Source organism: Ylistrum balloti, unplaced genomic scaffold, assembly GCF_031769215.1.
Source record: "Ylistrum balloti isolate Yb309-2 unplaced genomic scaffold, AGI_CSIRO_Ybal_v1 Utg370208, whole genome shotgun sequence".
Taxonomy (NCBI): Eukaryota; Metazoa; Mollusca; class Bivalvia; order Pectinida; family Pectinidae; genus Ylistrum; species Ylistrum balloti.
Genome location: NW_026782179.1, coordinates 1,910,874 through 1,982,962, shown reverse-complemented (window position 1 = coordinate 1,982,962; position 72,089 = coordinate 1,910,874). Strand labels below are relative to the sequence as shown.

The window sequence follows — 72,089 nt, the reverse complement described above, 5'->3', positions numbered from 1 at the left end:
TCCGTTTTCGTACCTGTACGATTTGTTTTGCTCTGTACCAAATCGATCTACCATTGTCCTCGTGCAAATGTTTACCAGTGGCACTGAAACTCTCAACCAGCAAAGGAGCAACACTAAGGATTAACGAGCGTAAACAGAGCTCTGCCATTTTCATCACGAGATGTATATTGTGACACGGGTTTCCATCTATACATATTGTCCAATGATACCAATATATATATATTATCATTGAAACTCTCCAACTCTTATCATTTTGTGATAAGAAACAGATGCCTTAAAGAAACGATGATAAATCTTTATAAACTGATTCGAACTACTTGTTTTGTGACTCATCATACAACCACAGACGATATCTAAATCCGTGATACATTTATCATAAAAATCATAAAATAGGAAACAAAATATTTTTCTATGAAAATTTTCAGAAAATCTGGGTAGATATTAAGTTATCTAAAAAAAACATTTAGTCTGAACCATTACAAATAGATGACGTATACATATTTGCCTCGGGTAAATATTGAGATAAAAACATCGACAAGGGTAGACTTTGAGTGTCACTTTTAAAACATATGCTTGAGGACAATCATAAAGATTTTTTTCTTTTTTTCTTCTTGAAAAATTATTTACCTTAATCCGTTTCCGTACCTGTTGCTTTGCTCTGAAACAATCGATTTACAATTGTCCCCAAGCATATATTTTAACAGTAACACTAGAACTCGCCTGTTGTCAATGTTTTGTTATCTAAATATATCTACCCGAGGCAATTAGTAACGAGTTGCTAATGGTTAAGTCTACATGTCTCTTTATATCAGAAGTGGTTCACTTATGTTTTCAGCTCTATGTACCTATGGTAACGCCTCTGTCGTGTCGCTAATCTCATTTATATTCCTGTCTACGTGTCAACATTGACAATGGTCAGCTCCATTTTATATTTTTTTTTACGAGAGGTACTCGGCCGTTGGACTACCAACCAGGAAAAGGACAACACTATGAATTAATGAGAGAGATCAGAACTGTGCCATTTCCATAGCTGGAATTACATCTAAACTTTATATTCATAGACTATCAATATAAATAGACTTTAACAGTATAACTCACCAACTGTTATCATATTAGGATTAGAAACACGTGCTTTGAAGAAACAATAACAAGTTTTACAAAATTGTACAAAAGACACCCAAGTGAATGACACCTTTAAATACAAATTTAGAATTAGATACAGTCGAGCCAAACAGTGAATTACACAAATTATTCGGTACGATTTGTAAAGAAAAATCAAAACGTGTAAGTGTTCTGAAGAGTTTGGATTTATGTCGACAATTTAAGCACACATCTTGTTTCACGTCTAATTAATAAAGTCCAGGTTGTTTTGATATCTAAATCTATTAACATATACATGTATATTTCTTCGAATGCTGTCTAATGATGCTTCATGAAAAGCTGACGTGTCATCAATATGTCACCAATTAACTGTCTTGTCCAATTAGAGAGGACATCTATTTGTCAAGGAAGTATTTCCATTTTAAAATGACACGTGTCTCAACAAATGAAAGATATGAAGATTTCAGAATTCAACAGAATACTGTTCAAAGCGGAACACTCGTTATAGTGTGTTTATGTGTAAGGACAAAAGCGGGTGCGGATATCATATACTGAGAGGAAAAAGAAACGCAATTAGCAGAAAGTTGATATTGTGACTTAAATCCTTGACGTACACCCTTGAAACTTGACAAACGTGTGCATTTGAGTTATGTCCCTATTGTACCGTATTAAAATCACTGATGCATAACTAAACTGCGCACGCCGCTTGTACAAAAGAATAGGAGTCAAAAGCACGATATCTCGAACCCAGTGTAAAGGATTGGTTCGAAATCTGTGTGTGCGAATCTTCAGAAGTTGACAGTGGTCGTGCCATTGCACTTCTTATGCAAGGTACCTCGCAAAATCAGGTCGCTAATCAATTTGGAGTCCATGCATCGAACATTTGCTGTCCACACCCAAAGACTACATTCCGGAAGGGTTGCAGACCGTCCTCGAAGCGGTCGCCCTCGTGTGACGACGCGTCGGCAGGATAGAGCAAAGCGACTTTCGCACCTACGCAATTGCTTTCTGACGGCCACGGAAACAGCAAGGAACTCAGTTGGGCGTCATCATGTTCAAATTGATCCAAAGACAGTGCGTACTCGACTTCGTGCCTTCGGCCTAAGATCGCGGCGGCCATATGTTGGACCACAGCTTAAAGCGCGGCGACGTGCCAGATGAGTGCAATTGCTGAACGCACATTCCGTAAGACGCTTCCCAGTGCAACGTTGGAGAAAGGTCCTGTTCTCAGATGAGTCCAGGTTTTCGCTTTACCGGGCAGACGGCCGACGTCGTGTCAACAGACGTACCCACGAGCGCTATGCAGATGCTTACGTGATAGAGAATGACAGCTTTGGAGGAGGATCGGTCATGGTATGGGGAGGGATTGCGCATGGTATCAAGACTCCTCTGGTCGTTATTCAGGGAAATCTCACGGCCGTCCGCTATAGAGATCAAGTCATAGCGCCGCATGTTGTTCCTCTAGTACAGCAGCGTCAACTGACGTTTCAGCAGGACAACGCGCGGCCGCGTGTAGCGAGGGATTGCCGTGGTTATCTCGCAGCAAACAATGTCCCCACCCTAGATTGGCCCCCATACAGCCCAACATTTATGTTACGAGTTGCACAGAAGGATAACACGTAGGCCGAATCCTCCAATCAACGTCGCTCAGTTGGCGCTGGATGAGGAATGGAATCGTATACCAATGAGGAGGGTTGATACCCCGATTCAATGCACAAAAGAGTTCGTGCAGTTACTGCAGCTCGTGGGGGGCACACACGATATTGATGGGTCCAGAACGCACTTCATTTTGAGTGGGGTACTCTTGAATCAACGCCAAATTTGAAAGGTTTACTTAACGTACACGAATGAAATTCTCGTAGATGACAGAGTGGTCAACTATCTTCCAGTTACACCATAATCACATTCTAAAACCCTTTTCTATTTCCCGAAGTTGACCTGGAAATTCCTAATTGCGTTTCTTTTTCCTCTCAGTATAAAATCATAGGTTTTCCTTCTTGTGGATTTTTCGTTTCCTTTCTGATTCAGGAAGACGTGCAGGTCACCAACTTTCTCTGATACAAGGAACATGTCTGTGGTTAAGAGAAATGCTGATAATCCACATTTGGCTTTTAAAGTAACGTTTTATCAGCTCCCGTCGTATGTTGCATTTTTTATTCCACTCTGTTGTCTCTAAGTGCTAATTGAATGAGTCTATTAAAACTGATATATTGTAGCTATAGGTGAACTTTGATTCTTAATCTTTCTTGGTATGTAAGTAAGTGTATGTTCAATGCAATATAATTTGAAATGTTTCTTATTTAAAAAATGAATTAAAACGCGGTATGCAGGTTTGGTTAACTGCAATAAAATCTTAACGTTTCTTATCATTAAATGTGTATGTAAACTCTCGGTTAATTATCTTCGCTTCCCCAATATAAGCGGAGGTCGTATATCAAGATATCACACAGACATGTCTGAGAAATAACATGTTACTTAGTTATGGAATGATGGTAATTAATGACGAATTAACGTCGAACGATTAATAACCACAAACTGTACGTAAGTAAAAAATTATCAAGTTGGTAGGGGGAGGGGGGGGGTGGATCGCGACCACTATGGCTAAATCCCTCTATTCCTTAGATATGTGTTGTTTATTCCGTAGTGTAGATGTCGTTCTAAGAGCATCTGTTCGGAAGCTTTGCAGTCTGACTTGTCATAATTACGGTCATCAAATGCCCTGCGGCATTCTTCCTGAAGAATGAACTTTTCTTCATCCTGTACAGTATTGCTTTTCTATACTTTTCTATCGCATTCAATGTTAACAGACTCGTTATAATATATATGAATATTTTCATTTTAAAAAATCGGAAGAAACATCAATTAATTATTAAAACACATTGACGACCTCTGACGAGTATGTGTGTCGCGGGTCTCCGTAGGCCGGTAGTTCTGATTGATGATATCGAGAATAACTGTGTTACGACAGCGTTACTAATGATGTTAAAAAACCCTTAGTCTAGTTTACTGTTACTTAATGTTTCTTTCTCTTACAAAAATGGCTTAGAGAACTTTGAAAGCTTTCAACTTAATTAGATTATATTTTTAAATATTTTCAAAATAAAAATATTTGAACATGTGTATCCATGAGTCACACACTGTCGTCATTGTGTATTTAAATCTGTATATATTACGTCCACTGTAGGACAATACATATAGTCACCATACTACTAGTACCTATTTCTATATTTCTATGCGGTTCAAGAATAATGGTCACCTAAGAAAAGACATTCCTTGCATTCCACGTCTTTATTCATGCGGATAGTGGCACAGTTCACAATGAACAATGTCATATGAAAATTACTAAATGTATTTAATAACGGGGCTAGTGCACTTTTCTTTTGATCACGTTGAATCTTTTTAAGTCGCCTTAAGTATCTCCGACGAGTCCCAGAAGGTCGAAACAGCTGTAGGATGTAGCATCTCTGACGAGTCCTACAAGGACGAAAAAAGTGTATGATGTAGCATCTCTGACGAGTCCTAGAAGGACGAAAAAACTGTATAATGTAGCATCTCTGACGAGTCCTAGAAGGACGAAACAGTTGTATGATGTAGCATCTCCGACGAGTCCCAGAAGGTCGAAACAGCTGTAGGATGTAGCATCTCTGACGAGTCCTACAAGGACGAAAAAAGTGTATGATGTAGCATCTCTGACGAGTCCTAGAAGGACGAAACAGCTGTATGATGTAGCATCTCTGACGAGTCCTAGAAGGACGAAACAGTTGTATGATGTAGCATCTCTGACGAGCTCTGCTGTTTCTAACTCATAATTGTGGTTTTCGTACAATGAAATGCAACGTTTATTTGAAAGTAAGAAAATAACATTCGCATCACATATGTCATGTCTTGACCTTATAGTAGCCGTCATCACTTTGTTGATAATTGATATGGTTTAGTAAGCCATTAAATTTTGCTCTTTGTTCAAACGCCGAAGATTATAATTGATCCCAAAACCTATCCTAGTTTTCTATTTTTGTGCCAATGTTTCCAAAAGCGTCATATCCATCATGTAATACGTAGTCAGGGGTTCCTATCGGTTTGGCTTCAATATACATTTCTACCTAACTAATAGACGCCAGTATTTTCACCTGTAAGAACTTTTGTATGATTATTAGATAATAAAATAACGTGTTTTATCAAAGGACTTTCATTTACTTATCATCGTTGTTCTTTTTGTTACATCATCGAACGTTTCATAAAACGAATGACAAAAAGGTAATGATTATATATATACAAATGTAGACGTGTAACACTGGGACTGAACATGGATGTATGAGGGTGATGGAAACAGAAACGTAGAATTATTTATAACATTCTCATGCTACACTCTATGTACTCCTTATACAGACTAAGATAAACATCAGTTTGTAATAGGAAAAAAGCTACGTTGTACAATATCACAAAAACCGAATGAAGAAATGATTATAAAGTTAAAATATTAGATTTCCTTACAAGTTCCTCAGTAAATTGTCTCGGTATCTTATCAATATTGCACATTAACTCAGAAGTGTAGACCACCAGAGTTCGATTTTCCAGTAGATCTATGGCGTTTTGTCACAGAGGTCCCTATACGGAGGGTAGTTATTGTCTCCGGCTATCTCATACCAAATTGACGGATGTGACAGAAAGGAATCTTACTGTAGCTTTCCATCGGAATTGATACGTCCGAACTTTGCCGGGTCGTCTCCGCATTATTTCTCAAAAATCAATTATCTGACTGATTCGTTTCTGGTTTTATAGAATGATTGAATATCACAGGACGTTTTCGCAATTTTATCCAGGAAGCATTTCGGTATAATGATTCTATGGATGGCGTTGTCGCAAAATGTCAGATAGTCTTTGAAACACGATGTACTCAAAGAAAAAGATGAACGAGACAAAGAGAACAGGAATCCAAAGGACAACGACTGAAACAAAAGAATGAAGACGAAATACAGCATTAGATAACTACATGAGTTAAGGAGATATCAAAAGTCAATCACAGGAAACCAAGAGGGCATAACAATAATGAAAAAAAGCAGAAATGAGATAGCAATAATATCCATAGGACAAGATGAGATAAGGTGGCTAGCAAACAACAAACACACACGAAGTGACGAGATAACAAATGACGACGTGAGATAAGGTGGCTAGCAAACAACAAACACACACGAAGTGACGAGATAACAAATGACGACGTGAGATTAGACAGCTAGCAAACAACAAACACAAACGAAGTGACGAGATAACAAATGACGACGTGAGATTAGACAGCTAGCAAACAACAAACACAAACGAAGTGACGAGATAACAAATGACGACGTGAGATTAGACAGCTAGCAAACAATAAACACACACGAAGTGACGGGATAACAAATGAGGACGTGAGATAAGGTGGCTAGCAAACAACAAACACACACGAAGTGACGGGATAACAAATGAGGACGTGAGATAAGGTGGCTAGCAAACAACAAACACAAACGAAGTGACGGGATAACAAATGACGACGTGATATTAGATAGCTAGCAAACAACAAACACACACAGAGTGACGGGATAACAAATGACGACGTGAGATAAGGTGGCTAGCAAACAACAAACACACACGGAGTGACGAGATAACAAATGAGGACGTAGGATAAGGTGGCTAGCAAACAACAGACACACACACACACGAAGTGACGGGATAACAAATGACGACGTGAGATTAGACAGCTAGCAAACAACAAACACAAACGATGTGACGGGATAACAAATGAGGACGTGAGATAAGACAGCTAGCAAACAACAAACACACACGAAGTGACGGGATAACAAATGACGACGTGAGATTAGACAGCTAGCAAACAACAAACACACACGAAGCGACGGGATAACAAATGAGGACGTGTGATAAGGTGGCTAGCAAACAACAAACACACACGAAGCGACGGGATAACAAATGACGACGTGAGATTAGACAGCTAGCAAACAACAAACACAAACGATGTGACGGGATAACAAATGAGGACGTGAGATTAGACAGCTAGCATACAACAAATACACACGAAGCGACGAGATAACAAATGACGACGTGAGATTAGACAGCTAGCAAACAACAAACACACACGAAGTGACGGGATAACAAATGACGACGTGAGATTAGACAGCTAGCAAACAACAAACACAAACGAAGTGACGAGATAACAAATGACGACGTGAGATTAGACAGCTAGCAAACAACAAACACACACGAAGTGACGGGATAACAAATGACGACGTGAGATTAGACAGCTAGCAAACAACAAACACAAACGAAGTGACGAGATAACAAATGACGACGTGAGATTAGACAGCTAGCAAACAACAAACACACACGAAGTGACGGGATAACAAATGACGACGTGAGATTAGACAGCTAGCAAACAACAAACACAAACGAAGTGACGAGATAACAAATGACGACGTGATATTAGACAGCTAGCAAACAACAAACACAAACGAAGTGACGAGATAACAAATGACGACGTGAGATTAGACAGCTAGCAAACAACAAACACACACAGAGTGACGGGATAACAAATGACGACGTGAAATAAGGTGGCTAGCAAACAATAAACACACACGAAGTGACGGGATAACAAATGAGGACGTGAGATAAGGTGGCTAGCAAACAACAAACACACACGAAGTGACGGGATAACAAATGAGGACGTGAGATAAGGTGGCTAGCAAACAACAAACACACACGAAGTGACGGGATAACAAATGACGACGTGATATTAGATAGCTAGCAAACAACAAACACACACAGAGTGACGGGATAACAAATGACGACGTGAGATAAGGTGGCTAGCAAACAACAAACACACACGGAGTGACGAGATAACAAATGAGGACGTAGGATAAGGTGGCTAGCAAACAACAGACACACACACACGAAGTGACGGGATAACAAATGAGGACGTGAGATTAGACAGCTAGCAAACAACAAACACAAACGATGTGACGGGATAACAAATGAGGACGTGAGATTAGACAGCTAGCAAACAACAAATACACACGAAGCGACGGGATAACAAATGACGACGTGAGATTAGACAGCTAGCAAACAACAAACACACACGAAGTGACGGGATAACAAATGACGACGTGAGATTAGACAGCTAGCAAACAACAAACACAAACGATGTGACGGGATAACAAATGAGGACGTGAGATAAGACAGCTAGCAAACAACAAACACACACGAAGCGACGGGATAACAAATGAGGACGTGAAATAAGGTGGCTAGCAAACAATAAACACACACGAAGTGACGGGATAACAAATGAGGACGTGAGATAAGGTGGCTAGCAAACAACAAACACACACGAAGTGACGAGATAACAAATGACGACGTGAGATAAGGTGGCTAGCAAACAACAAACACACACGAAGTGACGGGATAACAAATGACGACGTGAGATTAGACAGCTAGCAAACAACAAACACAAACGATGTGACGGGATAACAAATGAGGACGTGAGATTAGACAGCTAGCAAACAACAAACACACACGAAGTGACGGGATAACAAATGAGGACGTGAGATAAGGTGGCTAGCAAACAACAAACACAAACGAAGTGACGGGATAACAAATGACGACGTGAGATAAGGTGGCTAGCAAACAACAAACACACACGGAGTGACGAGATAACAAATGAGGACGTGAGATTAGACAGCTAGCAAACAACAAATACACACGAAGCGACGGGATAACAAATGAGGACGTGTGATAAGGTGGCTAGCAAACAACAACACACACACACGAAGTGACGGGATAACAAATGACGACGTGAGATTAGACAGCTAGCAAACAACAAACACAAACGATGTGACGGGATAACAAATGACGACGTGAGATTAGACTGCTAGCAAACAACAGAAACACAGGAAATACAACTGACACATGAAAATTAATAATTAATGATTAAGATTTGAAGATAGAGAAGGAAATGCAAAAAATGATTTACTAAAAAACAACAACTTTTATTCAAAGTCCATTGAAAAGGGGCAAAACAATTCAATAATATTGTTTATTTAGTAACTCTACAATGGTAAAAAATGATATCGTTTTCTGTTCCACCTTCAACGCTATAATGTAAATCTAGGTTAGTAAAAATATGTCTTATTTAAAAAATGAGACCTAACTTTTGACAGGGAAACCAACCTACCAAACATGCCAGCGTCGAAGGATTCAAAGTTATATATTACATTCCAAACCAATCACAGGATGAAAGTGTTGTAGTTTAGACACAGGCAGGTATTTTTTCAAGTTTATGACTTATTCATAATTGATGTAGAATTAGAAACATGAAAATGTCATGAATTACATAAGAATTCATTGATGGATACTTATAGCTATTTGAATTCGAAAGTTTAATACTTGTATTTCACAGTTGTCGCAGACAGAGCTGCGCGAGGATTAGATTTCGCGCAATGTCTCTTCTGTGGTAAACAGCACAGCATGTCTTCAAATGTAAAAAGATTTTCAAGAATTATTTCCAGCTAGAAATATTTGCTGGGTACTTCAGTTCTTAAATGACATCCCCCCACACCTCCCCACTCACCCAATCTCCTTTTCCCACGAATGTTTCAAACTATGAAGAAGCAGAGAAAATGAAGAGAGCATCATTTGAAACAATTGTCTTTGTGTAAATTCTACCTGAGTACTGTGCTGTATTCATTGGTTCAAATCGACCCAATGCAGTTTGTGGAAGGATGATTCAACTCGCGTGTTCTTAACGATATCAAAAGGCGCCAATCTTGTATAATAGAAAGGACAATTATCGATCTCTGAGTACTTTTTTAGATGATTAAGTTTGTCATGAATGACTAATATGTTGTGTTAATGTCAATTAGTGGCATATGTTAAAATCGATTGTCGCTGGTGATGCAAGAAACAAATCTGCGTTATTGGTGTAATAAAAAAATGAAACGATGGCTGACCAGATGATCCAAACACGAACAGATATCAAGGATGATGGAAATGAGAGACGGTAACATTAGATCAATTCATATAGACGCAAATATGTGTATTTGAAGTAGAAACCACAGACGGTTTGACAAGGTTTTGACTATGATAATTACCAGTATGTTTTCTGTTACATTAAATTCTATCCGGTTTTCCTATCCACTATGGCGTAAAAAGCCCTTGACTTTGTATTGCCTTAAATAGTCCTAACTGTAAACGAGACAGCACAGCAGAAAAAAGGTTTCCCCTTTTTTGATATCCTTTGTTAGATTGGTATTTGAGAATCTTTTGGAACCAAACTTGAAATAAGGCACTCAGATACGATGAATCGTGTCATTGAAAGTTTTTCACGGCCTTCTTTTAAATGTTGTTCTTTCACGCGGGTTTGACATCATTATTTGTTTCCCAATATTCTGTAAGCTTCATTGATGAAAGTATTGACATATGACCAACATAACCATTTTCCTACATACAAATTTAATCACTTAGAAATATATCATTAATTGATTGGAAAATGGGCATAGATAGTCATCTTCATTTAATATACTCTCGATCTTTCTCTCTTTTTTCCATTTTAAAGAAGATTTCTGGTCCTCGGGTTTTAAAATGACAGCGTTGTATTTTCATGCTAAAGATAATAGGCAATGTCTGAGCTTAGAATGGTATTTTTCCTGTTTATTCACCCTCTCTTTATTTTGCGTTTCATTGTCGTACCTATCTGTAAACATAGACGTACTCGGTGCCGCGATTTTCCTTGGGATTTTTTTCCCAATTGCGTTTTTTTTTTTTTTTGTTACTTTATGTTAATCCCCTTGTCTGTTTTCTTTTATTTATCAGAGATGCTCTGCTGCGGTTGCCGCACGCACGGTAATTGCCAATCGATCGCAGGGTGATAGAGTCGTTAGCAGAGGTAATGGCGGACTGTCTAAACTAGAGTTTCCTCTAGTGAAATTAACACGGCGCTGATCACTGGAACTGCTGCGTCTGGTAAAATCAATTTACACCAACGCGCGTGATAACTGAATTTGACATTTTCCAGCTTTCCAATTTCAATAAAAACAAATGAAAGGAGAATTTCTGAAAATAATAAAAGAAAATTGCTGGAATTTGAAGAAGGTCGAATTTGACTTGATTACATTGGAATGTCGAAACCCGGTTCTCATGAAAGAGTTATTTGGCCGTTGACTGTTGAATTCGTGTATACTGACCGACATGTCTGTTATATACTACAAACAAGGGTATTTAGCTTTATTTGCTACAAGCAATTAACTTTATAGTCCTTAAGCTCTAATTTTGTTTCTCCGTGTTGAATTGTAAATGAAGTGTTATCAGGTGAAGTGAAGAATGAAAAACATATTGACCAAAGGCAAAAAAATAGAAAAAAAAAGTATTCCGAAAGGCCTAGATGCCTTGATACTTAATGCCAGGAAGAATGTTTCGTTTCCCCTTTCTCTTATTCCATAACTCGCGAATCAAATCATGTCGACTTTTTCTTGAACACGTGAAAGAAAATAATAACACTGTATAGTAAAGCTAATCATTCAAAACTTCTCGACTTGAGAGTCAATTACTCTTCAAGTTGAAACTTATTTCATGGCCTGTTTTGATTACTATACAATATCCAAAGCTATGTAACCATGGTTTCCTATACAACATGTTTCAAGTTACGTCAAGTAATGCTATCATCATCATTTGACGAAAGGAAAAAGCTGAGTGTAACTCGTCTAGATCGTTTCAGGTCGTCACCGTGTTTATGGGCATTCGTTGTGTAGCCAAAGGATATCATTCGGCTTGTATGGGCACTATTTCCTCTTTAATGCGTTTACTCTCACAAAATCGCATATTATGTCAACAGTTTCATGTGTAGTATGGTTAGATGTCTAGTGTAAACGCCAATGTCACGTTGTGTTTTTTTTTCATATCGTTGAAGGGTGGCTAGATGTCTAGTGTTAATGCCGATGTCACGTTGTGTCACTGTTGTATCGCTGAAGGGTGGCTAGATGTCTAGTGTAAACGCCAATGTCACGTTGTGTCACTGTTGTATCGCTGAAGGGTGGCTAGATGTCTAGTGAAAACGCCAATGTCACGTTGTGATTTTTTTTCATATCGTTGAAGGGTGGCTAGATGTCTAGTGTTAACGCCAATGTCACGTTGTGTCACTGTTGTATCGCTGAAGGGTGGCTAGATGTCTAGTGTAAACGCCAATGTCACGTTGTGTCACTGTTATATCGCTGAAGGGTGGCTAGATGTCTAGTGTTAACGCCAATGTCACGTTGTGTCACTGTTGTATCGATGAAAGATGTCTAGTGTAAACGCCAATGTCACGTTGTGTCACTGTTATATCGCTGAAGGGTGGCTAGATGTCTAGTGTTAACGCCAATGTCACGTTGTGTCACTGTTGTATCGCTGAAGGGTGGCTAAATGTCTAGTGTTAACGCCAATGTCACGTTGTGTCACTGTTATATCGATGAAGGATGGCTAAATGTCTAGTGTTAACGCCAATGTCACGTTGTGTCACTGTTATATCGATGAAAAATGACTAGATCTTCAGTGTTAACGCCAATGTCACGTTGTGTTACTGTTATATCGATAAAGGGTGGCTAGATGTCTAGTGTAAACGTCAATGTCACGTTGTGTCACTGTTATATCGATAAAGGGTGGCTAGATGTCTAGTGTAAACGCCAATGTCACGTTGTGTCACTGTTATATCGATAAAGGGTGGCTAGATGTCTAGTGTTAACGCCAATGTCACGTTGTGTCACTGTTATATCGATGAAGGATGGCTAAATGTCTAGTGTTAACGCCAATGTCACGTTGTGTTACTGTTATATCGATAAAGGGTGGCTAGATGTCTAGTGTAAACGCCAATGTCACGTTGTGTCACTGTTATATCGATAAAGGGTGGCTAGATGTCTAGTGTTAACGCCAATGTCACGTTGTGTCACTGTTATATCGATGAAGGATGGCTAAATGTCTAGTGTTAACGCCAATGTCACGTTGTGTCACTGTTATATCGATGAAAAATGACTAGATCTTCAGTGTTAACGCCAATGTCACGTTGTGTTACTGTTATATCGATAAAGGGTGGCTAGATGTCTACTATAAACGTCAATGTCACGTTGTGTCACTGTTATATCGATGAAAAATGACTAGATCTTCAGTGTTAACGCCAATGTCACGTTGTGTTACTGTTATATCGATGAAAGATTAATAGATGTCTAGTGTAAACGCCAATGTCACGTTGTGATTACTTTTATATCGATAAAGGGTGGCTAGATGTCTAGTGTAAACGCCAATGTCACGTTGTGTCACTGTTATATCGATGAAAGATTAATATATGTCTAGTGTAAACGCCAATGTCACGTTGTGTCACTGTTGTATCGATGAAAGATTAATAGATGTCTAGTGTAAACGCCAATGTCACGTTGTGATTTTTTTTCATATCGTTGAAGGGTGGCTAGATGTCTAGTGTTAACGCCAATGTCACGTTGTGTTACTGTTATATCGATAAATGGTTTCTAGATGTCTAGTGTAAACGCCAATGTCACGTTGTGTCACTGTTATATCGATAAAGGGTGGCTAGATGTCTAGTGTTAACGCCAATGTCACGTTGTGTCACTGTTATATCGATGAAGGATGGCTAAATGTCTAGTGTTAACGCCAATGTCATGTTGTGTCACTGTTATATCGATGAAGAATGACTAGATCTTCAGTGTTAACGCCAATGTCACGTTGTGTTACTGTTATATCGATGAAAGATTAATAGATGTCTAGTGTAAACGCCAATGTCACGTTGTGTCACTGTTATATCGATAAAGGGTGGCTAGATGTCTAGTGTTAACGCCAATGTCACGTTGTGTTACTGTTATATCGATAAAGGGTGGCTAGATGTCTAGTGTAAACGCCAATGTCACGTTGTGTCACTGTTATATCGATGAAAGATTAATAGATGTCTAGTGTAAACGCCAATGTCACGTTGTGTCACTGTTGTATCGATGAAAGATTAATAGATGTCTAGTGTAAACGCCAATGTCACGTTGTGATTTTTTTTCATATCGTTGAAGGGTGGCTAGATGTCTAGTGTTAACGCCAATGTCACGTTGTGTTACTGTTATATCGATAAATGGTTTCTAGATGTCTAGTGTAAACGCCAATGTCACGTTGTGTCACTGTTATATCGATAAAGGGTGGCTAGATGTCTAGTGTTAACGCCAATGTCACGTTGTGTCACTGTTATATCGATGAAGGATGGCTAAATGTCTAGTGTTAACGCCAATGTCACGTTGTGTCACTGTTGTATCGATAAAGGATGGCTAGATGTCTAGTGTTAACGCCAATGTCACGTTGTGTCACTGTTATATCGATGAAGGATGGCTAGATGTCTAGTGTTAACGCCAATGTCACGTTGTGTCACTGTTATATCGCTGAAGGATGGCTAGATGTCTAGTGTTAACGCCAATGTCACGTTGTGTCACTGTTATATCGCTGAAGGGTGGCTAAAAAACGCCAATGTCACGTTGTGTCACTGTTATATCGCTGAAGGATGGCTAGTGTTAACGCCAATGTCACGTTGTGTCACTGTTATATCGCTGAAGGGTGGCTAGATGTCTAGTGTTAACGCCAATGTCACGTTGTGTCACTGTTATATCGCTGAAGGGTGGCTAGATGTCTAGTGTTAACGCCAATGTCACGTTGTGTCACTGTTATATCGTTGAAGGGTGGCTAGATGTCTAGTGTTAACGCCAATGTCACGTTGTGTCACTGTTATATCGTTGAAGGGTGGCTAGATGTCTAGTGTTAACGCCAATGTCACGTTGTGTCACTGTTATATCGATGAAGGATGGCTAGATGTCTAGTGTTAACGCCAATGTCACGTTGTGTCACTGTTATATCGATGAAGGGTGGCTAGTGTTAACGCCAATGTCACGTTGTGTCACTGTTATATCGATGAAGGGTGGCTAGATGTCTAGTGTTAACGCCAATGTCACGTTGTGTCACTGTTGTATCGATAAAGGGTGGCTAGATGTCTAGTGTTAACGCCAATGTCACGTTGTGTCACTGTTATATCGATAAAGGATGGCTAGATGTCTAGTGTTAACGCCAATGTCACGTTGTGTCACTGTTATATCGATTAAAGATAACTAGATGTCTAGTGTTAACGCCAATGTCACGTTACAGATACTTTAACAATTTGACATTAAAGAATTCATGTAACAGAATTACAGTGAAGAATATATTTCCATTGTTTTTGTAATTTGAAATGATAATAAAAATCAGTTTTAGATTTTTCTATATTTACCTTGTTAACGTTTCTATGACAATAATCACTTGTATGGGGATAGAAATTTGAAGACTGAAATCAGAGTGATAAAATCAAAAGACTGGCGTGAAAATGTGTTGAGATATAATCAGTGTAAGGACTTAACCTCCCATCCCTTCTCTACTACGCCATTACAGGGTGTGATCCTCGAATATTGGTAACAGGTGGACATACGATGGTGAAATCCCATCATTCAGTACTTGTTTGATCCGGTCAAGATTACTTTCATCTTCATTGTTACTTATAACCAAGCCTTATTAATGGAATGTTTTCCTTGAATCTCTGTACCTAGGTATATATGATTATCGGTTATATGTGAATGACAAATAACGTTAATATATGTAAAGCTGTGATTGAACAATGTTCTTACAATTCGTCTGTAGATCAGGTCTAGTATTTATGATTCTATTTAAATATGATTTTGTGTGGTGAACTGTGAATTGTAAAACAAGGTTTAAGCGACTGTCGACGTGAATGAGATGTTGTACTTTCCATCTGTTGCTACGTTTCGTTTATTCACATTTTTAGATGATATTGGATAAACAAGTGCAGTTTCACACACAGGTTGTGGTTTGTACACCTGAAATACTGAGCTCCGTGACTAAGGACAATTTTGCTATGTCTATTTATGTATTTTATTTTTATTTATTTACATTTGTATGTATTATAATTTCAGATGCTGTGGTTTTATTTTTTTTCAATAAAGATGATAAAGCATATTCTATAACTTATTATGTATTTCTATATATTGCCTTGATGACTAGTGAAACAGCCTATCCGTCAACTTCTTCAGCCAATTAACAGTTCATTGTATATACAGTAACGACGAATTTGGCGTGTGAGGAGAATACCAATGACACTTTATCCTCTCCACTATTAACACACAAAGCACACAGATATCTGCACTTCAAGTCTTACCACCCTTTGAACTAGCAGTTGAGCGTACGTTTACACGTATGTCACACAAAAAAGAAGAGATTTAGGGGCAGATGGGAATTGGTTATATGGGAAAATGGAAACATGAAGACATCTGGAAAGTTTGAAATTAAAGAATGAACAATCACTTGTCCATCAGGAAGGAAAATAGACTGGAGTATCTGGTGATGATCCCTTGAAAAGAATACCGGTATCTGAAGTAAAAACGTTCAGCAGACATATTGCAACCAGTCAGCAACGTGATATTTGTCAACTTAAACATTCAAACTCAAAGGATTGTTTGTCGGACTTGAAGAATACTTTAAATAACAACACCAAAACTGAAGATAGATAGCTATGATAAAATCAATCATGTGGAAAGTTAATCAGTTTTTAATTGATACTATATAATATTATATAAAATGAAAAAGTAATCAGGGATTACCCAAATTGTCTTGTCGACTAAATATTTAGATCGTTTATTCCTAACATCTAGATATTCTGACGCTGTTCTAAAATCATCTGATATATGAAAATTATATTTTTTATTTAATTATGGAACTGCTGAATTTCTCTGTCTAGATTTTGAATTTTTCTATTAGATTTTCCTTAGTCGCCTCCTAAGCTTCAAAATAAAAACGTCCTAGAAGCAGATGTAGGAAACAGTTTAATTCGTTGTTTGGCTCTAAAATATCTCAATGTAAATTATGAAAAGGCGTTATTCACTTTTGTGTTTTTTGTGCAATCTAGACATGTATATGCTTTGCTGATCAATTATCGTCAATGGTGACCGAGTACAGATCATTACAGTCATTAAAACGTTGCATAAATCAGTCTCATAGGTGCAATATATCACTGAGAAGTTAATTTAAGAGAACATATGCCATTTTTGTATTTTCCTTTCTGATGTCTTCGCTTTTCTTAGATCAGAATGACAAACACAAACTGAGGTACACTATTAGTTGTTACTTTTGCAATCGTATATCTGTCTCTACATCCACATTTCAAGTTAATGTTCACATGATATGTCACATTTGTAATAATACAATGATAAATGCAAAACATATGAGAATTAATGTCAAAGGAATACATGGTTTCAGAGTATCTTGATACTTTCGACATAAATCATGAACTTATATTTTGTTGTTTCTGCAGGAGCTTTTTGAGAGAAAAAAAATCATAATGCTTTATGGGTAGAATAATGTCATTTTGATTCTTCAATTTTCACCTCAGAAAACACTGTTCTGGACCAAACTGGATATGTTTTTTTTTTTTTACACAAGCCTCTTATTTTCCTGAATGTTTTTATTCCAAATAGAAGACAGTCACTGATCTAACAGATACCTTATAGTACAGAAGATAATTAAAAACGTTTCAGTTTTTGGAGTTGTAATTCAGGAAAAATCCCAATTACACCAATGCATCAATATCATAGCTGACCAATAAAAACGAAATCACAAGAGAAAACCCTCGACCAACAATATTGTTATCAGAGTAATTTAAAAAAGAAAACTTTTTATATTAGTGTCCAAAGGACTTTCACTTTTTATATTTTTATATTGGCGAACACATTTGCTGATTTCTTAATCTTACCTGAATAACTAGATAGATTAAGATGGCCTTGGAGTTTTTTTACATGTTATGTATGTGGTCCATACGCCATTTGGTCAATTAACATACAAAGTCTACAAGTTTGGTGTCTTACGCCTATATCATCTTTGTTGTTCTTTTGTAACAATTACATAAACCACTACCTTAGTTTCATTTCTTTATCCGTACTCATTATGTCCTTGTGAGCTTATGTATCGTTTGTAAAATCTTGATTGAGATGCTATACTCTGCTAATGGACTGAAGTCTCCGAGTCCGTAATACAGACTTAAACTAGACGTTCTTGTAAAATCATCTAGTACTGAAATTTATTAGATTCTTTCAATTTGAGGCTAGTAGAACTTCCCAGTGTTGTGATTACGTTTATTGCAACCATATTTTCTGCTAGAAGACACCTGTATGATGCATTTTGATACATTATTTCGGTATACTGAATCTTAATCTTATTTTGTTTTGAAATGTTCTATCTTAATTGTCTTTTGTAATTCTTTCTAATACTGACATTGTTTATTTTATCTATTGTTTGTTTGCTAGGTTTAATGCACCATCAACTGCCAGGGTCATCTGTTACCTTAAAGTCACGAAGCAGTATTGAATGACACACAATTTTGGTATCTTATCTAATCTTGCCGCTTTTCCATTAATTGTGTGTTTTCACAGCCAACAATGTTGTATTGTACTTCTTTAAAAATAACAACATCAATATGTCTATTCACCTTGTGATAATCAGTTACGACATGAATATTACTTTCAAGTTAAATTGAAACTATGATTGATATTTTCAAGTAGAAGATAGATAGTCACTTAAGATGGAAGTTGCGGCCTCGTACCACTCTATACAATGGCACTGCTGTTAATAATAGCCATGAAGCTGTAACATCATATACTTGGTGTTTTACGGCAATTTAAGTATGAAGTATGGGCATATTTTACGTGGCAGAAACAGATAAATGAAACAAGTTTATAACGCTATGTAACTCAAGGAATGTTTTATTGAAATTCTTGACGAATTTGTCAGCTTTGATCATCAGCGATTACACTTTGTATTTGATCAGTGGTAACTAAAATCTTTGGAAGTGAACTGTACTCCATATTGTACAGTTTAAGGTTAATGAAGCGCTGTTTGCGAACACTTCACTTGTCTCTTCTTGTTTTCAACTTCACAAAGGTATCTCCTCATGTACTATTTATCCTATGTTTTTTTGATAACTTGCTTACTAAACAAAGCATGATCTCGTGGCAATTTAACAGAGGATTTTCAGGAATCCCCTTTTACAATAACACAAAGGCAAAGAGGGAAAACTTATTTAATAGTAGCTGAAATAAAATGAGTTCAGTAAAATCCACGATTATTTTTATATTTTCCCCAGAATATTTTCGCCAATTAGAAAATATTTGTAAAACATCAACGTTTGTTTCAGTACTACTTTTCGATTACTTCAATACCATTTATCACTTCATTTACCATGAGAATGTATCGACAAATTAATTTGACTACGAAAATACGAGGGGATATCAAAATGTTTTGAGCCTTAAACAACTTTCCTGCTATTATTGCAAGATAGTTTGTTGGCTGCAATCAATTATTAACAACACCTTGGTGAAAAGGCATAGCCTCAGTAAGTAGGTAAAATTCAACTATCAAACGCAAAATAAGTAATCTAGCATGACAGAGATTGTGTAGAAGAAGATCTCCAGTCAACACTAGTCAGAAAAACATTTACACTGTACACAGACTATTGATAGAAACCATTATATTACTCTTTATGACTTATTAGAAGCATAAGGCCATTAATGCGAGGCTTACCTCCTGACAAATTACATGTGTCTAAATAGTGCGACATTGGTGTCATGAATGCTTTAAGATGACATGAAGCAATCGAAGCCCTCTATCGGTGAAGCCTTTCGACAACCATGATGTTTATCATTTTAGGGTTGTTACCTTTAATTAAACCTGGTTGCATTATTTTAATCCAGAGGGTAAACAGAAATCGATGGAATGGAGTCATGTCTTATTTCCAAAGACAAAATCATTTAAAGCCGCTAGATCAAACAAGACATTTTTTGGACAGTGAAGAGTGAAGAATGAGGGGTGTTATGCAATTTTTTTAAGCAATCATCTAATGAACAACACTGCGGGAAAAAGTGGTCGAGGGATGCTTCTCACCAAGAGAATGCTCTAGTTCACACCAGTCGAGTTGTGTGGCTTTGAGCTCCTTCACCTACCTCGTTATCCAGACCTAACCCCTAGACATTCTTCAGACTGAAAAAAGATTTGAAGATTATAACGATTAGGGGACCACGATGTTAAGTTCTGCCGTTCGAGTAACAAATAACTAGCACACTAGATGGAAAAAACGTGTGAAGTTGGAAGGGAACAATATAGAAATGATAATAAAGTAGTATTAATCCAAACATATACTGCCCTAACGTGTGATGCTAAATTGTTTTTGATGTTTTTATTGCAAAATATACGTTTTACCATGAGTTATATTCTATTTTTACTATCAGTAACTTGAAATCTGTTCATGCATGTATCATCTTTATACTAACACGATTAACTGTTTCTGCAGAAGTTGAGGTGTATCAATTTCTATATATTTACTCACAATTTCTTTTTGACAAATGTTTTTGGTATTGATACGTGTCACTGAGCATTATCTCTTGATGGTGTTCGACCTAGAACACAATAACTAATTGAAGCACGGTAGGCAAACAGACATTTGATTCCCTTACCTTTTTGTGAATCTTGCACCACATTCTGGGAGTGTTTTCAGCACTGGGGTAAAGTATTTTATGGAGTTTCTGATACCTTCATATCATAATGATTTCTATACAAGGCACAATTGTGTTTTTATGATTGGTTCATCTAATGTTTTCTCGAACCAGTTCCTGTAAATGCTTTTTCTTCCTTGATAATCATAAGTGCCGAAGACGATCAATTGATACCAATTGATAATGCTATAACAGTTTCATTCTGCTGTATCTTGTTTTGAAACTATTTTGAAACGTGGTATGTTAGTACAATCTTTGAAACTGCCAATGCTGATGGACTTAAGCAACAAGAACAAATTAACATTTCAACAAAATCACAATCCAAACTCAAATTTAAAAAACTACATCGAAATAAAAACAAACAATTACAAGGAGATCCCAGAAAAAGTATGAGGAGTAAGCATTGTCTGATTCATCGAAGACACTGCCATGTATATCTTGGTCAATGGAAGTAAGTAATGTTATGCTCTAAAACGTGAACAAGAATTACGACAACAGAACCAACAGACAAACTAACTAGCACCAAATACGTCTAGCTTCACATTACACAAAGAAAAAAATATCAATAATAATAATGACGACCGTAAAACTTTCCCATAATTTTCATCAGTCTGCATACTTTTCTAAGGTCTGCGTTATGCGTTTATCAGTCAGTTTACGACTTCTTGCAAGAAAATCGTAATAATGAGAACAAGCCCTTGAAGATCGAATCAAATGACGTGTAAACACCATATGTTGAGTATTCAGGAATGTTGCTGTCCAGGAATGGAAAATTCACAGTAGGGAAATTGAAATCATCACACTAATACAGTGTCTTGGAAAGCTGTCCATGTTGGCTTTGTTGAAGAAAAAGATCGAGATAGCGGTATATCTAGAAGAGTTAGTTTCCATGATTCCAATTCTGGAGGGTATATACGATGGACGTGGTCAATAAATTTATTGTTATTCAAAGTATAACGTCATCAGTATATAAGAAAATAAAATTACATAACTTAGCAAGGTCTTTGTGACCTGCTTTTATAAGTTCTATGAGAAATTTAACCTCGAATCAGCAAACCGAGGGGAACGATTAGATATGCCAATTGTCTGTTAGAGACGATGTTGTCCACCAGAAACTCGATCACTTCTAATGAATTTGGTCCCTGAGGATTGCCATGAACTGCATGTCGCTTTTTTTTCCCTATTTCTTCTGTTCAGTTTTCACTTTCCCCTTGTCGCCTGGTAGGTTTCACTTATTCAGGAACTTAGCACCGCTGGCGAGTCCTAGAAGGACAAAACAGCTGTATGATCCAGTTTGCTTCGTCTATCATGTATTTAACTTCTTGTATTGAATTGTGATATTCACTTTTGTACAATATTTTTCTCCTCTTGAAAATTCGCTGTTTTATAATAAATGATAAAGTGTTCATATAACGCCCACAGTCTCAATCTTGATGAGACTGTCAACTGCTAGATACAATAGACTGCTTCATTGCCAAATCTTGTGTATATTAAATGAATTTGTATGCACAGGATCCGGTGTACGTGACGAGTAACAAACGTGTTTATCAAATCATGACGAAACAAACAGCCTTTTTATTTCACCTGAACAACATGTATTTCGAGGATTTGGCTTTAAACGATTTTGTCATCTTGATAAAAAGAAATATCCGATATTACGTTTTAGTAATGCTCAATGAAAACGATATAAAATATTTGAATACGTCTCATAGGTTAGCTGCTTAAGATCGAGCCCAGCCAATTGAAAGCATTATTGATCAACAGAAAAGACATAAAGGTTTATTGAAAATCTAGTGAAATCATCTCTATTTATCCTTTCATAGAGTCTCTCGTTGTGTCCGTGAGCTCTGATGAAAACTTTAGAAACATATCCGTCGTTCTTTTCATGGCATATGGAAATAATGTCATTATTTTTATTGTTGAAAGGAAATCGACTTCATAACATTCGTAGGTTTTACACGCATGAATGCATCACTCGATTGAATACGAATTACAATGGACCATATCTCGTTTGAATCATTTACCTGTGATTTATCTGAGAGTTACCTTTGATTTACCTGTGATTTATCTGTGCGATAAACGCCTATGTAGTATACATGTATGTATATATATGTACGAGAAAACCTTACGTCGGTGCCTGGTCTTTTATAAGTTTCGCTGAAACATAAATTGTATTTTTAAATACATAAAGTCATTAGCCAACAGCAAAATTTGTCTCGACAGCTAATTTAGGATTTGTTGGTGATAGCTTGCTTAATTTTGGAAAGAAAGGACACGAGAAAATACTTATTAATCACTTCTGGGTTAAAAGTTTCTCCTTGTCGTAGGGTAGAGATTAATTAAATGATGTTCCGAATTGCTTCACAAGTGTGATGGTAATAGCTATCTTACATTTGTATTTATCCATTAGAAGCACTAATCAACGAGTCAATTAATCAAAACGTTAATGAATATATAAACATATATCTAGTACATCTCACATTAAACATTAATGCATTTTAGGCTAAATTGGAACCGTATACAGCATTGTACAATTGCATTCAAAACAGTTCAGAAGGACAAGTAGGGTTATCAAGTCTATTGGTTCAATGTAGGTTTTCGATTCTTGTACCGGTCTTTTTTCTTTGATACCGTTTGTAAAATTTGTGAGCCAGGAAGGAGATTTAGCTTATGAAAAAGTATTTTCCCTATAATGTTTTACCAAACAATAACTATATTTTAGATAGCTTTTATTAGAGATGCTACCGAGGTTTTTTTTCTATTCTGGACATTTTGTATAAACTTAATATACGACTTTTTAAAATAAGAAATATGCATATCGGATTGCATATAACGGCCACACTGAACCAGGTTTCATTTCGCTTTGTCCAATAATTTCGTCCTTTACATGTATAAAATGTGCGCGCTGAGAAATTGACATCCGCCCAATAAGGAACATGTATCACACGTGCCTGACATAACTGCTGTTTACGTAAACAAGACATAGGAACATATTCACGTAAAAAACCCAAACATCCATTTAATCACAAAAATATGTGCTAGAGGATCTACGTTTGTATAACACTTCCTTGGTGATCGATCATGATGAATGTTTCTGTAACATTGGTTTCCAATGACCGTCGTTTATATATCGACTCCGCCCATTTACCTGTAAAACAAACCAGTATGGCCGCCGAGGTCATCTCGAGTTACCAGTATCATTTGTCTTCATTTTCAGTGACTTTTTCCTACAAATGTCTCTCTTTAAGGTTAATAGGGTCAAAGGTGGCGTTTTACCTGCGGGTCATTGTCGCAGTTTCTTTCATGAATGCCGCACTACATTAGGTACGCGGTTTTGCTTTCTGCCCATAAGCTTTAGGACAAGCTACAGTTCGGTTTTATATAACGCATCAGAAAATCCTGCAGGGAAATGTTATAGATATGATATTTTAAGGTAGAACTCTCATTTTGCTTCCATTAAATATTCAAACAGACATTTCGTTATAGATACAAAGTATCCTAACATTGACAGTGTTTATAAAGCCATTATGCCTAGTTCATAATTTGTGGCGGATGAATTAGGGTGTGTGTGCCATACTTGAAATATACGATGAAGTCATTTTAACTTAAAAACGGATATAAATATACAATATATATATATCGTTTATATGTATGGCGTTTTCACGCTTTAACTCAAAAGGAAAGCATTTCTGTTTTTCTACAAACCTCCCATAGTCCACAACTGTTATTTCCATAACGACCACACACTAAGTCACACGCTTGAGTGTGTGAAGGGAAACTGTTGGATGTGTCGAAAACTCTGGCGTTCTGTCGACATTACATCTGATTGCGGGAGGATATTCAGGGGAATTGAAGAAATTATGTCCACGTAGTTGACCTTGATATAGTAAATGCATAAATAAGAATCATACACATTAGCTTGATACAAACCAACAAACACGTTTTAAATGTTTACGTCTGTCATGTCTTCTCGGTGGAGCGTGACCTACGATTATCCATGTTCATTTCATTAGTATGGATATAACCGGATGTCAAGAAATCAGTATAGTCATACTCGAAGGCCTTGATTTTTACCTGGAACATTCTAAATGAGCGAAGAAATAAATTTAAGGTATGACCACCTGTTCAATGTACCTTACTTACTTGAATTGACCATGGTTTACATGGCGGATGTCGACGATTAAGCAGCAGACGCTTACTCTTCTGGAACACCTCGTCCTATTCTCCTTGTATGCTGTAAGGAGTTTCCGTGTTTATCTTTCTTTTTATTGAATTTGAGTTTTGACAATGATTATGCTGACATGTTGGTTTTTTCATATTGCTTTTTTTTAGCTTTTAACAGGAGCTTAGATTAAAAAAAATCTCTTGTTTTATTTGCCGTGGTTCAGTCCATTTTATGTTTCAGTTATGTTTAAACGGCGTATTATCTGTATATTTCTGTTATCCGTGATCGCAGATATGTACTATACTGTACATATAAGGTAAAGATATATATTTTGTTAATATAAACTTTAAACTTATAAAACATAGATTAGGATTTGTTGGGTGGGATAGGAAGACATCAGATCTACAGTCCTTCTCCTAATGTCATAGTCACCATGCTTGTTAACAAAAGAGCAACAAAAATACCGACACGTCAACATAATTTTAATTCAAACTCAAATTCTATGAAACGAGGACAAGACAAAAGATAGGAGTCATGTAAATCTTCATCAATCTAAGTAAGTAACGTCACGTTCCAAAACAAGTTAAACAACAATAGAACCACTGTTACACTATAATTACAGAAAGTATGAAAATAGACTTTGGTTAGAAAGGTACTAACTTTACCTCCCCCCACCTCCTCTAAAACTAGATCTTATTGAAAATTTAGAATATGCAATAATAAGTTACTAATTGAATTTGATATTTGGTCCACTATAACACGAAAAAATAAATGATCTGTTATGTGTTATTAAGGAGAAATTAGCAACGAATTTTATTCTGTAATTGAACTCAAAAGTCAGTGTTTAATAACAGAAAACATTATACTGTTGTTATGAAAGGCTAAATGCATTCAAGTGTCATGCATTATTCAATTATGTAACACAATGCGAATTGGTGTCATTGGCTTAATCCATTTCTGACATAAATAAGATATTAAATTAACTAAAGACCTTTCTGTCCAATCATGTATTATTGTCAACAATCGGTTTATATATATATTCTCTACACTTCAATTGTATGATAATAGAACAATTGTCATTGTCATTGCTAGAGACAGCCATTCCTGCCTGTGACGCTATAGAGCATTGCTCTCACGAAAGAGAAACTCTGTCTGTGTCCTCTGCTGTCTGAATCTTCATATTAGGAAAAAGACACATCACTTCGATATGTATATTAGATAAAAAGACATATCACTTTGATATGTGATTTTCTGTTCTTTTTTTTGGGGGGGGGGGGTGTTCTGGAATATCCATGAACATATCATTGGCGCCAATAGTCATTCCTGATTTTCCTCTGATGTTGTACAAAAGATATTAATGATATAGACCTTTTTTTACTTAAATTTAGAATTAAATATCATAGAGCCTAATAAGGAATGTAAGTGCATCATATAACTCTTTCCATCTTCTAGGACTCGGTGATGGTAAGGGCCTAAATTCTGAAACCTAGAAGGCGACTGAGGAAAATCCAAAGTGATCGGTGGAATGTCAAAACCTCGATGCGAAGGTGCACTAGCCCCGTGATTTATGAATGACATGTTTTGCATTACAGCAATTCTCCTTAAGGTTTACCATGATATCTGGGTTATTTTTATTCTGTAGATTTATGTTATGATGAGATTTATGTTATCAGTTGATTGATTTACTCCTTTGTATTGGTTACGGACCTGGTTTTGGCTTATTAGTCTGTGTGATGTTACATCGAACAGTTGACTTTTGCAGTCGCGTCGGAATAACAATTTTGTAGGTGCTAAAACGAAGGCTTACTGTTTCTTTTTTTTTTTTTTTTTTAGAAATGCCCCATTAACTTTGGTTTTTAGGGTAAATTGGTTTATTGGTTTACTAAGTAACAGAGTGGCAGTGAACAAGCGTAGGATGATAGATAATTGGTCATTCCTACACTACGTATTGACAGAATGGTAGAATTCACATAGACACTACACAACGGAATGTTTGGTTGCGAAAACATCATTAATGGTGGCTGATGTGTTTTGGGGCTAGTCATTTAAGAAGTCAAAAGACAGTGCTGCCAGATTGATACACACTCTCAACAAATTGTTTTCTTTCTAGTCTGGGTTACAGACTGTGTTGGAAACAAACATAGGACATCGTGTTTAACAGGACGTCAATAACTACAACACTCTTCATCTGTATTATAGAGACATAAAGTGATCAACAATATAGCATACTGATGTGGCAAGGGAGGATACAAAATATTCATCAACTGGTTTATTTATACCGACAGTGGAAAGCCGGCAGTAGGATTACCAGCGCGAATGCTGGCCGTAAATGTTCTGCAAAATTATATTGCATCTGTCTTAAAAGCTATTTTATTGGTAATACCTGGTTACTTATAACTTGTATATCGGATAATAATAATTTTCATGTGTGATATTTAACGAATCTTACCGGTAAAATGATTTCGGACGGATTCAAGAAGTACCAAATGTAAGAATGATTTTTAATTTTTTTTGAGTTGGTGAATCTTCGATAGAGCCCGGTGTGAATTGATTGGAGTCCAGCGTATGTCGATGTAAGGTTTGTGTTAGTCTGATTCGATAAAAATATAGTGTCTTCCTTCTGTGAGACAGTCAAGAAAAGAAATGTGAAATAGACTGACTACAGTGTTATTCTGCTCTGTTTAACAATATAGATAGATATGTATATTCATCACGGTGACCAGGTGGAACGAATTCCAGTCTGACATACTAGCTGAATACCAGATAATATCGGCAAAGTATGGTCGATAGTCTTACTCCTATAATTAGAATGTGTTTGTTTTGTTAAGTGCAAATCAATTACATCCAATTCATCAGTTTAGCATTAATGAATATCGTTACCACGTGACTTCTGATATTAACGTTGGCCTATTTCATGAACATCTGGGTCATATGGTTATCATTGAAGTAAACTCGGGCGCTGTATTTATTGAAAACTTAATCTTACCCTGAATGAGTTTTGAACTATTTATTACCATATATTTGAATTCACTTCATTTATATTTATTCATATTAAGATTACCATAACGCGAGTCCATGACCATTTGTCTGAGGTCAATGAAGAAGCCTATCTTGAATATGCCTTACATTTTCAGCAAATGACTAGAGTAGATAATAGATTTACGATTTGATCCGATTTCTAATAAAATGACAATAAATAACTCATAGTTGTTCTTGTGAAAGATTGTGACGTCATGTCAAAGCTGTGACGTCATGTCAGGCATCATTCATGGGAACTTCTGTAGAAATTATTTTTTTCAAATTTCTAAACATCGCGATGACGTGTGAAGTGAAAAGGGTTGTTGTTTGTAAAACGATTTGAATTTGAAGCTTTTAGACCGAACATTTCTTTACAATCCGTAATGGTAAATAAGTGCACTTGAATTAAGTTTTCATGTGAAGGAAGAGGCTAATTTCTCACAGGCACTAATAAAATTCCATCTGCACTTCACTGTAATCGTAGCAATATCCTAGTTCTAAAATTGTGGGAAATTGACGCAATATGTGAATTCATGAAAGTAATTTGGTCCTGACATGAAGACTCGCCCGTAGTTAACAAGCCGTCAACACAAGATGGGAAATCCTCTTGCTGTGATTTGATTTTTTAGCTGGCATGTCTTTGAGCATCTTGTACACGCCTTATCTACAAGCATAGTCGTCCCAGTAATAAAATTACCTAGACATAACGACCATTTACAAGATTCGCTACTCAACACTTCGGACCACGTTATATTTAAACTACAGTTAATTTCAGAAGATGGTGTAACTAAGATTTGTTTTTTAAATGTATGTGACTTTCTGTTCACGAGGAAACATACGCCGTTAAATAGGGAAGTATAATTACGCTCACAGCAGTCGTTCCTCTTGAAAAATTTAATGCTTGCACATAAAATGGGCAATACAGACGGGCTAACACTTGTGTCCTTGTAAGAACAACCAACCCATCCCGCGCCAAAACAGTGAGTTTGCAACAGATGCTGAAGGGGTTCATAGTGAATGCGGGAATACGCAATGCTTTTCATGTCGATATTATTCGCGCGGCATTTCAGTGCCGTTACAAATGAATCGAATTCGGGAAATGTGTGTAGTTTTTGATGTGCTTCGTGCGCTCATCTGCATAATAATGCCGCAGGCCAAGTGTTGATGAGGTTGTGACTAATAACGGATTTTTTTCCTTAGAATTTCCGTTGTTTTATATCTATATAAAGTATGTGTTATCATAGCTGCTACGTAATTATGGCAGGGTTAGTTAATATGTGAGTAAAACGTAAAGGAAAATACACGAACCATCTCCACTGTCTATAATTTGCCTATGCACGTTTTATGTGTATTAACTATACCCCTATCATCCTAGGTTAGTCAGCCAAGCATGAAAGAAACGAATAGTTTAAGTGCTCTACCTTAAAGTAAATTTGATCAATAAACAACCCATAGCCAGGTCTTTGATTGCGGCGCTGTTGATACTAGCCGATCCACGGCGGAAACCTGTTTTTGTGTGTTACCGAACCGAACACAGGACGGTATGGATTATTATGTGTGAAGAGAAACCAGTCAAAAAACTACAGTGTGATTTTGTGTCATTGCTGTCTTGTCTGGCTACCGACCCTGGTGTATTTCGAGCGCTCACCTTCAACATGGACACGTGTGGAATTTAGTGTGATGGCAATTATGTGTCAATTTGCCTGATACTGAAGCAGGATTAAGTGGTTTAAAATAATTGATCCGTGAAAAATTGATTACATCCTTCATCAACGGTCAACGGCATTTAGTTGGTAGTTTAAGTAAATGTAGGTAAACACACCTTAACCACGAGTCCTTACATTGGTATATAGGTGTATACACCTGTGCGGAGGCGACGTTTACAAACACGTATATATATATATGTATATCATGAGGATATACATAGGTTGGATGTTGAGCCATTCAGCAGGTACGGTCAAAGTCACATGTGCGCGAGACATTACTAGAAGTATGGAGCTGGGGAGATCACTGTCACCGCTCTCAGCATGAAGTTAAGACAGAGAGCCGTTATCTCCGGTATAGGACTCACTACATTAACACTACTTTATATATTTGTTGAAACTGTTCACAAAGTGAATCCTGACAAACTACCTGTGTTTATAAAGAATTCGTTGTCTAACACCGGTCAACATTATGACGCTTCACATATTTCTGCAATTCGAAAGCGGCTAAATAAGAGTAATTACACTAGTGATGACTTCAGCCCCGAGGGAGGGGGCGATAAAGTCCAGGGGGTAGAGAAAAATGCCCTACCATCATCAGATGATCGACGACCTCGTAAAGACGGAGTCGAAAAGTGGGTTGTTTCACCTCTTTCGATGAGAATCAATGAAACGGATTCAGAAGTGGATATGCTACTACAAAAACTAGAAAGTTTTGACAGACGTAAATACGATTTTACAAAAATAGAAAGCATGCCTTACTACGATTATTTAAAAACACTAAGGAAGCGAATAAAACGACGAGGAACTAGTTTGGATGCTTTCAGAACTTTTCTAGGGTAAGTAAACTCACCACATGTATGTAACAAACACTGTGTACTGAATGATCGTTCCATACATTTAGTATATATATCATATTAACAAATTGTATTACACACTGATTGAGGCTTGAGAACTTGTTAATATGTATGTTAGGTTTCCTTACTCAGGCGAACTGTTAAATCCCACACGTCCTTTCTAAACATTGCTGGTGTATGACTCTTTTTTTCTAAATTGTTTACATTTCTGAAGATTTTCTATAGCGGTTGACTGTCTCGTGTTTTCGGTATTATGTATTTGTGTGGTATAATTGTGCTGGCTAGAAACATAGACGTTTACAGTGATCTTAGAAAAAGATAGTCAGACGTTAGATCGAATTTCACGTCTGTTTAATTATTCTACGTGAGAAAATGAAAGCTACCACAAAGCCATGCTGACATGTTGCTGACGGGGTATGTGATTAATGTTTACAATCTGAAGAAACTTACTGAAACGTAAAATTCTAAAGGTCTTTTATATACATAATCCATATTTTGGATAAAAGTCATACAGCTTGACTTTACCAGATAATTTAAAAACATTATAATTTTAAAATATTATTTTGTATAAGGTGTTTTTGTTCGGGTAGGAGTCTTGCTGGGAAAGTTTGATGCCATAAGAATTGATGAAGATATGTAATCTTATCACATTTATGTAAAGATAAAATATAAAAATTAACGTTGATTTCTTCGAATATAACATGACCCGTTTTTAAGGCAACATGGTCACTGAAGTCAATAATTCTATCTGACCTAAATACTACATCTTAATTGTAACAACTGACCAGACACAGTCGCAACAATGGGTAAAGCGAGGAAACGGGGATATAGAAAACGAAGATTATCTAGTCAAGGTGAGGACGAGACAAACAACTCTTGCCGGATTTACATCTAAGTTCAGTGTCAAATGACGACAATGCTAATTGAAGATGGAAACGATTGAGTGAGCACTTATTAATTCTAAAATCAAAAATCAAAAATATCAATTGTTACAAACTGAAGGAAAAAAAGAATACCACGAGAGATTCTATAGTGATGTACAGAAAAGTTTTTTTTCAGTTCTCGCACAGGTCGTCTCTTTAAGAAGTCTTTGAAAATCTTGAATACCCATATACGGATATTTAGACCTTTTATATTGTACACGTGGCCGAATGTCATGATTTTGGATATCTCTTTTAACTAGAGCACATGTACATTTTGTGTGGAATATTTTTAAGACCTTCAGTCCGAAAACATCGTTACGCTGGAGTTAAAGTAGGAATGGTGCCGGTGGAATAGAGATGACAACAATATTGAGAATTGACAAGGTATTATTCTATACTCTATGTTGCTGATACAAAATGTATGGTAATCTCCGGACCAAAAAGAGCCTATTGTTTAACCTTCCGTATCTAATTAAAAAAATATGGATGAAATAATGAAAAAAATACCAAGTTTATTGTAAAACCTCGCAACTTTTACGGTTAAACAACACATGGACCAGAAACTAAAAGAGACTATGTTTAGATACGACAATAGTATACATGGGCCAGACTCCCGTGATATGTATATTTGTGATAACATTTCAATATCCCACTACGAACGTGTAGCTACAATTGAATTAATCACACCAAATGGTAAAAGATATGTATCCGTGAAAATTAACTTCACGATTACCTCTGTTTCTCAAAGGTTCAATATTTGTTTCATTAAAACGCACTTTAATGTTTCTGAGAAGTTCTGACATAAAAGAAAGTTAGATCATAAGGCTTTCTTATATTTGATTAGGTATGGAAGTATTGGTATATGTAGACTTCGTGGCAAATGACATTCGTCTCCAGAAAATGTCTATACACTTAATGACTAACAATAAAGTTCTTTTCGATTTTTACCATTTTATTTTTTTATCTAGAAAGGTCAGTGTGATAGCAAACGTATAAATGAAGATTAAAGAATGTCACGAAATCGTTATTAAAAATGATTGAGACGCTCGTAAGAAAGAATAAATCCGATCTTAGGGTACTTCCTATTTTGATACAACCGCCTGATTTATCATAAAGATATATCATTTTCTGTTGTCGACGTGCAAGTACTATTAATCTCTTAGTCACTGTAATGATCCTCACAGGGGATTAGGGGGTGAGTATTGTTGAGTGAGAATGTGAGTAACAGAGTATTGAGTAGCCAGGGATATGTTGTATAGAAGGGAGGGGGAGGGGGTAGTAATGATAGGGATATGGTAGGGATGTCAAGAGAGAAAGATAATACAGAATGATCTGGAAGATAGAGTAAGATGCACTTGGAATATTTAGGAGGACGTAAGTAAGACATAAGTGTATGGAATTATCAAGGATGTGGGTGTAAATGTCAGGAAGAGGGGGTTAAGTGTTTGGCAGGAATGTTCAGGTACCTTGGGGTGCAGGTGTGCCGCATAGATGTATGGAGTTGACAAGGCTGTGCATGTACCTGGGATTGCAGTCGAGACACATAGATGTATGGAGTTGACAAGGCTGTGCATGTACCTGGGGTTGCAGTCGAGACACATAGATGTATGGAGTTGACAAGGCTGTGCATGTACCTGGGGTTGCAGTCGAGACACATAGATGTATGGGGGTTGACAAGGGTGTGCGTGTTCCTTGGGATGCAAGTGAGACACATAGATGTATGGGGTTAACAAGTGTGTGCATGTACCTTGGGATGCAGGTGAGACACATAGATGTATGGAGTTGGAAACATTACGGGGATACGTCGGGGAGAAAGGTGAGATATTATAACTGTTATGTGCATGCATTGGACAGCCTTTTGGAGGTATGTCGTGGGAGAAAATTAAGAGAAATGCAGGTATAGGCAATTGACAGCCATATGGAGCTGTGTCGGGGAGAAAGTTCAGACCTAGATCTGTATATGGTATGCGAAGGAAAGTAGGTGAGACATGTATATATGGAGTAGACAAGGCTACCTGTTAGTAATGGAGTACTGGAGTCATGTGCGGCGTTGTAAACAGTTAGCGGAAGTAGAGTATTAGCTGGAATAAGAGTCAGAATGATTAGGGTGGTAGAATCCTGTTAGTAGCCTGTGTTGGGTACAGTTACAGTAGAAGCTACACTGGTCTGTTATTGTTACTGACGTTCAAGTGTCCTTAAAGTAAACAGATTCGATGTGTTGTCCGACACTACCGTGGTATTTGTGACTACATAGCTTGGCCACTAACTTGTTACAAAAACTATTTAACTCTTTTCCTCTTCGTGATGAATTTATACGAATTGGTTTGAATGCTAACTTGACAATAAACAGAAATTCAATTAGACTAATTCTCAACTTCCTTGCAAAAAATAGAACACCGATCATTCCTCATAGGTTCACATACGTATGTAGGTTGGTATATGTACTATAGGTATGTAGGTATATGTATCGTTACTGTACTGTATGAATGTAGGTACAAGAATTGTTACTATACTGTCCATATGTAGGTACAAGCATTGTTACTGTACTGTCCGTATGTAGGTACAAGCATTGTTACTGTACTGTCCGTATGTAGGTACAAGAATTGTTACTATACTGTCCGTATGTAGGTTCAAGCATTGTTACTGTACTGTCCGTATGTAGGTATATATACTGTCCGTATGTAGGTACAAGCATTGTTACTGTACTGTCCGTATGTATGTACAAGCATTGTTACTGTACTGTCCGTATGTAGGTACAAACATTGTTACTATACTGTCAGTATGTATGTACAAGCATTGTTACTATACTGTCCGTATGTAGGTGTATATATACTGTCCGTATGTAGGTACAAGCATTGTTACTGTACTGTCCGTATGTATGTACAAGCATTGTTACTATACTGTCCATATGTAGGCATATATACTGTCCGTATGTAGGTACAAGCATTGCTACTGTACTGTCCGTTTGTAGGTACAAGCATTAGTGCTGTACTGTCGGTAGGTAGGTACAAGCATTGTTACTGTACTGTCCGTTTGTAGGTACAAACATTGTTACTGTACTGTCTGTATGTATGTACAAGCATTGTTACTGTACTGTCCGTATGTAGGTACAAGCATTGTTACTGTACTGTCCGTATGTAGGTACAAGAATTGTTACTGTACTGTCCGTATATAGGTACAAGCATTGCTACTGTACTGTCCGTATGTAGGTACAAATATTGTTACTGTACTGTCCGTATGTAGGTACAAGCATTGTTACTGTACTGTCCGTATGTAGGTACAAGCATTGTTACTGTACTGTCCGTATGTAGGTATATATACTGTCCGTATGTAGGTACAAGCATTGTTACTGTACTGTCGGTATGTAGGTACAAACATTGTTACTGTACTGTCAGTATGTATGTACAAGCATTGTTACTGTACTGTCAGTATGTATGTACAAGCATTGTTACTGTACTGTCAGTATGTATGTACAAGCATTGTTACTGTACTGTCAGTATGTATGTACAAGCATTGTTACTGTACTGTCAGTATGTATGTACAAGCATTGTTACTGTACTGTCCGTATGTAGGTATATATACTGTCCGTATGTAGGTACAAGCATTGTTACTGTACTGTCTGTATTTAGGTATAGGTATTGTTACTGTACTGTATATGTAGGTATAGGTATTGTTGCTGTACTGTCCGTATGTAGGTATAGGTATTGTTGCAGTACTCTACATGTGTAGGTAAATGTATCTATACAAGGTGTCAGATACACTCATCTATCTTTCACGCTACTGAACATCGTTTATGTTGTACCTTTTATATTAGCCCTTAGCGTCGTGACGGGAATATTATCATTAACAGATAAAAAAAAATAACTAAAGTGATGAATTCGTGTTTATTTTCATGAAAGTTATCAACATTTGTCCCGTGGGTAGGTCCAATAAATATATATATTACAAACAGTTTCCCGGATGATAGGTCCTAACACCCTGGGGGTCAGTTCGTAGTCGTTCATCTTACGTTGTGTGATACATAGACAAAGTCCTGAGACGTCCTAACCACAAACACACTATTTTCACACACGTTTTCATATGACACACTTTATCCTCATCAACGGTGTCGACTTTCCCAATAAGCCGGTAGTTTGATCATTCGGGAGGTTTTAGCCGACTTCTCTAAATCATTTCAGCCCATTTTTATTTTTCTTGGACAACTCTTTTACCGAGGACATTATAACCGACATTTATTGAGGACATTAGCCTTCCTAGAAATAGTATTTCTTCGTAAGAAATGACATCTGCTTACTTTTTCATCATCCTTAATTATCGAGGATATTAGCCTTCCTAGAAATAGTATTTCTTCGTAAGAAATGACACCTGCTTACTTTTTCATCATAGTTGATTATCGAGGATATTAGCCTTCCCAGAAATAGTATTTCTTTGTAAGAAATGACATCTGCTTACTTTTTCCTCATCCTTAATTATCGAGGATATTAGCCTTCCTAGAAATAGTATTTCCTTGCAAGAAATGACATCTGCTTACTTTTTCATCATAGTTGATTATCGAGGACATTAGCCTTCCAAGATAATTGCCATTGTTTGTAAGAAAAGACTTCTGATAACATGTTCTTCATCCCGGAATATAAACAGGATATTGACCTCCATGAACGCAAGGCCACCATTTTATTGTTTTCTTCATCCTTGGTTATCGAATATATTAACCTTCTTGAAAAAAATACCGCCATTAATTAATTTTTCTTTTACCTTTATTACCGCGATAATTTTCTTCCGTGCACGAAAAGTAACTTTTTGTGCGCATTTTTTCATCCATTGTAACTCTCTGAACTTCGGAACTTAATTTGTTTCGTCATCCATGATCACTGAGGCTGTTAGCTGGCTTAGTTAGGCACAGCTATTTATTTTTTTATTCTTGATTATCGATTATGTTAGTCTCCCTGAAGAAGTACCTTGACTTGCTAATCATTCCTGATACAAGCCCACCATTTTACTTGTTTTCTCCACCTTTGATCCTAGAGATCAAAAGTTTATTGTAGAACAGGTATTTTACAAAGCAGTCAGAACAGCCATCTTGGATGTCTGTATCATTTGTTCATCTCTAATACCGACCATGGTTGCTCCAGTTACGATGGTAAAGATATGCTTTGGGCATGCTACATTTCATATGTATTGTTAATGGACTGGGGATCGAAGCACACTAAATGTATCGAAAAATATCTACTATTTCTCAGACAAGTAGTAAATTAAGCAGGATCAAAGTGAAGGAGACAATGGACCACTGGTAGGGATACAGTCATCCCTTTCCATAGATTTTTTGATACGAGATTTGACCAAGTTTTCAAATACCCGAAGTAGGCGAAATATAACATACAGACATACGTGTACAAGCAGTTGTTATGAAACACTTCCTTCTTTAGGATTCCCGTTTATACAGCGTCACTTTCTTACCGATCTTATCGACTAGATCAAATACATGAAGTATGTACTTGTTGAGAAAGGAACTTTTAGATACACTCTGAACCATGGGACTTCAGCGGGATTTTAAAGGAAATTAGTTATTTCAATAAAAATACTTTCCATATGACGGATATATAAACAAATGTATTGACGCAAGCTAAAATTTCCAAGGCATGTTAAGTAAATACTCTCTTGAGAGTAAAAACGTGTTCAGTAGAAAACGATAGTTTTATACGGATTTACGTGGAGATTTTATTTCTTTTGTGTTGAAATTAACCAAATGAAAATTTCCATTTACAACAAAAGGTAAAATGCTGTCTAATCCTGTGCTGTACAAAAATGACCGTGAGGAACTTTCATCGGTAAATGATGTAACAAGTCGATTCTTTAGATTATTCTTAGCGTAATTTTATTGATTTTTCAGGAATATTACGCTGGATAATATAGTAAGGTTTCATCAGCGGGAAAACACACAATAAGCTGAATGTGTTCAGATAATGTGTTATAACTTTGTATGAAATATGAATAATCATGGTAATGTATGTATATGCATCGAGTGTAAATGCGTACATACACACACACACAAATATACATACAGCTTACAAGATATTGCATGTTGTTCACGGCTACAACGCTTCGTTCTCATCAATCACTTAACCTTTATGTACAGGTCTTCTTATCCTTTCCAAACCAATCGGCACAATGAACGAACCATTATAATTATTACTTCGTATACCTACCATTGAATCTAAAACCTTCACTTAAAATTCTAATTTTTCATATCCCTATACTCAATTATACCAGGAATCATTTTAGCATATTAAAAAAACTTCTAATGGGTTAGAACATAACAGACTCGAACCACAAACTATAAAACTCAATCAAACCCATGATAATTTTTAAGCCGAGCCTCAAACCAACCACCAATTGAAACTCTCAACACAAACCCTTAATTATTCTTTAAACAATGAGAACCCTTCAGTGTTATAATCCCTATAATCCGACCCTCGCATAAACTGTCGATGGAAACCGCGAAAGTAAACCACAGTTATTCCAGAACGGCAATGATTTTCAAATTTACCATCACAACCGATCTGCAAACTCACCATCAAAAGTCGATCCTCAAACTCACTATCAACAGTCGATCCTCAAACTCACTATCAACAGTCGATCCTCAAATCCAACATCAACAGTCGATCCTCAAACCCACCATCAACAGTCGATCCTCAAACTCACTATCAACAGTCGATCCTCAAACTCTCCCTCAACAGTCGATCCTCAAACCCATCATCAACAGTCGATCCTCAAACTCACCATCAACAGTCGATCCTCAAACCCAACATCAACAGTCGATCCTCAAACTCACTATCAACAGTCGATCCTCAAACCCACCATCAATAACAGATCCTCAAACCCACCATTAACAGTCGATCCTCAAACCCACTATCAACAGTCGATCCTCAAACCCACCACCAACAGTCGATCCTCAAACTCACCATCAACAGTGGATCCTTAAACCTATCATCAGCAGTCGAATCATCAACAGTCGATCCTCAAACTCACCATCAACAGTCGATCCTCAAACTCATCATCAACAGTCGATCTTCAAACCCAACATCAACAGTCGATCCTCAAACTCACCATCAACAGTCGTTCCTCAAACCCACCATCAACAGTCGATCCTCAAACCCACCATCAATAGTCGATCCTCAAACTCTCCCTCAACAGTCGATCCTCAAACTCATCAAAACAGTCGATCCTCAAACTCTCCCTCAACAGTCGATCCTCAAACCCATCATCAACAGTTGATCCTCAAACTCACCATCAACAGTCGAACCTCAAACTCTCCCTCAACAGTCGATCTAATTCGCCCTTTTTCTTTAAGTAAACGTCGATCCCAAATCAACACACTTAAATGTCTTAATGCAACACATCAAAATAACAATCATATGCTTCGTTTGGAGGATGGCATCATGGAGGCACTGTGGTTTAGCTTTAGGACTTGTGCCATTTCAGTGTCCCGTGTTCTGCGTCCCAGCGCTTCATCCATCCAATTTCCCGGCACTGGACTGTCAAAAAACCGAAACTTTAGAAGTCCTGTTTGGTGTTTGTGTATTGTGATATGCCATACACTGTTGTGTAAAATCACATGAATGATGCCATCATTTGGTAGGAAGCAGGATAAATGTCACATGAGAACCCAAGAGTCTATATTGAAATCAGAGCTGACAGATAATTACTAATCAATAGCGATGGCCAGGGAAGATATTATGATATGATATTGGCCTGAATGGTATTTATGGTTGAATTAACGTTGACAGAATGCTGATCGTAGTCGTTAGCACTAAAACTAGCAATTGCTCTTGTCATGTAGGCCAATAAATCAGCATTGATAACACTTGAAAACTAAAACCAAGGAATTTGGAGTAAACGAAAAAAATCTTATAAGTACAAAAAATTATCTTCATTCTGATATTAACATAGCGCATAAGATATTTGCATGTTTATTGGAATAAACACACAATAAAACACAGTTTCTTTTTCACAAATCTCCTTATTAACGGTCGGATATGGAATTAAATGAAAGATTAACCATTATATCAGGAAGGTGAAAAACGCGCGAAACACAGGTCAGTAATCAGTACCTCTTTCGTTATGAAGTTACAGACACCATCTAAGGTCAAGGGGTTGACAGCTAATGAAAGTTTGTTATCAATATAATAGCTGTCGCAATTTTACATGACTTAAAATTGACGTTAACTTGGTATACGGCCTGCATAGTGTATAACAGAAGTGTTTTTCTACATATCTGGCAAGTAACGGTAAGAGATAAAATGGAGGATTCGTCTCATGAAGATGCCTCTAGTGTTTGAACATGGAAGATTAATTTGTTTACCTTGGTTGCCATTATGTGGAAATAAACAGGATGGTAATTTGGTTTGCTTGGAAACTGTGTCACTCGTGTAACTCACAACAGATGAATGTAAATTTCACATCAACTTCTCTATTTCCTTGTCGATAACTATTATCACCCATGTTCAAATTATTCACTTCACTGACTTTCTGTCAGGTCCTATCTCACAAGAGAGGTCATCATGTGCTGTTAGATACGTAATAATGAGGAGCAAAATGCTATAGAACTGTATTATATGAATATGGAAATAACATATCAAACTTAAGCTCATCATTGCATTCAAAGGGAAAACTTACTAATACTATTAATATTCATAACCGGAGCATATACAAGTGAGTTTTTTCACCTTTGAAACTTCAATTTGATATATCACGAAGCGCTTGTTACACGTGTTTCTTTTTCTTAAACTAATGTCTCCTCAGCATTTTTTTTAAATGACATGTTTCTTAAAGGTTAAATTTAAGACTTTGAAAACGATTAAGATAAAAAAAGACTTATGTCTTTATGAGAGCCGGTGTTGAGACTGGTAATTTACCCTTTATTACAAATTTGGCTGTTTGTTTGTTTGTTTGTTTTTTGTTTTTGTTTTTGTTTTTATCTGCACTTGGATTTCATTTTTCGATCAAAATGACAAAGTAAGGATAGGGTTGTATCAGAAAGCAGGTGAAAGAGGTTTTGAGTGTTCGTAAAAATTTTTGATAGAGAAATCTTGACATTTGAGATAAAACCTTGGTCCTATTAATTAATGAAAAAAAAATGTACCCACATTTTAAATCAAGACTTCGTGACATGACAACGACAGTATGTGTCATTAGTTATTTTCCAGACGCGTTTAATGCACATGACAAAACATTTCGTGTCTAAGCAAAATGATAGATGTTTCTAAATGATTGAATGGCGCGACAGAATTGATTGCACGTGCAATTATGTAAATTAGAATGTTGACTCTACATTGTAAGGAAATATAGAAATAACTTCAGGCGTTTTAGGTCACTGCTGGTCTCAAGTCTGACAATTGACCCTTGGAAATATTTGTGGTAGGAAGGAAGCATCAAGAAAGCAATATGTATGTTAATATGAAAACACGTTTTCCGCGCAAGGACTAGGCACAGGGTTCACAACGTTTCGGGCCAACAATCAATTCTCCTAATTGGTAACGTACGGAAAAAGTCGAGATATGACGTCATATCCCATGCTACATTAGTTACCTTATTAAAATTGTACCCTGGATATGCATTTTAGATGTACGTTAGAGTTATCTGTCTTATTTTGAAATGTTACCGATGCATTAGAACATGCAATTAAATCATTACACCGTCGACATCAACACTTTCCACACGTTAAGGTCAATAATAATTGAAAAAACTAATTGGATTGCAATTTACAAAAACATGACCAAGTATATGAGTCGAGAGATTAGCACTGCTGTGAACATTTCATGAAAATATCACTTGCAGAGCAATTAGCATTGACTGAAGTGACGAAGTAACGTTGCTGTCGCTTTTGCTTTGCGGTAGAGATGAAGTAGTGTTGATTTTATTGGAAATATGTCTTAAGTACAGCTGACATTGAATTATTTAAGGATTTATAGATGACATAGATATATTAGCATTAGGCTAACAGCTGCAGGAATTAGTACAACATTATCTGTAAATCAACATCGATCTTAGCTGTTCATGTTAACAATCTACAATATACGCACACAAAAACATGGTTTAATGGTTGGTGGAAGACAATTTCTTGAGCTGCATTAGGTGTCTGTATGGACAAGGGGAATTTTGGAGCATTTTACCTCTGTGTAATATTGGTAATCCTGACAGCTACACATTGTGCCATCTAAAATGCGTCTGTTGTCTCGTGGTGTTCAATTATAGTAAATTGTATTGTTTTTTTATTATCGAAAACAATTCAAACATCACAATTCATATAAGAGATATAATATGTGACCTTACTAAGTGCAGTGAGTTGCAACTTATATTTTGAATTTCATTCGGTATCGTATTGGTTTAAATAAAAATAACCATTTGGAAGATATAAGAGGAACACATTTTTCATGGTTTAAGTGTCGGAGAAACATATCACTTCTATGAAATAGCTCTCACTGGACGACACAGTTATTAACTTCAAATGAGGTAAAAGAGGTTTTTCGTTTTATTCGATGTACGTATTATAGAAATAAAAATATACAATACATAAATAACTTTGCTAGTCCTGAAGTAAGATAAGATAACCAACACCCTTGAATGGTTTACGATAATGTTACACTTGTTCCAAAACAAGAGCAAACGTAGGCATGAACATTTACACGTGACTTGATTGAATTATGTTTAAATGGAACCAGATGGTATTTGTTCTTAAGGACGAGAACAAGACGCCATCAAGTCTTTGTTAAATTTTCTTAATTAAGAAAAATGTAGGAATTGCGTACATGATTGATGATCATTACTTTGGGAGATAGAATACATCACTAATACACTTACACTGACGTCATTGGGAAATAAACTAAACCCTTCTATAGTAATTCTTTTAAAACTATACTTTTATTTGTAAATTAAATTCAGCTTATGTTAGAAGCACTTCCGTAATAATGATCAACTAAGAGTTATGAGTAGTTTATGTTCAATGTGTTTCTTACAAGGTAAATCATCATTAACTATCCATCATACTGGGAATTACAGCTAACTTGAGTTTGTTTGTCTAATGAAGATATGAAAGAATGAAGTTGTCAGGTTACATCTGTCGCGACGTTCATTAATATCAATGAAACACTTGTAAGGTAGGTTTTAGAATACGTCATCTTTATTTTTCTCCTTTTTTTCACAGGAAAACCTAATTATTTTCTTTCAATAAAGCCAGCTGGAAATATTCTCTACTGCTGAACGTTAATTAAAATATCTATTGACAGTTACTTATACTTCAAGGATAGAAGAGCAACAGGCCTTTCAGTGTTTTTATGCAGCAACTTAAACTATACTGCTTTACTCGATGATGATGCACCTGTTCTCAACACATGTTCCTTCTTGACCAGGGCATGTAACGCACGTGCAGTCAACTTTGTAAGGGTTCTCAGAAAATTTAAGTATATCTCTGTCTTTTTCCGTAACATAAGGACTTGAAAGAAGCACGCTTAAGATGAGAATCTGTTTGGTCGTTTGTGTTCTTCATTATTTATGTAACAGTTGTAATGATGGCATTGCGATGATAAAGGTTATGATCATATGCGTGCAGTTGTAAGTGTTACAATTAGAAAACATTTCATCAATGTTCTGTACATTGGATGGAGTATGCACTACCTCATAAGATCGGCCTCACAAGATGTAACACCGTCGTGTATCTCTGGTTATATGTCAGTTAGCGTCCCTAACCATCAAGGGCCTACCTCCAGCTCCCGAACGCATGTCATTGCTCTCTTTGATGAATAGGCACGGCTCATAAGCGAAATATGTTTCCCTGGCAATTAGCCATACTTTGTACTCGTGAGTGAACACATGTAAATCACATGTCCTCGCACATACATAAAGCAAACACTGATGCATTGGTTTATAGCATAAATTCATGCTCAGAATTACACGCGACGGATTTAAACCCGAAAAGTACACACGTACGTATGTATCCACTATCGTTTACACCAATATCGCATATTACACGCGTTAACCTTACACCCTGGCAGAGTGTAAAACATGCACAGACGTATATAAACAACGCGGCTTTTGATCAACATGTTTTACAAAAGACTTTACAAAATAAACTAAGGGTAAATAAGCAGATAAACAATACAAAGTCGTGCTGATATCAAATTGATCAAGGCACACGCCATTACCAGTTGATGACAATTAAACACAGTAATGACGTCAAGAGTATATACAATATGTTGCTCGGTAATTATTATTTAAATCATTTTCTCAGGTAATGAATAATGAAGTCATATTTATTCACTACTGTTATTTAAAGCCATGTTAACCGAGAGTTGTACAAAACTACACACGTATTAAAAGCAGTCGTTGGTTGATTCAGTGTGAAATGACCTCCCATGTTATTGACGGAAATAATGTCTACAACTCAGTCTAATCGCCATTGCCAAATCACGATAAAATCATACATCGTAGTTATTCTGTACATATTGTATATCAAAGCCAAGATAAGAAAAAAAACTTTTACAGAAACTTATTTTTCCAAATTAGCGAAGTGATCCTTTGTTGCAATCAGTCATGTTTAAGATAGCATTTAGTGTTAGCTATTGTGACAGACATGTTTTTATTTCTATTGATGACGTCAACACACAAAGAAACATAAAATTGGAGATTCTGTGACCGCATGTTACAACAATAGAACTCCATGAAACGAACCATCTTGTATTTTCATTTTTTGTGATAGTTTTTTTTTTTATTTTAAATTGATATTTAAAGCTTGATAATTTAATATTACAAATTGTGAATTTTCTATTTCTGGATAGCAATATTCCTTTATTATATAACCCTGTTGTGTTTCCAAGCTGCAGTTGATTCGGCATTCTAGGGCTTGATCTCTTTGTCAAGATTTTCGTTCTAGATGTTGGCAAGTGTAAAAAAAACTCACAACGCAGTGTTTCAACAGATACAGATCTATTTCTTTTTGCTATATGAATCTGGATGTGTTTGATGCACGTTAGAATGCATGGAGGGTCCGTTCTAAATTGGGAACTTGACATTATCTACTTGAATTGACAAATATTTACAATGTGGTTGTCGTCGATGAAGAAGAAGCCGCTTACCCTTTCAGAACACCTGGTCTTATTCTTGTACTTTTCTAGAAATCAGTTTGTTGGTTCTTATATTGCTACAGCTTCATTGAAATTTATGTTTAAATTCAGATTATGTTAACATGTCAATATATTCTTTACGTCGTCGCCGGGTTCTATCGTAGAACATTAGCAAAACGTTTATGTTGCCATGTAAATCTTTCCTACAGAATTGGGGTACATATTTTATATTGTGAAGTGATCAGTGGACATAAAAAAAATGTATTTGCACTTTGACAGTGGAATATATTACAGGATTATGGACAATGGCCTAATAATATAGAGCCGAACGACATCAAATTGACAGTACGATCATTACTTGTAGGATATTTACGTGGTCGTTTTATGGGGTATCGATATCAACTCCTGGAGAATACGTTGTTGGTCTTGGTAGATTATAATTTTCATAGAGACAATGTTCCGAATACTATGATGCCAAGGAGAAAACGTATGATAGACTACAGTTGTATAATATACCGAAAAGACTTGGACATCTATTGCGATATACATATCATGTTAGCTGATAAGCTAACCAGATATTTCTTCTTCTCTATGGTAGTTTCGTCGTGTTAATTTGTCTTGGACAGTCACATTCAAATTCTGGACATATTGTTGCGCATATTAGTCGAGCATCATACCAAACACGCAAGAAGCCTATCCGTATTACATTATTCTGCACAAGCGTATCCCTCAACAATATTCACGTGTGCAACACGCGCGTGTCCTTCCTCAATCAATGATGTTTGCATATGTATTTACTTCACACATCTTGTCGTCAGAATTGGATGCCGTCCGAAATCTGAGAGGCAGGGAGATTAAAAGGTTTATGAATAAATAAATAGATACATGTATGCGTACATATATATATAATTTATTTCATATAATAAAGTCTACCTATGCGTGAATGTACAACAAAATTAACATCACTTAATTTAATTTATGCGCATAAAGTCGTTGTGGTAGTCACGTTCTGTTGAGCTATATCTTTTAAAACCTTGATTCTCCTTCCGAAAAGTATTCTTAATATCCGGATGAACGTCAGTTACAACAGTGATGACGGTTTTGTCAAGGTACAGGCTATCCCTTTTTACATTTCTATACATAAAGAATAGTAGGTTATGTATGGTTCGAATTACACAATCTTTACTATAGTGATATTAGTTTGTCTTTGAAGAACCAATGTTATATATTCCCTTTAAAGCCAAGTGGTCATTTTTAACAGTAAAACCACCTATAAACTTTAACTCTTCAAGTTTTCATGATTTACGCCTTAATTGGATCAAGTGTTTTTCCATGAGATAAATCACCGAGAATCTAACCGTAAAACCACCAACAAATGTTTCGCTTTAGGATTTCCTGATTCACGCCCTATTGGGATCGGGTGTTTTCCCGTGAAATTAATCACCGAGAGTCCAACTGGAACTTAAGGTATTGACTTATTTACTTTGGGACAAGTAAACTAGGCTATTTCGTTTCGGCAGAATTTGATATATAGTCTTCGTTGAAGAGAAATGTCACTGTATTCGACAGTTGTGCGACATACTTACTGTACAGCAAATGCGTCTATTTTTGTCTAAATACATCCGCATTTGACACAAGGAGATAAGGAAATTGTCAGAACCATGGATTTCAGACGGAAACTACATGTTAGTCATGGTTATGATTGGGCAATTTGGGAAGTGAAGCGTAGTGCTAAACAAACACCCCCAGGGAAACAGAAAGGTATACATCAAAGGCCTAAATGTAATCAGGTTTATGTGCTTTATATGTAGAATACACTTACCGCCTGTCAAACTGACTGGTCAGTGGGGACACGTTCTTGTTGTCAGCCCAAATACGTACATGAATGGTCAGTGTCCGTTACTAATGAAAGTCTGGACATCGACGTGACGGAAACCGTAAAACAGTAATCATGTAGTTTGTCTGACCATTGACGGACCTCTGGACATTGGTCAGTTTGTTGTTATACAGAGCAGAAACGTGTAACTTGTTTTTTTTTTATCGTATATACAAACACGTAGAATTCATTAGTATGTGTGTATACACGTGGTTTAATGTTTACTGATGTACATTAGCTATAACTCTGACTATTAAGCTATTATTCTTATCACACACAGTCGACCTACGTAAAAAGCTGGAAATGAGTGTTCCTACTACTTTATAATGGGAGTCACGTCATTACCGGAAATCGATATCAGTTATCATTGTAACTCAATCTTCTAATTATGTCAGCGGATCTTTTGAGAAAAAAAGTAGCAATAATTATGTTGAATGTGTACTAATCAATAAAAATGCTCTATGAAAACATATTGAAACAGGCATAAAAAAATAAAGATATCAACGTCTCGAAATTAAGGATTAGATAAAGCCTACTTAGTATCCATTGAGTGGCTTCAGATAGAGCAAATGGCAGAAAAGTGTCGTAACACTTAATAGCTCGTAAGATTAAAGTCTTTTAGATATTGGTTAAAAGAAAGGTGGGTGGGTGTGTAGGCGGAGTGGGCTATAAGTGAGTGTTGATTAAACGACACATGATATCTGAATTCATATTTCGCATCAACCAATCGAGAGTCCTGAAAATAAGATAATAATACAGAAATAAAAATATAAAACCAATAAATGTTGAAAGGTTTATAAACATGAAGAGTTCCTGAGGAGGTGATAGCTTAAGTTAAAGACAGCTGTGCGGTTTTTTTAAAAATTATTTCTATACATACATATATAGATATATGCATATATCAAAGTTGTTTGGTGCTATTTGTGATGTGACAATGTGAATGTTTAATTACGTTTTGGTGTTCTTGTTGAATGAGATTTTCACTCGACATGATAAGTCGTTCGACCTTGTTAGTCTGATCACGGTTACTCTTTCGTTTTATTGTATCAACTCACGTGGTTTCTCTGTTGACATTAAGCAGACAGTATTTACCGTTGATTTCAATATGTGTACATTTACCGTCACTCCTTTTAAAAGTTCAGACGTTTGTTTCTGATTTGAAATGTTTACCTCTGCTTTTTTTAAATTTATGCTGACGTTGATTTCTTTTTTTTTCTTTCTTTTTTTTTTTAAATGAAGAACCATTGATTCCAAACAGGATTTCTGGCTTTCTGTTTATATCGAGAATCTTGGGCGTTATTTTTTGTATCATATTATCTCATTTGTAAGATTTTTTTCACTTGGCATTTTGCCGACACGGTTGGTTTCATTATCAATATTTTTAATTTTTTCACACGTGTTCATGCGTTGATGAATTTACATACATTTATTAAGAAAGTTTGAAAGAGAGTTGTTTTCTCAACACTTGTTGATTTTCGCATAAGCAGTCGTGGTTTAGTCACTCTTTCGACAATATTTCAAGTACATATATTGTATGTGGGATGGAAAAAAAATGTAAGTTAACATTGTTTCTCTGATGAACTCAAGTTCTCGTTTCAGGGGTTTTATTTTAACACTTTGATGCCACTGTAAGTTTGTGTATATGGCGTCCTTGTATCGTAATGTTACGTCAGTATTTTGGTACTACTCAGTGATGACTTCTAACAACTCCTTTGTGATAAATTACAGGTCTTTAACAACGAGCTGGGAAAAGTTCCACAGGGGCATCCACCAGTATCATCTTTACAATCCTGACGACTCGACCGTGGAGGATCTTCTTAGGGACGTCGCCCAGGAACCTATCGTCGACGTCGGTATGTAAATTTACCGATATCCGAACTTTTCACACGAATTTGATTACCACTTACATTCTTTGTTGACGAAATAATTCTTATTATGATTCTTACCTTACCGTATTATATTTGTCTGTTCGTCGGCAATGGTTTTGATAGTAGTTTTTCAGCCAATAACGGTAAATTTCTTATTGTGTCCATGTTGACGTCTTAAACAACAAAATCACTGAAGTGGATGTATATATAACTTTAATCAATTATATTTCGTCGACGACAATAAAAATGTAACTCTGAACCCAGAAACCGTCATTTCGAAATACACAACAAGTTATACAGCAATAAATGACGAATACGGATGTTATCTAAAACAACACAATAAACAGACACGAAGAGAGTGCCAGTCCTTGGATATAATCAGAATTATTAAAGTTGATTGATGACAATATTTCGAATAACTTGAAATCTATTATCACGTTTTTGGTACAATATTTTCAATGCTTGAACCTTTTTACGTCATTTACACAGATTTATTTGTTTGTCTTCTAGTACTAAGTAGCTATTTACTTCGATTGTTTTGATTCTGTAACAATGGAGTAAACATTTTGAGTACTGGTGTGTATCGGATACGACTTCTGGAGATTTTTTATCTTGGAAGGAACATATAACAACACTCTTTATTTCCAAGTCGGATGTTTGGCACAGAATAAGCAATTGTCCTGACTTAAGATAGTAACCTAGGGAGAAGAAGATTACGACACATCCATAACAAAGCTTTCAGAGTCTTCGATCTTTCTATCTAAACCATATATTCATATGTGTATTCCCTTAAAAGAAGCTTAATTTTGGTGAGAATTCACGACACAATCCTCGTTCGTTCTTCGTGCCGAAACGGAAAAAATAAAAACCCTCATGCAATTTTGACATATCTGGATAAAAAAAGCAATACGACCTTAACCTTACCTGCTAATAAAGCTATTTTTTCCGACACCAGCGGTTTGACCGTGAATTGCCTTTATCATGATTTTCCTTTCCTAGACAAAACCGGCTAATAGTGTAGTTACGGTGAAATAGTCGTCCGAATGATTTTGGCTAACTGCCGGAAAATATTTCAATTGGCATTAGTGATAAACTACCAATGTAGGTAAAAAGAAAATATCATGCTATATTTTAAAAAATGATTTTATCGGATTACGGTACCATTGTAGAACGTTATACTTATGAATCCACGACTCGGGATTACATTATGAAAGTATAAACAATGATTTGAAATAAAATTTTCTTTGTAATGAAAACGAAATTTGGATAAAAGAAATATAACAAGAGGTGAATATCAACATCAGTGGAACATTTGTTATTAAGACAGAGTTGACATTCTGAAGCAGAGAGTAAAAGATAGAAAAACGGAAAAGTACATATATAAAACGTAGTAGTAAGTATAACCATACATGATCAACGTTTACAGATGTCCAGCCGATCGGATGATTGTAAAGCATTGCTTTATTTCAGGGCACGAACAAGTGTTCATGTAACCGTGTAGAAAATGAACAAATTCGGAAGAGAGAATTTTTCCACTCTCGTGCTGACTCGTTAGATCGTTGAAAAATAGTTCCAGCGTTTGTACGCCGAAAAGACGACGTAGCATTATTGGATGAGATCAGTCAAAACAGGAAAGTTGCCAGACTGCTTTTGACACCAGATATATCAACTCATTGACAAGTAGTATCGGTCTAGTCTCGTTTATCGCCTCGGCAATGTATCTTGAAGCTGAAGTCCAAAACTAGTGTCAATAAGCTGAAGACTCAGACTAAAAACTACATTTGAAGTCAGGAAGATAAATTTGAACGTCTACCTTGATTCTTGAATGATAGCATGCAACTGCGATTCATATAGACGGACCACGTAATTAATTAGCAACTCAACTATAATCAAATTGGAAATAACAATATCGAAGAAAAAAGTCGTTGTTGCGATATCAATGTAGCAGATTTTGTCAGAAACTGCTCCAACTATGTGTCTCACAAAATAAGTGTGAGACTAAGGTGTTTGTCAGTGACTATGAACATAAAACTTTTGATGAGAATCGATCAGGTAAGGCTGTAACAACCCACAAAGAGTATGAAAAATTTCATTTTAATTTTTCACTGATCTTAATAAAGAGATTAAAGGCTTTGAAATCAATTTAAGAAGATAAGTTTCAGGATTTTCTGACACCGTTGATATAAAAACAAATATGTTGACGGGAACTAGTTTTGGGAAAGGACCGTATGGAAGCGTTTGCGTAAGCCAAAAAAAAAAATCTCCAGAAATCTCACATAGTCACTTATTTTATATCAAAAGATCGCTTATTCTTGATACGGAAGCTCACAACAATGTGAAGTCTTCAATTATATTCAGTCTTGTAAACTTTTATCTTTAGTATATGTGTGTGTGTAAGAGAAGAAATTTCAACTTCAGTTGCTCGTTATCTTCCTCCTCATTTCTTCAGAAATGTGTTTAATCAGCCAACCAAACATGACACACGCCTCTCCAATTTCAAAAGTATAAGAGGTAGTATCAGTTTGTTTTCAATGCCTGTGGACACAAAACTGTGGACAGTAGAGCTTGCTTAAAAGGAAACGACGGCAAATATCAAATCTGTAATGACAACTTTTAGGGAATAAATCTTTCTTAAATTGAGATAACATATGTTACCCTCGTTTATGATGTGAAATACAGATAGATTCTACCTAAAATCATGACGAAATGTTGCAGACTTTGCTAAATAGATACTTATAATCCTTAAAATCCTTAAAATCAAGAGATATAATCTAGTACTAATGCACAATTTTTTCTTTTTCTCAAATTATTGTCGTTGACATATAAATAGCTCCAGATCTGTGATGTAGATTTCTCTGCACAATGATTAACATACGATTTCAGCATCATTAATTTGCTATTACCAACAACTTACACTATTTTGAACTCTGGTGAGTAGCATTATAGCATGCGTCTGGTTTACATTGTATTGATCAATTTAGACCTTAATGATAAATCAGACATTTAACATTTATTAATAGTGCTGAAGGTTTTGAAGACATACAAGAAGTAAATAGTTATTTCCAATCCATAATTTTTGGTTAGATATTAACTAATTCATTAAACTGCGTCATACAACTGTTCTAGGACTCGTCAAGAAAATACCAACATTGGAACATAATCATAATGCAAGTTCAAATCTAATGAAACTAGTTTAGAATTTCCCCAAAGGTTAACGAAAAGAGAAAAAGGCCATGTGTTCTGGAAGAGTAAGTATCTTCTGCTTCATCGCCGACACCAGTCATGTAAACCTTGATCAATGCTAGTAAGAAATGTCATGTTCCCAAATAAGAACAAGGTATACAACAACGGAACCAACAGACAAAATAACCAGCATCAAACACAACCAGCTTCATATCGTACAGAGATATTCCTCAGTGAGATTTCTGTAAAACCTATGAGAAAAAGGAATAAAATCATAATTGATTGAATTCATCGTCGAAACCCCGATGGGAATGGGATGTGCGCTATCCTAATAATTAGATAAAGTTCACGAATTTCAAAAGGGGAGGGGATTTGTTAGTACGTATGTATACATGTTTTCTGATCCCTGTCACCACTTGAATGCATGAAAGTTACGGAAAACTTCGGGGACGAAAATCCAATAGCAGTGCCTACAATATGCAACGACGAAGAATGTACAAAAGCATCACATTTCAATAATTTTTTTTTTCAGAATTGAAAGAAGGCGGTACACAATTGAAGCTGATTATAACATTCAGTGATGAAGGTCAGGCTTTGTTTAAACCCATGAGGTGAGCTGTTAATTAATTAGGTTTCTGATCGCCAAGAAAAATATCAAATATCAATTGCGGGCACTTCTGCGTGTTCTTGTGCGTTTTAATTATTTCACGTAACAAGGAATTAAGTGAATGTTGTAAGCTGGTCCACCGTGTGTCTGCTATGTGTATGTCATGTTGGGTATGAATACAAATATATAAATATTTAACTAACAATGGCTATGCATCGTCAAACATTTTAACATTAACGTAGTTTGAACTCATCATTTTTTTTTATTTCGTTGAAAGCACGAAACTCAATTGTAAGCATCGGGACACCGAAAACGCCCACGTGATTATGAATGTAAAAAATATATAACTAATTATTCTAGTAATAATTTTAGAAAGCATATAGATAAATTCTGCTTTGACCTACCTGAGAGCTATGTTATCTTCCTGTATGGTTTTTCTGTAACTCGAAATGATTTCTCTGTTGGCACTTTTTTCCAAACAAATGATGTAATCCTACTGGTTGGTTGAAGCGTCATACATGTAAACTTGCCTATCAAGATTGTATCGTTACTGATATTGCATCGCTAGAATAGTGGCACTTTTACTGGTACTTAAGTAAACTCTATAAACAGAAAACCTTTATAAGGTTTAAAATACGGGGCCCTGATTATACAGGTCAATTTCCACATACAGAAGAAATAATTGCTTACAATATTTAGTGCCTTAACTACCAGAAGGAAATATGACATTCAGTGTGGTTCCAATTAAAATAATTTTGATGATTTAAGATTAATTTTTAATTATCTCAGATAAGATTGATGAGTGTGAAATTTCTGTCCTTGTTCTAGTTTGACAAAAATTGTTTCATGCACGACATTTGAGGTTAGGCACATGACCTTTGTGGAAAACGTAATTTGTGCAGGTTGATATTAGTCATACACAGAAATAGCATTAAGACATTCATAATCAGAATTTTAAATTTGAACAAATTAAGTTCAGACATTGTTGAATACAAAATTAGTTTGCGGTTTGCGAGCAAGTGTGTTTTCTCTAGTTCACTAGATTTTTTTGCGTCAGTAAAACTAGGTAATGTCCGTCTGCATACCTGCCGTCAGGAGCCGAACCTCCTCCCACGGACCAATCCCCTGCCCTTACTCTGTCCTTACAAAATGCATTTAATCAGATCGCTATCGACATATCAAACTCACAATAAATCTTTGGTTTCATCTATTAGATAGCATTAAAACCCACATAATTCTATCGTAATCATGCTTGCGTTTGGTGTTTTGTCTGTGTATGGTAACATATACATTTATGTGTTACCTTTTCGTAAAACAAGTTCGAATCGTTTGGATATCTTAAACATAGGCAACACAGTGGATGTAATCTAATCTAATTCATTCACTTTTTACTTCGCATTTAAAACACCTCTGCTCATAGCCTGTCTCGTATCTTTAGTTGTCATGAATTTTTGTATACTTAAATATGGATTATGCTTTGATCTAGTGAATGAACTTAATACATCGACAGTATAGTATAAGGGGAACATTCAGGGACTTCTTTTGAACATGTAAACTTGACAAATACACTTCATTTTAACATGTAAACTTGACAAATATACTTCCTTTGAACATATAAACTGGACAAGTTGACAAGCATATTTCCTTTGAACATGTAAACTTCTCACTTCTTCTGAAAATATAAACTTTACATCTCTTTTGAGCATATCAACTTGACAAATACACTTCCTTTGAACATGTAAACTTGACAAGTAAACTTCCTTTGAATATGTAAACTTGACAAATATACTTCCTTTGAACATGTAAACTTGACAAGTAAACTTCCTTTGAATATGTAAACTTGACAAGTAAACTTCCTTTGAATATGTAAACTTGACAAATATACTTCCTTTGAACATGTAAACTTGACAAGTAAACTTCCTTTGAACATATGAACTTGACAAGTACACTTCCTTTGAACATATAAACTTGACAAATATACTTCCTTTGAACATATAAACTTGACAAATATACTTCCTTTGAAGATGTAAACTTGACAAGTATACTTTTCGGGGCTGTATGAAGTTTGATTGTTTCGATAAGAAATCAAGAGACCATATCATCATTCTATCATGTTAGTCAGGACATGCAATTTATCATGGATAACAATTAGTTATATACGTTAAGGACTCGATAAAATATTGCTGAAAGCTAGATGATAGTTGTTATCCTCAAAAGAAAAAAAGGTGCAAGCTGTTATTGGAATTAATTTTGAATGCCCAGTGATGATAATAACGTGCGAGTTAATGTATTTGATTATGGAACAATGAAACAAATAGTAGTAACCACTTACCATAATTAATTTGAACATATAACACTATTTCATGTGACATTGATCTTTCCAGGCACCCCCGGGAACAGGAGACGCTTCCAAACCATTTCTACTTCAGTGACTACGAACGCCATAATGCGGAAGTAGCTGCATTCCATCTTGACAGGTATGACTTCTATCGGTCAAATGGTCCAAGGTCAATGATTCATAACAAGACGTCACCTATGATATGTTGAATAATAGTTTGTGTCTTGATATTTTAACTGAAAGCAACAGAAACAGTGTAATACAATCACAAACTCGCAAAAGCATATGTTTTAATAATTGTTTGACAGTTCAGTAAAAATACACATATCATGATCTCTTTAAAAATTCTCGAAATTAGATTTTGGAAGAAGAATCTGGAATCGATAAATACTTGTGAAGACAGATAAAAAAATAACAGAAATGCTAACAGTTGAATTCAGTAGACGGACTTTAAGGTTTTATGTCATTTTTTAGGGGAAAATCCCTTTGTTTTCTATGATTTACAATCGTCATTATGCTTACATTATCAAAGTAACGATAATGAGGCTCCGTGCTTCATAAAATATGCACAATTATGACAATTTGTAGTTCAGATCAGCAAAACCAATATTGGACGAAAAAACTTGAGTTGTTTGAAATAACGTAAAATCGGTCATTTATAATGAGTAAGCATGAACTACAAAGTAGTAAAAATATAAAATCTTGAATTTTATAAAAAGACTAAAACTATTCAAATGTACGTATGTTGTCTAAAAATTAGTTATTTAAATCTTAGTTTTGCTAAACGCGAAATGGTCATGTGATAACATTATTAAAATAACGAGGAAAACAAGATATGTTGGGGAAAACTGTGATCCCGAGAGGAAGCAGTTCATTAGAACTAGAACATTCAATCAACTGAAATCTAGTGAAATGTCATTAGGAATGTAGATGCTAATTAAGAATGCATTTCCTTAAAGATTATAAGATACTGATTGTTTTGGAGACTATGGGACATAATCTGCTAATTAAAGAAAGCAAAGTGAAAGTAAAGCATATATTGAGGTGTGCCAAATGAAGAAAGTCGAGGACTTGTTACTATTATTAACATTATTATCAAAGTCCCGTAGTTGTAACAAATCTTGACATAATTTATCCGATATTGAACTCATATGAGACCTAAGTAATAAGACGCAAATTCGGTGGAAGTGTTGATGGATTTTGAGAAATAACTAACTCATCGGTCGGAGATTTCATTGATACAAAGCAATATACCAGTTTTTTATTAAAAAAAATCATGTGTTGGAAACAATGAAATCATTAAATTTAATTGTTTCAAATTTCGATAACTCTTGAACTTACAAAAAATCCTCATGAAATCTTGTAGAAATAAAACAGTAAACTAAATTTGGTTTAATTATTGTTATGAAAATCAAAGTCATGCGAAATGTTATTGATATAAAGCTATTCGACAAACAACATCCCCTACCTCACCATCCGACCTTCGATGACATAGCAATACCCCATGTATACGTTTTCTTTAATTTGAATGACGGTATGCACACTTCCGTTTATGGCAATATTTTCCTGAGTTACCTGTTTGGATAAGAAGGTGTGACAGACGATCATTTCGAACTTCTGTTTGACACACAACAGTTGCATTACGTAACTCTCAATATTGAACATGCAATCATCACAATATGTCTACCATAATGTTTAACAATGAATCTATATCTTTGAGAGCTTTCAGGCATGAAATATTACCTACCTGTGTTTCCATAATAAGTATCACAAAGATTTACAACATTAACAAGCATCCACAAACTGTAAAAAGTACAGTCCTATCCACATATAATAGCATCCTCATCTACAACGAAAGAATTAACTGAATCTGAAATCTGTCGATTATATAAGAAAATAATTTCCTATCACTTATGACAGTAAAAAAAACTACACTCATGTCTACCTTACCTATGACCTCCAGACTGGAGGACTCGTGAGAACACTGCAGGTGAATTTGACATTTGTAATGATGTGATGTGTTTTATATGATAATGGTCTATACATTACCAATCTGGCTAGGTAGCCCTTTGGTCACATTACTCCAAATTACATTTTTCTTCAGAGCAGCAGGTTTGATTGTTCAATAATGTTTTTTTCTTAAATGTACATCGGTTCAAAATTAGATATATTCCAATTGCTTATTATTCTTAGGTAGTTAAAGGATTTCCAGAAGATAATTGTAAATTCTTCTTTACCAAGAAAACACGCAGGTTGTTCTTTAAACAGTCGTCTTATCAAGTCTTATACGTCTTATACGTTATTCATCTTCTCTCGATATTCGCATGCAAACAGTCCCGTGATATTCATTCGTTGAATTAATTAAGCATCTCTAATTGGAGAATTTCAACCTCTCCAGTTTACTAGAAATCCAAAAGGCACGTCGTGAAATAGGTATATATTAGGATCGCATCAAATTACCACGAGTGCAAATAGTATGTCTTTTTTTATAGATATCGACTGCTCAAGCGATATCTCCGACCATGACCTTCACATTACCAGGCGTTGATCCCCTAAACCAATCGCATCCCTTAAGTTTTAGTTGCAAGCGCACTTGCAAACAGTCAGTTGTTTGAAAGAGCTAGGTTACTTATTAGAAAGAAGGTAGATGCGTCTTATTGCTTCAACCATGTCTCCTAATTAGACCATTTACTTTGTGACAGTGTTTTTCTCCATAACATGCATTGTAACACTATTACCTGGCATGAATATTTTGTTTACAGTTTGTCCTCTGTAAGGTCGTGCAACTTCTTGAAGACCTGTTACAGATGGTTCTCGTCAATATTTCTTTATTATCCTTTTCATGCAGACAGCGACACAATGCAACCTTACCTTCTGTTTGCATATTACTACTCTCCATGCTGCTTTGTCTGCAACTTCAGTTGATTTTCTCCTTTTATCATTTTTACTTACATACAACGTATGTCCTGCATACTTCTTTTCAAACCGTAAAATATTTATCATACCTCACGAATCCGAGAAGGACGAAACAGAAATTTAGTATTTGATCCTACTGTATCTTATATTACCTTTGTCCCGAATGATGCTCTTCTCTTATGTGTCTTTTGCATAAGTAAATGTCCGGGTGATATTATTTCTATATGGTTTATATAAAAATATATTTACATTTTCTGGAGAACAGGAATTGGGAAGTCTGTGTCCTGTTATTGTGGGCGTTGTGATTTCTCCCAGTTGAAAATACAGAAGAAAGTCCCGCTGTTTTGCAGATTGCATTAGCTTCCTTAATACTTGGCCTTGAAGAATTCCTCTAATACCAATACATTTTTAAACAAATGTTCGAACCCAGGCATCTACTTAACAGACCTTTTAAGAAACAGTGAATTTAAACAAAATTCAATAAATCGTGTTTTTTCATCCCGAATGAACTTCATCATTTCCGTTATCGTTGTTTTTGACCACTATGTTATTGCTCATTAATCTACAGGTAGCGTCGACTGATTTTCATTTGCTACGCCAAAATCTTCCATTTCCCAATATTGGGGCGTCAAATTACATTGTAAGTTTGCAGGCCAATACCTATTGACCAATTGTGTTCTTGTTGCTTTTTTTCCCTGAATTGTATCATTGAATCACGCAATCCGTATCATACACATGTCCTTGGTATAATTTGATTGGTTTCCATCCAGGGTGTCTACCTAATGTTGGACGTTTTTTTTGCATGACTAACGCTTCGGATGATTACATTGTTTGATCTTAGACTTTCTGACTGACAGGGAATGTATTTATAGGTATTGTTTGTGAGACATTTCGTCTTAATTTACACTGCATTGTTTTCTTTTCTTTTTTTTTTCAAACTTGAAACCATTTGTACTTTTTGAATCTGTCCGCACAACCTTTTAAATACCAAACGTTCTGCAAATGAAATTCATCTCAGTTTTCTTTTGTCACACGGCGTGTCACATCTGGTACCACAGTACTTTTAAAGTCTATAATGGATTTTTCCTTCACTGAAAACTTACATATTTTAAGTTAAGTACCGTTTTGGCAAATTAACTGCTATTTTAGCTCAAAACATTTTTTTCCTATTAGAGCGTGATCAAATTTCCAGAAAGAGTACTATTTTTCCGTTTAAGATATTGCTTCACATTTGATTTGCAGTCTGATTGTAGGTTTGTTATTCAGCACAGTTGTATAACAATCGAGTTTGAAATTTGATAAACCCTGTCAAGATTTAAAGAGTTTTATGAAGTTATGATCAAACTTTGCAGGAGACAAAAATAGCTCCGTTCATGTAAATGGTCCCAATATATAGCCAACACATCCGCTAATATGTTTTTTTATGATATTACCACAGGTCACGTGATCTTTGGAATTCAAATCACAGGAACCCAAGTAAATAGAAACTGTTGATTGTCAGGGCATAATTAGTGTGTATGCATCTTTCATTTCCATTGAAATAATTCGAATGTTTTCTTGTAGATTACAGAAGTAGAGAAGTCTTGAAATCAGTATAGTGTACCTCTATATTGATCTCATTGACCTCTGATAAAATATCTATTTTGATAAATATATATATATATAAATCTTCTGTAGTCTTAAAAAGGATACGTATCAGCCTAAATGAAGCCCATCTAATATGTAAAATGTATCGAATTGAATTCATATGAAATTAACAATTCTCCAAAATGTTGCCTCCTTGTTAAGTTGCACGCTTCAGAAGAATTTGATTTCATCACAACAGAAATAAAACATTTCTGATTCCATACAAACATGAAGTCTTTGGAAAGATTGATAGGTTTTCACTAACCTTAAATCCACGTAAAATGAATACGATTCGTGCACTCTTCCAGAGCATCTACGAAGGATTTTCAATGAAAAACTGTGTCATACTAGTTTTGCGACAACTAAATCGGAAGTTGCAGTTTTTGTGTATAGTCGTTCTGGTGTTGGAAAAAAAGAACTTACTTGATTGCACCCGACATCCAATATCTGTTACGTTTAACACACCTAGACCTTTAAATAATAAACTGTTTCAAGAACTGTGCAAGTCCCAAATGTATTTTGTTCTAAAGTAATGATTAATATATTAGACAGAAGAATACGATTATGCAACACTTTAACTTATGGTTCATGATGAAATATTTAGAAGAACATGGTTTCGAAAACAATGTCACATTCGTTATGGTAAAACATATGCAATGTCATAGTTCTAGTTTCCAGTTTTCAGTAATCCTTTTAGGGACTTGTAATAATCCTGACAAAGCCATCTCAGAATATTTCCCAGCCAAGGCTATAAAATACGTGGCATCCTGGTCATCCCATCTAGAAATCGAGTAATCTCACAGGTTGACCACGTTCAGCACAATGTATGTTAGTTCGTTGTTACCTGAGAGTAACGTTTATCTTTTAAAGGGACTTCATATTCGTGATGGAATGTGCGAACATTACATTTACATTAATTATTTTTTCCTCATGGAAGAAACATCCACAACAGTATTTACAGCTCCATCTACAGAGGAACATCCGACTTCTTAATAAAATCCCGCATTGTTTTATGCAAACGACCAGACTGCTTCACTTTTAACTACACTGATGCAAACTTTGACCTGAATGATTAAGGATTCATTAATGCGGCTGATCAGATTCAAATATGTCATAGACGTCTATAAATGTTAACAAATACTAAATGAGAAATCACTTATTTTTTTCTTTTAAGTTTACTAGAAATTCCATTGTTATATATATTATGATATGTATGTCAATCATGAAATGTTTATATTTAGACCAATGCGTGTCAATTTGTTATATAATAATCATCATTATCATCATCATTTGTTGTCGAGGTCTTTTATTCTCAAGGACGAAGAGATAATCTTTAACTCCAGGAAAAAAATAATGATTAAATTTCTTAACTGTCTCATCTTCAAGATACAGAACGTTTGTATTAATCAATGTCATAACCACGTGGCAAATGAGCTTATAACAAAGGTCATTTACATTAATTAATATTCATTACGTCTACAAAAACACAACAACGTGCTGTATATTTTATTTGGGAGATACGTTGACATAAGTGTCATTTATGTTATCATTTCAACTCGACGAGAAACCACTAAGGTACTGTATTAGTGTCAATCATTATGGGAGTTATTCATTTTATAAATGTATTTGGGTCAAGATTGTCACTCTTCTTGTCCAAAACTGCACGATCAACATATAAACAAAACACAAACTTTTATACATCCCACTTGTTTGACAGAAATTATTAAAGTCAGATATTGCACAAGACGAATTCTTTTAAACAAACGTTTAATATAATTTATATTTCTGTATTCACATGATTAACTCATCAATATTTGTACGTATATAACGTCACGTTGATAACAAAAGTGTAACGAATAAACACATATCTCCTATCATCAACATATATTCGGTAAAGTGCCAGTTTCGTATATGACAAAACGTGTCGTTTAGAAATCTATTCGAGTTCTCTAGTCAGAAAGTCATATTTTATCTGGTGATGCGACGTGTGTCGTTTTGAAATATTAATTGCTTTCCTTATTGACCTCATATCAATTTATAAAATATTTATCATAGTCTCTCTAGGTTTCTTTATATTTCACTGTAGACATGTTCATCTATCAAGATAATAAAAGGGTATATAAATAACTATTAGTGTTGTTTGTTGTAGAGTCCTAGGTTTCTACCGTGTCCCACCTACTGCTGGCAGAGTTGTGAATATGACGAGGGATATAAAGCGTTTAGCAGACCACAAATTAGCCAAGACATTTTTCATATCTCCAGGTATGTATACAGTGGAACACGTAACATAGATAATGATCTCCAGAATAAATAGCATCACAAGACCATATATAGTAATAGTTTCATAATTTATGTCCAGGCGGCTGTCACCTTTTTATTATAATGCCTTTGTCTAATTATATTCTAATAACGATTTTGCTTTCGAAATAACATACGCGCCACAACTACATACAGAAGGGTGCATTGTGCATAATGCATATGATATAGCTGGTGAGGTTGTATAATAATGCTGTTTTGATAGGGTGAATAAGTTAAGACACTAAATAGATTGATTCACGCTGGAATTATTGCGCTAAAATATGATTAGCTAATTGCATTTTTTAATGTAATATAATAAATTATTGTCGACGTGCGAAATTTACATTGCGTTATTTGATTGTGTCAAAATAAGTACGTGTCTGGTATCTACAATATGACAGTTTAATCATTTTGATAAATTTACCGTAACTGGACTAATATGTAATATTTGCTGACTTTCAAAGTCGGCTTTATATAGAATCATTTAAAAGTGTGACAAAATTTAAATCAAATTGATGTGAAGTTCTATTTACGTGAGCGGGCGTCGCTTGACAGTAGAATATGCATGCAATTATACCCTTAGCGTGTAAGGGATTGATTCAGGAAGCCGAGGGAAGACATGCTATGACTATGAATGGCTCATAATACATGTAACTTTGGTGGAAACCATGTTCACTATTACTTAGATTTTCACCAAAGCACACAGTAATATTCTCTTTTGTGCAGCACGTCCTGTAGAGTGTCAGTAGACTAATAAGTAGGAAAGCTGAGTGAATTATTCATGTTATTTATCTCACCATGTAATAAGTATAGACTCGCTCATGTCCGTAGTCAGTACTATTGTCCAAGATGTTTTACTTAACTATAATGATATTGTCTCCAGCTGATTTTCCTTCGTTTGCATATAAATTGAAGAAATCAAATTCGTGATTAATCTGAAAGACAAATTTCACTAACAACATTTTTTATCCTTTGCAGCCAACAATCTTTGTTTCCATGGCAGTTGCTCATATTATTGCGACACAGGCCATGCCATCTGTGGAACCCCAGATTTACTTGAAACATCAATGGCGGCCTTTCTTCCGCCGGAAAAAATAGCGCCTCGCAAGACATGGCGTAACCCATGGAAACGGTCATACAGCAAACATCGCAAGGCCTACTGGGAGGTGTATGATGATCTATGCGATAAAGTGAAGTTAAAATCTCCATATAATACAGGTCGCCGTCTGCTGGATCTGATGGACACACATATATTTGACTTCTTGACAGGTAATGACACTATTTCCATATTCTAATATCCACAGTCGGTAATATATCTGAACATTCACTTAAATAACATGCCCTGCTAGAAACCATTCAGTGTGGAGTTTTGTAAAATCAATATCGCACAGACGATTTGGTGGTATGTACAATAATATTATAAAATTGCAACGTATTGTTGATATATGTGGTATATAAAGAACTCACAATGATAATACAGTACCCATTCCCCTAACTTTGATACCAACACCATGATATCACTGTGATTTTTTCCGTATAGCTGCAATGGTTTAAACTACACGTGCTTCAAATAAATATCAATACAGGAAATACCTTTATTAAATTGCTTCAACCTTGTAACAAAGGGAATTTAAATTAGCTTCTTTTTTGATGCCGTATCAAGACATGTCTTTGTCAGAATAATGACATGAGATATGTTATACTATTACTTCAATGTAACCTTCGCTTTGACCTATCTTATTAATCCTCTGATCTTAGTGTCGACAAGGCTTCACTCACAAAGATTTTTTTTCTAATCTGTGAAATTTCGAAGACAAAAGACACTGCTAATGAATAAAGACTTCTAGTGTGCACTTCTTGTCTTGCTTGTACATGCACTATCAATTGTGTAGATAAGGAAAGTGTGTTGGAGTGAAATACTATCTTTTCATCTGCAGAAGGCTTACTGTATTGGTTGATTTTTAACATACTAAATGATTTGCCATACCGTGATATTTGTAGTAATCAATTTAGAGGCTGGCTGGGTCTCCGATCATTTATACCTGTAGTCCACACATCAAAGTATTGTTATAACTGATTCATAAATTAAACAGACATTGGAAATTAGGATGTTGACAGTAATGCACTAACGTCTGTTTTCTGAGGGGCCCAGACAATATGTTACGTAATATTGCTCGAGTTGGATACGGAATGAAATATATGATAAATGAAAGTGACGTGAAAGATATATCAAATTAATGAGATAATAACTGCCATAACATGCAATATGCAGTATAATTGAGGCTAATTTTAAAATAGACAAGCTTCACCAGTAATATATTCATATCTCGGACAAAAACAACTTAGGGCCACTGAGGACAGAGATAAATTTGCAATATTCCATTTCCTCTTGTCACACATTTGCTGTCAAATACAGAGAATTTGAGATTTAATATCACTACTTATGGGGTTTTATCATTAATAATTCATTTTAAAGATGTCATCTATCAGCATACATTATACAACAAATGAATGCAATCATGAGAAAAAAAAATGCAGTTACCATTGTGCCTGGTACACATTGGTACTGGCTGATTTTGCGAAAAAAAATGCGATAAAGAGAAATAATAGTAATAATCTTGCACGTGATTTATTTGCGAGTCTACCGTTTCTCTCCTGCAATGGGTTTGAGTATCTACATATGAACGACAACAATCTTCCATTTGGCGCATATACAGTACATCTATTGTTTATGTAACCGTGACCAGGTACATTTACATAGTAATTACATTTACGTGTAAGTTGGTTTGGTAATTTAATAGTTTTAGTAATTAATTACGAATACCAGTCATACAAGTGAGATCATTTTTCATATTAATTGTCCATTATTATACACATTAGCATAAAGTAACTAAAAAAACATAAAAACTCTACACAACTATATATTATGATTGAGACTTTAAGTAGAGCCAAATAACAGTCCTGTTTCCTTGATAGAAGTTATCATAAAAAATATTTTATTTTTTCTGTGACTGTTCTATGTTGTGCACTTTTTATCAAATTATTAGTTTTGTTTTCTAGTTTCCAGTTGGGGGGGGGGAATACATTTTACAGGAATACTCATGGCAAATTAACACCCGATATCATTCGATAAAATTAATAATAAACTATCTGCCGTTTGGTCCAAACGATGTTTTAAAGACTTCATTTTAAACTTCAAACGGCTAACAATTCAACTGGTGAACACGATACATGAATCAATGAGCTATGCAAAAACAAATCACAAAAAGAAGAGTTCACATAATCCAACAAAAATACGTGAAAATAAATCTATACAATAGTAGTGCAAGGATTGCGCCGAACAAGAAATAAGATTGACGTTGGTGATGACTGTAACTATGAATCTCGTACTATTACCAGCACGCGTTTATTTTTATTTTTTTTTTTTTTTTCGTTTTTTTTCCAGGTAATTTGGACAGACATCACTATGAAACATTCAAAGATTTTGGCAACGACACCTTCCATCTCCACCTGGATAACGGACGATCGTAAGTTTCTACTATTGTATTTTGTTTTAATTGGAACCTCATCAACAAAGCCATGTGTATATCCGACTCATTTCCTGAAAAATTCCATCGGGAGTTCAGGAATGAATTACATGTTCTGAAAAAATATTACGATCAAGTAAAAAGGCACTATTTCGAGGTTTCAATAATGGAGAATCTGAGATCACAATGTTTATGGCGGAGACAGAAAAAGGCAATCATTTCTCCACTAGATTCTTATAGGACATTCAGTGAAAATATTCGGTGTTGTGTTATCAAATCGATTTTCCTATTTAGCTATATTCATTATTGTTCAAAATATTGTTGAAAGTCAAAAACGGAATTACGGCCAAAAGGCGTTTAATTTCTCGTCTACTTTTTCTACACGCAACATTTAAACACTTTATTTTTTCGGCCGGTACATTAAATCAACAACTAGGCTGCACTGCAGCACCAAACCGTCCTTGATATAAGTGTACAGGGATAAATAAACCATGCCGAATCTCTAGGAAAGCAGTAACCATGCCAGCTGGTGCCAAAATGTAGAGGACGCTGATCCAACCGATCACGAGAGTAGACGGGCATTTTGATAAGACTTCTATATAAATACGGGAGACGTATGTGTACATCATATGCAATAGATACTTTAACCAGCACCTGTTCTCGTTCACCTCTCGCGGGATATAGGCTAAATTATTAAGTATGTTTTGAGTGGTTATTTTATTTGTGGGCAATAACAACATTGGAAAATCACTTTAATAATCTTATCTGTCCGTTTATTAATTTCCGTTTAATGTTAGACTCGGCCAGTTATTGTCATTGTTCATTAGATATCGTCTCTAATCCCTTCTCATTACTTTCTAAATCTGAACAGGTATACTGTAACCAGATCGTTCAAAAATTAAACTCATTTGTGGTTTTTATAAACATAGTTTCAGATGAATTTCAATGTTTTAGCGAACAATTCCCCCATTTGTTGTAACATTTCATTTGGAATGCTATTTTCAATTACTGTATTGGCATGATGCAGAACAGATGGCGTGTAATTTATCGTTTGATAACCTTTAAGTGGTTGACTTTGGCCAACCTATGAATAATATGGGTTTTTTTTATTAAATACGACAGTAATTCATTTCAATTAGTTACATAGTTCCACTAACCTACCTTTATTATGCACTGCCTCTACTACATCTGATTTAACAACACATACAAAACTGTCTTGAGGCAACTCTGGTTGGAACTTGTAGGAGCTAGACATGAAATGAATCTATGTAGATTTCATAAAGTCTCAATTTGATGGAGATTTATGTGTTTCCAATGTGTGTCGGCCCAACATCCTATATTCAATGTAGTGTGAACAGAGCTCATTACAAGCCACACACACCAGCCTCGTATATCTGCTTTCTCTATTAAACTGGCATTATCAGATAGATATTTTTTCTGTTGCTTTGCGGGCGGCAGGATAGAGTTTCCAAGTTCAAATAGTGCAACTATTTTGGATTACGTAACCAGCTTTAATTCCTTCCCTTGACTTCGGTCATAGTGTTTTTGTTGATACGTTCTATATTATAAATCAATTCCGGAACTTTGTTGTATTGACAATTAAAGAAAACTACAGGAAACTTTCGGTGGCAACTTTTGATCCGATAGTTGTAGCCTCAACGGATGGTCGTATCTTTGTGGTATGAACGTTTCATGACATATTGTAGAAATATATGTGTAGAACCATTAACATGATTTCAAAACCGTTCGCATGATAGCTGTAGATCTCTATAAAGCGTTGAATTTGTCAGGAGTTTATCAAAACGTATTTAGGCTCAGTGGTAGACGGTGCTGGTAGTTGGTGTAACCTGCATATCAGGTTTTAACGGATGTTCGACTAATGTCACGGTCCACAATATATAAACGTTCTTGGCGCTCTTCTGAAATTATTAGATATATATAAATAACAAAATGTAAAGTCATGAACTAATACACATCGCTATTTAGATTTTGGCATTTTCATATTTTTCTCCTATGTACCAAAATATAGGTAATTTTCATTTCTGCTTTATGATGCAGTTTAATTCATTGTTTGGCTCAACTGTATCTAATTCTAAATTCGTAATTAAAAGTGACATTCGCTTGCTTGTTTTTCGTACAATCCTTGGGAATATTACGCTTTATTATATCATAGTTTGAGCAGGTGTCTTGGAAAAAATATCTAAGAATGCATTTTTCACTGTATATTTGTGATTACAGATTTGGAAAGTGGCGACAGGACGACATGAGTATCCTTGCTCCGGTATTCCAGTGTTGCAAAATAAGATATTCCACGTTCATGAAGCTCGCCAAATTCTACATTGGACCAGACAAAGTTTCAACATTAATGAAAGCATCCACGTCACGTGACAAAATATTCCCGGTCCTCATCGAGAATCATCTGTTAGCGCTGGATAGACGTGTTATCAAGATTCTGAAAGAGATAAACATATGTATACAGAACGGAAATGATATCAACGATGTGATAGAAGATGATCATTTCTGATGATATTTATTGGAGTGGAGCTGTGTATTAAGATATGCATACAACAATGAAACGGGATGGAATGATATCGTTGGTTTTGTTTGCTGAGGATTTAGGTGCCAGGAAATAGTTCTTTCTGCTTTACCTCTCATGGTTTGCTAAATAAGGAATTGTACCTACATGAAGAAACCATACCGGTATGGTTTATGAAGTCATGTCTTAAATTACAGAGCTGAACTACCATGTTGAAGGTTGTAGTCTGTTATGTTGGAGCTTTGGTTCTGTGGCAAGATAGAACTATTAATAAAAGGACAGCCAGTTCTGTAACCGGGAAAAGATATTCCAATGTGACAGAGCGTGATACACTACAATATATGATATGTAACTGGGCATGTTTGGAATAATTTTCGTGATGGCTTGGGCTAATGGGATATTGCAAGTTTTGGCGAGCGGTCTTAAAAGTTTGGAGTGTTCTTACAAGCTTGGGATAATGATCAGAAAGGTTTGGGCAAATAGTCTTAACTGGCTGAGCTTGTGATCTTACTTGTTTGCGCTTGTGATCTTATTTGTTTGAACTTTAATCATACAGGTTTTGAGTATCGTTCTTACCGGTTTGTGATAGTTATTTTACATGGTCCATCTGTAATCATGCAGATCTGAGTTAGCGTTCTTAATGGTTTTGGCTAGTTATCTTATAAGTTTGGACTAGTGATCTTACAAGGTTGAGCAAGTGATCTGACAGGTTTGAGAGGTGATCATACAGGTTTGGTCAAGTGATCTGACAGGTTTGAGAGGTGATCATACAGGTTTGGTCAAGTGACCTGATAGGTTTGAGAGGTGATCATACAGGTTTGGTCAAGTGATCTGACAGGTTTGAGAGGTGATCATACAGGTTTGGTCAAGTGACCTGACAGGTTTGAGAAGCGATCATACAGGTTTGGTCAGGTGATCTGACAGGTTTGAGAGGTGATCATACAGGTTTGGTCAAGTGATCTGACAGGTTTGAGAAGTGATCATACAGGTTTGGTCAAGTGACCTGACAGGTTTGAGAGGTGATCATACAGGTTTGGTCAAGTGACCTGACAGGTTTGAGAGGTGATCATACAGGTTTGGTCAAGTGACCTGACAGGTTTGAGAGGTGATCATACAGGTTTGGTCAAGTGACCTGACAGGTTTGAGAGGTGATCATACAGGTTTTGTCAAGTGACCTGACAGGTTTGAGAGGTGATCATACAGGTTTGGTCAAGTGATCTGACAGGTTTGAGAGGTGATCATACAGGTTTGGTCAAGTGATCTGACAGGTTTGAGAGGTGATCATACAGGTTTGGTCAAGTGACCTGACAGGTTTGAGAGGTGATTATACAGGTCTGGTCAAGTGATCTGACAGGTTTGAGAGGTGATCATACAGGCTTGGTCAAGTGATCTTACCGGTTTGAGAGGTGATCATACAGGTTTGGTCAAGTGATCTTACCGGTTTGAGATAGTGAGCTTACTTTTTTGACCTAGTATTCTTACAAGATTGAGGAAGTGATCTAATTTGATCTGTGATCATACAGGTTTAGGGTACCGTTCTTATCGGTTTGAGTTTTTGATCTTACAAGTTTGGGGTAGTGATCATTGGGCTGGCGGTCTCACCGAATAGGGATAGTGATCCTACATGTTTAGGCTTGTCATCTTTCAAGTTTCGACGAGGGACCTTACAGGCTTTGGCAAATAGTCTTAAAGGTTTGAGCGAGTGATCTGGGGATCTTAAAGAATCGGGCTTGTAGCTTTCCTGTTAGGAGAGTGATTTTGCTGATTCTAGCTAGTAAACATACAGTTTTGGTGGGAGATCGCCAAAGTCTGATCTAGTTGGCGGATGATGTTGCAGGTTTGATCTTGTAATCCGGTAAAGGCTCATAATTGTACAGTTAAGGAAAGGGATTTGACAGAGTTGAGTCAATGATAAGGCGTATTTAGCTGGTGATCTTGCACAGTTGATTCAATGATCAAGCGTATTTAGCTGGTGACCTTACATAATTGAAGCATTGACATAACACATCTAAAAGTCTATGTTATGTTATTCCATGGAAATATTGCAGATCGGAGCGAATGTTTTTTACAAGACAAATATAGAATGAAAATAGAACATGGCCGTAACCAGCACACTGGCAGATAGTATATAATGCTAAATACCAGGGAATAGCTGTTATATTGTAAACAGCAATCACCTGGTGGACAAAAGCGTATGATCGATCTGGTAAACTATGTGATAGATAACGGTTTGGAGAAATGTTCATTAAAATGTATCGCTGTGATCGGTGTTGTAGTAGCAGTCCCGATTGACACAACAGCTGCAGAACGTTTTGATAATTCTCACCAATGATTTAATTCAGTACTAGTTTTTTTCTGATGCATTCCAGTATTATCTATAAATATCACATTTCGCTGCCAAACTCATCTTCCTTACGCTTTGCATTTATCCAAAAATAAACGCAAAAATGTGACTGTTTACTTATAGTATTTATCAATATTGTTTAGACACAAATGATTTTTTCGTAGTTTCCTTTAATTCCCTGATTTGTTTATTTTCTTCGCTTCTAAGAAAATTAAAACAAAATTCCATATCAAGTATCAATCCGACAAAATACGATTTGCCAGCTGTTTTGAGAATTCGAACAAAATGTTTAACCAGTCACAATTTTTGAGTAAATGAATTTTGTTTCCCCGTAAGTGAATGAACAACACATGGCTTTGTTTATATCATACAAAAGTTAGATTCACTTTCGTTAAATAATAGAGTCGAAAGTTTATCAAACTGACGAAAACGTCTGAAAAATGTATTTTTATAAATATTTATAAACTAGAGTAAGCTTATCCTATTCAGTTCAGAAGATTTTTTTTTCAGAACAACTTGAAGTAGATGTTAGAGAATGTAGTACCTTGTATTTCGTTTGTGATATCAAAATCAAAACTAGCTGTTAGATTTAGATAAAGTACACCGTTAACATTTGAAATAATTCACGGCACAAAAGAACGTTCAGTTTTCATGTATTTCAATAAAATGAATTTACATTGCAACAGTTTTTTGAAAATATTTGGTGCGAGTATAAAAAGTGCCTTACAATGTGGTACAATTAACACGACCTTGTTGTTTCCAGGTGTGCCATGATACAAAATAATAACATCTAGTATTTTTATATAGAACTGGTGTGATGAAGCCACGTGCATGTGGAATGGACTTTGAAGATATTGTTTTCAATATGTATATGTGACTATGATAAAGTAAACACATGTGTGATGACCGGAGTGTGATGATAGTGTAACAAATCCGAATCGTTATCATACTTTGAATTAGTAAAGGTACGAAACAAGACTTTTCTTAGCTATAGACGTGAGAAAACAATGATAATAAGGTAAAATTTGCCTTCACATAGTTTTTCATTAGTGTAAACTCCTATCGTGACCTGACGATATTACAAAACCAAAACTGCACTCAATTTAAATAGAGGAAAAAAACATTTGAAATTAGAAATTTTACGATAGATGTGTTCAAATATGTGTATTTATTAACGGCAATGTTTTAGTTGAAGTTATCGTCTTAATGAGAAATCGGAATAAAATAGTTCATGAATACAAATATGTAAATGTTTTGAACAGTACGAATTACGAAAGTTCGGATTAACGAAGTATTTCTATAATCGTACTATTGCTGTTGTACATTCCAGAATGACCATTACACAGACAGACCACAACTGTATCATTACAAATTTAGCTCGTTCATTTAGTCCTTATTAGATACGAATTCAATACTGCATACATTTATATCTATTTATTACGATTATGTATTAAAAATGAAAACGAAATACATTTAAGAAAAATTTCAATTGTCCAATTTGCCATTATTTCATCTAAAGGCAACCTGAAGTCATTTAAACTGACTCTATACTGATATATTTACTTAAATATGATTTATTAAACGGAACAAACCATTTGTAGATATACATTTGTATCGTAAAAATAGTCTTGATTCTCCGGTTAAATTGCTATTTTATTAGCAGACAATTTATTAATTTGCTAATCATTGATGTCAAATTATGTCTTCACTGATATGTAAATGTCATGTTCATGATAATCTGTGTAAAATCTATTCCTTTATGTTTACATAACCTACTGTTAAACAGCTTGATGTCATGTTCTGTACGTTCATATATTACATTCCAAATGTTGTTCACTTTAAGGTTTATATATTGGTTTGGTATTCTATTAAATGATATGTTGTTTTTTTTTTTTTATTGATTTTTTCTATTTTCACGCTTATGTGAAAATGGACAATTAAGAAATGGTCCTTTATGAAGGCTATACTTTGATTGGTCAGTAAGTAAATGAACCGTGGATATTCAATACAAGGCCTCCTACTGAATTTATATCACGAGAAGTAAAAAGAACATTGCATACAAAATATACTTTTGCTTACAAAACAAAATTACTTAGGACGAATTATAATAACCATCATTACAGTGTTTAATACTGTTCAAAACGTGTGAAACATATCTTTTTATATGAATTATGATGTTTCTTCTAGTCTTGTTAGTGTGTTTATACATACGTACATACATCCTAATCTTTGTTTTTGACGCATTTAGAGTCTGTAGATGTATCAAAGTTATTTATACCGGAATAATATCTCTTACTTCCAGTGCTGTTATGAAAAAAAATGGACATTTTCAGGACTAAAATTTATGTCCATGATATTACAAGTTCTGAGGCCCGAGATAACTCGGTTTACTGAAATATTTGTTGTAGTCGAATTGTCTCGACATCCAAAGGCCGTCTGTGTGATGAATGACTTTTA

The 72,089-nt window shown here is 35.6% G+C and overlaps 1 protein-coding gene across 1 annotated transcript; it reads left to right on the top strand.

The window, feature by feature from the left end:
• The first annotated feature begins 29,942 nt into the window (after nt 1-29,942).
• Nucleotides 29,943-67,276, top strand: LOC132551665 (extracellular serine/threonine protein kinase FAM20C-like). Its single transcript, XM_060215844.1, has 8 exons — nt 29,943-30,457; nt 48,118-48,242; nt 51,973-52,051; nt 54,432-54,524; nt 61,077-61,189; nt 62,204-62,494; nt 64,671-64,752; nt 66,991-67,276. The coding sequence occupies exons 1-8, from the start codon at nt 29,943-29,945 to the stop codon at nt 67,274-67,276; spliced, it is 1,584 nt and encodes a 527-aa protein (XP_060071827.1).
• The last annotated feature ends 4,813 nt before the right edge of the window (nt 67,277-72,089 follow it).

What these genes read in the sequence shown, in the direction of transcription:
- LOC132551665 (XM_060215844.1), top strand. Translation starts at nt 29,943, where the DNA reads ATGAAGTTAAGACAGAGAGCCGTTATCTCCGGTATAGGACTCACTACA. An exon ending in GCTGCATTCCATCTTGACAG is followed by an intron (nt 54,525 to 61,076) that starts GTATGACTTCTA and finishes TGTTTGTTGTAG; the next exon opens with AGTCCTAGGTTTCTACCGTG. An exon ending in GACATTTTTCATATCTCCAG is followed by an intron (nt 61,190 to 62,203) that starts GTATGTATACAG and finishes TATCCTTTGCAG; the next exon opens with CCAACAATCTTTGTTTCCAT.